This window comes from Monodon monoceros, unplaced genomic scaffold (assembly GCF_005190385.1).
Source record: "Monodon monoceros isolate NGI ecotype Baffin Bay Population unplaced genomic scaffold, NGI_Narwhal_1 Super_Scaffold_11, whole genome shotgun sequence".
In the NCBI taxonomy this organism is placed as follows: Eukaryota; Metazoa; Chordata; class Mammalia; order Artiodactyla; family Monodontidae; genus Monodon; species Monodon monoceros.
Genome location: NW_021703767.1, coordinates 54,096,585 through 54,168,673, shown reverse-complemented (window position 1 = coordinate 54,168,673; position 72,089 = coordinate 54,096,585). Strand labels below are relative to the sequence as shown.

General features: G+C 39.1%; 1 protein-coding gene across 1 annotated transcript; it reads right to left on the bottom strand.

Annotated features, from left to right (window-relative positions):
- Positions 1 to 57,970: 57,970 nt before the first annotated feature.
- Positions 57,971 to 58,972, bottom strand: CCDC54 (coiled-coil domain containing 54; the record flags this gene model as incomplete). The annotated part of the gene is given in 3 exon segments (XM_029213704.1): positions 57,971 to 58,386; positions 58,389 to 58,497; positions 58,499 to 58,972. Coding segments are annotated over 3 exon segments (999 nt in total), but the record flags the coding sequence as incomplete, so codon positions are not given.
- Positions 58,973 to 72,089: the final 13,117 nt, after the last annotated feature.

The window sequence follows — 72,089 nt, the reverse complement described above, 5'->3', positions numbered from 1 at the left end:
AATATTTTTTGTAATATGTACAAATTGTTCTGGAATTATTTTTTAAAACCATGTACCTAGATGTTTTTATATATATTTTATTATTTGAGCACAGAAAATATTTTAGGGCCTGTTCTTCGTGCTTCATAATTTAATATCTGCAAAGCCATGGTTTTATTAAAGTAATTTTTATTTGATGGATAATTGTGAATTCTCTACCATTTATTATTTATGGGCAGCTTTTTACTGTAATATTTAGTAGTTTGGAAAAAACTAATAAGTTAAAAAGGTATACAGAAATAGATTACTAATATTTAGATATATGGGAAAAATAACAGGGTAATTTACAGGTGTGTTTAAAGAAAGGGAAGTGTAAAGTTTGGATTTAAAGGGAACCCGATGAGAATGCAATTGCAGATTCCCACATTTCTTCCTGAAGGTGGCAGTATTTCAGTGACTAAAAACTGACGACAAACCAAATAACTACCAGGAGCTCTCAGAGATCTATGAAGGTGTCATTTTGTGACTAGAAAGTCCCTTTAGCAAGATTTTTCTATTTCTTGGTTTGAATCATACGCCCGCAGGGACACATGCTGCTTGTCTGCTAGCCAGTGACTCCTTAGGATGAGGACTCTGGAGGGTAAGGTAGAATTTTAGTTGCCCAGATATTGGGGAAAAATTTTTGTTGGCATTTGAGAGAGAGGAAGAGAGAAAGAGAGAGAGAGAGAGAATAGAAGTATGTTATTAAATTTAGAATTTAGTGCCAAGTAGAAAATGCAGAGAGACAAGAAGCAGAATGATGGTTTTACAATTGTCAGCTACCATCTTTAATGGGTAAGTGGCTGTTTAATTCATACTGTTATTTTTCTTAAAGCACAAAATTTTCCAAGTGTTTGGTAGATATAATGACTATATAAACACAACTTTATTTTTGTCAGTAATTAACACATTGCCAGAAGTATTAAGAGCATTAAATTTTGGAATAAATGTACTAACAGTCAAAAGAAAATAAATTTTATACGTTTTGAGCAGCAAATTCTGAGAACATGTACATGTATATGTTATATGTATTAATTAACTAAGATGGAGAGGTGAATACACATGAGCAACAAAACTAAATACAGATGAGCAAAACTGACCTAAAAAGTGTGTCAAACTGGTAGTACTATTTAATTTTATTATGCTATTTTATGATGATATTTTAAATAACTGATAAACATTAACAGTATTGATTAAAGTTTGGGATTTAATTCATCATTTATTTTGATTGGTCAAGACCACATTAAACTTTTTTTTTTCATTCATAAATGACATTTGGTATATTATAGATGTGGTACTAATAGGAGTGGGGAAAGGATGGTTGATGCAGTTTGATATCCGTATGAGGAAAATGAAACTTGACTTCCAACCTCATACTCCATCATTACCTGTGTGCCATACACACACATTAGAAAATTTCTTGCATTTGTACATTTGGACACATGACATAAGAATGTTCATAGAAATAGTGTGTGTGAGAGTAAAATATTTTAAAACCAAAACAACACAAGTCCATAAAGAGTAGAATGAAGAGAGAAAGTGTGGAATGTTTATCCACTGAAATACTATAGTGCCATGAAAATGAATGTTACAGCATAGATTAATCTCAAACAGAATGTTAAAAAATTTGGTTACAGAAAAAGAAAAATATGATTCTACTTATACAAAATAAAAATGTGCAAAACTAAAAATATATTGTTCAAAGATGTAAACATATATCATAGAACTATAGAAAAGTAAGGAACTGATAAATGCAAAAATAAGAAGAGTGGATACCTCTGGGAAGAAGGACGGGATGAGGAAAGGCACTGAACAATAATAGCGTATTGTTCTTTTTCTTAAATCAGGTGGTAGGTGCTAGATAATCCTTGTATTCTGATTATTCTTTTGTATCTATTGACAATAGAAATGTAACAAATAACACATTGGCTCAATACCAAAGGGCCAAGTTTGAACTAAATATTCAGATGAAGTCAAAACCAAAGCTGGGGTCACCATCACAGAATGAAATTCTTGAGACAAGGATACACCTGAAAAATTTTCCACAAAATAAATTGAATCATCACTTTGATCTTATTGCTTAAAATATTACTTCTCAAATGTCTGACGTTGGCATTATAGTGCAGAAATAATCATTTCCTAGCTCTGTTGACTGCCAGATTGCTCCTATGTGTGGTCAACATACCACACACTGACAATATCAAGTAGGTTAGCAAAAGGGGAAGATATTTTTTGCCAACTTTAGTCAGAATAGGCTACCGCTGGTAGTAATGTTGCCCTTCCACTCCAGTAGCAACTGGATTCAAGTCATGTCTCCTCTGCACCTTCTGGACTTAAAGCTTTGGGCAATAGTAATTATGCAATTTCATTGACGCCACCTCACAAACAGAACCTCTGTGCATTGCTTGAAGATGCTTTCTGAACATTTTCAGAAGCCAAGTAATTATTTTGCTCGCACTTATTTTTTTTTATTTTTAATATTATGCATGAACTTACTGCTTTAATTTGCCCTTAAACCTTGGATATAAAACTGAAGGCCACATTAAACTTAAAATGGAATGGGTGATTTGTAGTATTGTCTGATACTTAAAATATCTGGATTATAGTTCTTACAAAGGAATTTGAAATGACAAAGCCCCAAAGAATGCTGGGAATTGTAGTCCTCTGAAAGTTGTTATCAGGAATGGAAACTGATTCTGGACTAGCATCAGAATGATATTTTATTCAGTTTATGATATTTTATTTTATTTATCTTTTTTCAACATTTAAAAATCTTTATTATTATTTGGCTCTTTCTCAGAAGCACTTTGAAAACTTTAGACTTGCTCCATGGATACTGCCTTTCCACAAAATATTTATGGAATTGCTTTTGTTCCTTAACATACTATTTTGCATGCATACACTAGTTTCATCTGAATTCTTTTTTTTTTATACATCAGGTTCTCATTAGCTATTTTATACATATTAGTGTATACATATCAATTCCAATCTCCCAATTCATCACACCACCACCACCCCACCACCCCCATCCCCGCTTTCCCCCTTTGGTGTCCATACGTTTGTTCTCTACATCTGTGTCTCTATTTCTGTCTTGCAAACCGGTTCATCTGTACCATTTTTCTAGATTCCACATATATGCATTAATATACGATATTTGTTTTTCTCTTTCTGACTTACTTCACTCCATATGACAGTCTCTAGGTCCATCCATGTCTCTACAAATGACCCAATTTCATTCCTTTTTATGGCTGAGTAATATTCCATTGTATATATTACCACATCGTCTTTATCCATTCGTCTGTCGATGGGCATTTAGGTTGCTTTCTTGACCTGGCTATTGTAAATAGCGCAGCAATGAACATCGGGGTGTATGTGTCTTTTTGAATTTTGGTTTTCTCTGGGTTTATGCCCAGTACTGGGATTGTTCAGTCATGATAATTCTATTTTTAGTTTTTTAAGGAACCTCCATACTGTTTTCCATAGTGGCTGCATCAATTTACATTCCCACCAACAGTGCAAGAGGGTTCCCTTTTCTGCACACCCTCTCCAGCATTTGTGGTTTGTAGATTTTCTGATGATGCCCATTCTAACTGGTGTGAGGTGATACCTCAGTGCAGTTTTGATTTGCATTTCTCTAATAATTAGTGATGAGCAGCTTTTCACGTGCCTCTTGGCCATCTGTATGTCTTCTTTGGAGAGATGTCTATTTAGGTCTTCTGCCCATTTTTGGATTGGATTGTTTGTTTTCTTAATATTGAGCTGCATGAGCTGTTTATATATTTTGGAGATTAATCCTTTGTCCGTTGATTCGTTTGCAAATATTTTCTCCCATTCTGAGGGTTGTCTTTTCATCTTGTTTATAGTTTCCTTTGCTGTGCAAAAGCCTTTAAGTTTAATATGGTCCCATTTTGTTTACTTTTGTTTTTATTTCCATTACTCTAGAAGGTGGGTCAAAAAAGATCTTGTTGTGATTTATGTCAAAGAGTGTTCTTCCCATGTTTTCCTCCAAGAGTTTTATAGTGTCTGGCCTTACATTTAGGTGTTTAATCCATTTTGAGTTTATTTTTGTGTATGGTGTTAGGGAGTGTTCTAGTTTCATTCTTTTACATGTAACTGTCCAGTTTTCCCAGTACCACTTATTGAAGAGACTGTCTTTTCTCCATTATATATCCTTGCCTCCTTTGTCATAGATTAGTTGACCATAGGTGTGTGGGTTTATCTCTGGGCTTTCTATCCTGTTCCATTGATCTATATTTCTGTTTTTGTGCCAGTACCATATTGTCTTGATTACCGTAGCTTTGTACTATAGTCTGAAGTCAGGGAGTCTGGTTCCTCCAGGCCCATTTTCTTCCCTCAAGATTGCTTTGGCTATTTGGGATCTTTTGTGTCTCCATACAAATTTTAAGATTTTTTGTTCTAGTTCTGTAAAATATGCCACTGGTAATTTGATAGGGATTGCATTGAATCTGTAGATGACTTTGGGTAGTATAGTCATTTTCACAATATTGATTCTTCCAATCCAAGAACATGGTATATCTCTCCATCTGTTTGTGTCATCTTTCATTTTTTTCATCAGTGTCATATAGTTTTCTGAGTACAGGTCTTTTGTCTCCCTAGGTACGTTTATTCCTGGGTATTTTATTCTTTTTGTTGCAATGGTGAATGGGATAGTTTCCTTAATTTCTCTTTCTGATCTTTCGTTGTTAGTACATAGGAATGCAAGAGATTTCTGTGCATTAATTTTGTATCCTGTGACTTCACCAAATTCATTGATTAGCTCTAGTAGTTTTCTGGTAGCATCTTTAGGCTTATCTATGTATAGTATCATGTCATCTGAAAACAGTGAGTTTTACTTCTTCTTTTCCAATTTGGGATCCTTTTTTTTCTTTTTCTTCTCTGATTGCCGTGGCTAGGACTTCCAAAACTATGTTGAGTAATAGTGGTGAGAGTGGACATCCTTGCCTTGTTCCTGATCTTAGAGGAAATGCTTTCAGTTTTTCATCATTGAGAATTATGTTTGCTGTGGGTTTGTCGTATATTGCCTTTATTATGTTGAGGTAGGTTCCCTCTTTGCCCACTTTCTGGAGAGTTTTTATCATGAATGGGTGTTAAATTTTGTCAAAAGCTTTTTCTGCATCTATTGAGATGATCATATGGTTTTTCTTCTTCAATTTGTTAATATGGTGTATCACATTGATTGATTTACATATATTGAAGAATCCTTGCATCCCTGGGATAAATCCCACTATGATCCATTTAATGTGTTGTTGGATTCTGTTTGCTAGTATTTTGTTGAGGATTTTTGCATCTATATTCGTCAGTGATATTGGTCTGTAATTTTCTTTTTTTTGTAGTATCTTTGTCTGGTTTTGGTATCAGGGTGATGGTGGCCTCATAGAATGAGTTTGGGAATGTTCCTTCCTCTGCAACTTTTTGGAATAGTTTGAGTAGGATGGGTGTTAGCTCTTCTCTAAATGTTTGGTAGAATTCACCTGTGAAGCCATCTGGTCTTGGACTTTTGTTGGTTGGAAGATTTTTAATCACAGTTTCCATTTCATTACTTGTGATTGGTCTTTTCATATTTTCTATTTCCTCCTGGTTCAGTCTTGCAAGTTTACACCTTTCTAAGAATTTGTCCATTTCTTCCAGGTGCCCATTTTATTGGCACAGAGTTGCTTGTAGTAGTCTATTATGATGCTTTGTGTTTCTGCAGTGCCCGTTTTAACTTCTCCTTTTTCATGTCTAATTTTATTGATTTGAGTCCTCTCCCTCTTTTTCTTGATGAGTCTGGCTAAAAGTTTATCAATTTTGTTTATCTTCTCAAAGAACCAGCTTTTAGTTTTATTGATCTTTGCTTTCTTTGTTTTCTTTGTTTCTATTTACTTCTGCTCTGATCTTTATGATTTCTTTCCTTCTACTAACTTTTGGTTTTATTTGTTCTTCTTTCTCTAGCTCCTTTAAGTGTAATGTTAGATTGTTTATTTGAGATTTTTCTTGTTTCTTGAGGTAGGATTGTATTGCTATAAACTTCCCTCTTAGAACTGCTTTTGCTGCATCCCATATGTTTTGGATCATCGTGTTTCATTGTCTAGGTATTTTTTGATTTCCTCTTTGATTTCTTCAGTGCTCTCATGGCTATTTAGTAATGTATTGTTTGGCCTTCATGTGTTTGTGTTTTTTACATTTTTTTCCCTGTAATTGATCTCTAATCTCATAGTATTGTGGTCGGAAAAGATGCTTGATATGATTTCAATTTTCTTAAATTTACCGAGGCTTAATTTGTGACCCAAGATGTGATCTATTCTGGAGAATGTTTTTGTGCACTTGAGAAGAAAGTACTGGTTTTGGATGGAATGCCCTATAAATATCTATCTATTGTGTCATTTAAAGCTTGTGTTCCCTTATTAATTTTCTGTCTGGATGATCTGTCTATTGATGTAAGTGAGGTGTTGAAAGTCCCCCGCTCTTATTGTGTTACTGTCAATTTCTTCTTTTGTAGCTGTTAGCATTTGCCTTATGTATTGAGGTGCTTCTATGTTGGCTGCATGTATGTGTGTGTATATATATATATATATATATATATATAAATTTTTATATATATATATAAATTTTTAAAATAAATTTATTTAGTTTATGTACTTACTTTTGGCTGCATTGAGTCTTTGTTGCTGTGCACAGGCTTTCTCTAGTTGTGGCAAGCAGGGGTTACTCTTCGTTGTGGTGTGTGGGCTTCTCATTGCAGTGATTGTCTCATTGCAGAGCATGGGCTCTAGGCACACGGCTTCAGTAGTTGTGGCTCATGGGCTTAGTTGCTTGGCAGCATGTGGGATCTTCCCAAACCAGGGCTCAAACCCCTTCCCCCGCTTTGGGAGGAAGACTCCTAACTACTGTACCACCAGGGAAGTCCCTGAATATATGTTTATGATTGTTATATCTTCTTCTTGGATTGATCCCTTGATCATTATGTAGTGTTCTTCTTTGTCTCTTGTAATAGTCTTTATTTTAAAGTCTATGTTATCTGATATGAGTATTGCTACCCCAGCTTTCTTTTGATTTCCATTTGCATGGAATATCTTTTTCCATCCCCTCACTTTCAGTCTGTATGTGTCCCTAGGTCTGAAGTGGGTCTCTTGTAGACAGCATATATATGGGTCTTGTTTTTGTATCCATTCAGCAAGCCTGTGTCTTTTGGTTGGAGCATTTAATCTGTTCACATTTAAGGTAATTATCAATATGTATGTTCCTGTTACCGTTTTATTAATTTTGGGGGTTTGTTTTTGTAGTTCCTTTTCTTCTCTTGTGTTTCCCAGTTAGAGAATTTCCTTTAGCATTTGTTGTAGAGCTGGTTTGGTGGTGCTGAATTCTCTTAGCTTTTGCTTGCCTGTAAAGCTTTTGATTTTTCCATCAAATCTGAATGAGATCCTTGCCAGGTAGAGTAATCTTGGTTGTAGGTTCTTCCCTTTCATCACTTTAAATATATCATGCCACTCTCTTCTGGCTTGTAGATTTTCTGCTGAGAAATCAGCTGTTAACCTTATGGGAGTTTCCTTGTATGTTATTTGTCATTTTTCCCTTGTTGTTTTTAATAATTTTTCTTTGTCTTTAATTTTTGTCAGTTTGCTTACTATGTGTCTCGGTGTGTTTCTCCTTGGGTTTATCTTGCTTGAGACTCTGTGCACTTCCTCGACTTGGGTGGCTATTTCCTTTCCCATGTTAGGGAATTTTAGACTATAATCACTTCAAATATTTTCTCAGGTACTTTCACTGTCTCTTCTTCTGGAACCCCTATAATGCAAATGTTGGTGCATTCAGTGTTGTCCCAGAGGTTTCTAAGGCTGTCCTCATTTCTTTTCATTCTTTTTTCTTTATTCTCTTCCATGGCAGTGAATTCCACCATTCTTTCTTTCAGGTCACTTATCCATTCTTCTGCCTCAGTTATTCTGCCATCGATTCCTTCTAGTGTATTTTTCATTTCAGTTATTGTATTGTTCATCTCTGTTTGTTTGTTCTTTAATTCTTCTAGGTGTTTGTTCTTTAATTCCTCTAGGTCCTTGTTAAACCTTTCTTGCGTCTTCTCAATCTTTGCCTCCATTCTTTTTCTCTGGTCCTGGATCATCTTCACTATCATTATTCTGAATTCTTTTTCTGGAAGGTTGCCTGTCTCCACTTCATTTAATTTTTCTGGGGTTTTATCTTGTTCCTTCATCTGGTACATAATCCTCTGCCTTTTCATTTTGTCTATCTTTCTGTGAATGTGGTTTTCATTCCACAGGCTGCAGGATTGTAGTTCTTCTTGCTTCTGCGGTCTGCCCTCAGGTGTGTGAGGCTGTCTAAGAGGCTTGTGCAAGCTTCCTGATTGGAGGGACTAGTGGTGGGTAGAGCCGGGTGTTGCTCTGGTGGGCAGAGCTCAGTAAAACTGGCTGAGTTCCCTCTCTGTTGGTTGTTTGGCCTGAGCCGACCCAGCACCAGAGCTCACAGGCTCCTTGCTGGGGTGAATGGCGGACTCCAGGAGGGCTCACGCCAAGGAGTATTTCCCAGAACTGCTGCTGCCTGTGTCCTTGTCCCCACGGTGAGCCACAGCCCCCTCCTCCACCTCTGCAAGAGACCCTCCAACACTAGCAGGTAAGTCTGATTCCGTCTCCTATGGGGTCACTGCTCCTTTCCCCTGGGTCCTGATGTGCACAGTACTTTGTGTGTGCCCTCCAAGAGTGGAGTCTCTATTTACCCAAGTCCTGTCAAAGTCCTGCAGTCAAATCCCACTAGCCTTCAAAGTCTGATCTCTGGGAATTCCTCCTTTCGTTGCCAGACCCCCAGTTTGGGAAGCCTGACGTGGGGCTCAGAACCTTTACTCCGGTGGGTGGACTTCTGTGGTATAATTTTTCTCCACTTTGTGAGTCACTCACCCAGTGGTTATGGGATTTGATTTTATTGTGATTGCACCCCTCCTGCCATCTCATTGCAGCTTCTCCTTTGTCTTTGGACGTGGGTTATCTTTTTTGGTGAGTTCCAGTGCCTTCCTGTCAATGATTGTTCAGCAGTTAGTTGTGATTCCGGTGCCCTTGCAAGAGGGAGTGAGCCCATGTCCTTCTACTCTGCCATCTTGAAGCAATCTCCAGTTTATGATATTTTAAAAAAATCTTTTGAAGATAAAATATTTCTCCTTTATATTTTCATCAATTTGGTGTCAAAATATATTTCAGTAGAATTGTAAATGTGTGTATGTATAATTAAACCAATTTTAGCTTTTCTCTTCTTTCTGTCCTAACCATATAAACTGTAACAATTTATGTTGACATCCCATTTATGAGTATAGTCCCACAAAGATTTTGCTAGGTTTTTTTTTTTTTTTTTTTGCGGTATGCGGGCCCCTCACTGTTGTGGCCTCTCCTGTTGCGGAGCACAGGCTCCGGGCACGCAGGCTCAGCGGCCATGGCTCTCATGGGCTCAGCTGCTCCGTGGCATGTGGGATCTTCCTGGACCGGGACACGAACCTGTGTCCCCTGCATCGGTAGGCAGACTCTCAACCACTGCGCCACCAGGGAAGCCTTTGCTAGTTTTTGAAGATCTCATTTCTACATTTATAGACACCTTAGGCATATTTTCTCAAACATCCCAATCTCTTGTGAATTAATACTCTCTTTTCTTGACTCATAGATATTTACTGGCCTCTTTATTTTTTCTCTCTTCTTTTCCACTCTATACAATCAATATCTACTAGAATGATGAACACTTTTAAAATCAGAAACTACCTTATTCAGTTATTTGCTTTTTTTTTTTAAGAGCAGTTTAGGTTCATAGCAAAATTGAATAGAAAGTACAGGGTTCCCATATATCTTCTGCCCAGATACACCTACAGCCTCCCGCACTATCAACTGCACCAGAGGGGTACATTTGTTACAGTGAATGAACCTATATTAGCACATCATTATCACTGCAAGTTCATTATTTACACTAGGGCTCACTCTTGGTGTTGTACATTCTGTGGGTTTGGAGGGATGTGTAATTACCCCCTCCTGTTCCTTGTGTCACTGCTTTCGTTCATTTCACTTACACATAAGCATATATATGTATATGTTTATGCATGTATATACATATATACACATATACATAGGCATACACAATCACATACATTGTTGCTATTATTATTTTGAACCAATTATTATCTGTTAGATTAAGAATAAGAAAGATAAATTATTTTTTGCCTTTATTCATTCTCTGATTCTCTGATTCATTCTCCGATTCTCTGATTCATTTTCTTTGTGTAGATCCAAGTGTAGATCCAGGTTTATGACCTCTATTATTTTCCTTCTCTATGAAAAACTTCTTTTAACGTTTCTTGCAAGCAGGTGTATGGCAACAAATTCCCTCAATTTTTGTTTGTCTGAGAAAGTCTTTATTTCTCCTTACTATTGAAGAATAATTTTATAGGCTACAGAATTCTAGTTTGGTGATTTTTTTTCTCTCAGCACTTTAAATACTTCATTGTACTCTCTTCTTGATTGCATGGTTTCTGAGCAGAAGTAGGATGTAATTCTTTGCTTTTCTATAGGTAAGGTGTTGTTTTTCTCTGTATTCTTTCAAGGTTTTTCTTTATTCTTGATCTTCTGTAGTTTGAAAATGATATGCCTAGGTGTGGTTTTTGTGGGGCATTTATTTTGTTTGATGTTTTCTTAGCTTCCTGGATTTGTGATCTTGTGTCTGACATTCTGACATTATTTCGGGAAGAAATTGTCAGTCATTATTGCTTCAAGTATTGCTTCAGTTCTTTTGTTTCTTTCTTCTCCTTCTGGTATTCCCATTACATGTATGTTAGAACTTTTATAGTTGTCCCAAAGTCCTTGGATAATCAATTCTATTTTTTTTATTGTCTTCTTTCTCTTTGCTTTTAAATTTTGGAAGTTTCTATTGTGTGTCCCCAAGCTCAGAGATTCTTTTCTCAACCATATCCAGCCTACTTAGGAGCTCATCAAAGACCTTCATTATTCCTATGACACTGTTTTTGATCTCTAGTATTTCTTTTTGGTTCTTAGAATTTCCATCTCTGCTTACATTATCCATCTTTTCTTGCATGGTGTCTACTTTTTCCATTAGATCTCTTAGCATATTAATCATAGTTTTAAATTCTCAGTCTGATAATTCCAGCACACCTGCCATATCTGACTCTGGTTCTAATATTTACTCAATCTCTTCAAACTGTAATTTTTGCCTTGTAGTTGTTTGCCGAAATCTGGACACGATGTACTGACTGAAAGGAACTGCAGTAAATAGGCCTTTAGTGGTACAGTGGTAAGGTATCAGGGAGGGGAAGCCTTCTGTAGTCCTATGATTAGGGCTCAGTCTTTTGCTGAGCCTGTGCTCCTTGATAGTGAATTTTACCAGTGCTTCTTTTTAAACTCTTTTTTTCTTGCCTTGCTGGGTGGCATGCAGGATCTCAGTTTCCTGACCAGGGGTTGAATCTGGGCCCCCTGCAGTGGACGTGCAGAGTCGTAACCGCTGGACTGACAGAGAAGTCCTCTCTTATACGGGACAGGATAGCTAGAGGGGGCTGGAATTGTGTATTTCCCTTTCCCCATGTGGAAGGCTAGAGGAAGCTGACATTCAGTATTTACCTTCCGCAGGTAGGTTAGGCCCTGGTAAAACCCCAGCAGGTTAGGCTCTGGTAAAATAGTTTCTCCTGAGAGCAGGCCTTGTTAAGAAGGACAGAAATCTCCACCATATTTCAAAATGGTTATTTTCCCCTCCCCCTGCCAGAAGCATGAGGGGATATTTCTCCGATCTTCACTCTGAGGACCTGGTAGAACTCCTGGAGGTGAGGCTCGCAGCAGGTTGCCCCCCTCCTGCCCCACCCACCTCTGCCAAGACTGGATCTTTCTGGAGTTATAAACTTCCAGACTTGTCCAGCAGCAATTCATCAACTGCAGTTTCGGTTTTTATACCCTGACACCAATTCCCATGGAGGTTTTCTGCTGTGGGCTTGCTTTTCTGCAAGTTGTGATTCTCTGTATTGCCTATCTGTCTTTCCAATTTAGGGGGCAGCATTTTGCTCTGTGACCTCTCTTCTCAATTTGACCTAGGAAGAGTTGTTGATTTTTCAGTTTGTTCAGCTTTTAACTCATTAGGATGGAGTGACCACTTCTGAACTCCTTTCCTGATGGACTGGAAGTCTGCAGTTCTTTACTTTATAATCACAGATATGAGTCCCCTATGCAGGAAAATTGAAGCAATATATCCATATATTCACTTAGTTTTTGTACCTAATGCTTTGGAAAGCTTTTGGAGAAAAACGTTGCTGTGGTATAATCCTTATATTCTCCTGAGAGGTAGCAGTATAAGAGCAAAAGAAGCACAGCCATTCTGTATTCATGTTGGTAGGTAAAACCTGAGGTGTGCAAAATTTCCTTTTTTTAATCACTCACTATTTGGGCGTTATGAGATGGTAACGTAGACACAGCCTCAAACGTAAAGAAAATGCACCCTTGCCCCACCTGTGTCCTGAGTCCTCCCTGACATTCCCACTATAAGCAGTGGATCTCATGTAGAAGGGGCATGATAAGCACAAGTTGACTACATTCTTTCTTTGAAATGTCACATATAATTTTTTTTTAACCTCTCAAAATACAGAATGTTCCTGAGCTATTAAATATTTCATCAGTGTGGTTAATTTTTCCACATGGATTATTATCCTAGAAAGCTCATAAAATAGAGATTTTGTTCTCTGTGACAGCTGTTATCCCAGGCATTCAATAAGCAATCCATGCTATTTTCCCAACTTTGGCTCTCCAGAAAAATGGGTCCCTAATACTTTGTATGTATTTTTCATATTTTTCTGCATAGAATAATATAACCTGATGAACATAGGGTTCAAAAATGATATAAAAATTCATAGGTGAGTGAAATTAAGTTAAGAGATCTTTGGTTAAGATCTTAACCTTTGGTTAAGAGATCAAAACAGAAATCACAAGCTAATGGCATCAAAGACAAACACTTTCAGTGTTTCAGGCCAGCAGTGTGTACCAACAGCCTTAAAGCTATTCATGCCATTTTGTCTAGTTATTCCACTTTAAAGTGATTGCAATTATTACAAAGTTATCATCATAACATCATTTATCATAGCAAGACAACTAACATTAGGGGAGTAGGAAAAACCAGAGAATTTCTTTTTATCCTTTTGGTGGAAATCCAAGCAGCCATTGGCATAACCTTGAAAATGTTTGTCATCCATGCCATTATCTTTGTTAGCTCTTTTTCAGTCCCTTGACCAAGGGTAATTTCACTCATCTATTTTTACATCATTTTGAACATCATGTTCATCAGATTACAGAAAGTATGTAGTTATCTTATTGCTGTACATTAAGCTGTAAACTTGTTGAAGTGAGGGATTTTGCCTTTCTCATTTGTGTTTATCTTGAATGTGGCATATGTTACTAGATTTTCAAGAAAAATACAGATTAAAAAAGACTAAGTCCTTCAAAGGAATTTCAGTTACCATGATTTAGTTAAATAGCACCAGCCCCCCCAAAACATGATTCAAATTTCAGTTAATATGCTATGGTAGGGACTTCCCTGGTGGTCCAGTGGTAAAGAATCTGCCTTCCAATGCAGGGGACTCAGGTTCGATCCCTGGTCAGGGAACTAAGAGCCCACATGCTGCGGGGCAACTAAGCCCATGTACCACAACTACTAAGCCCACACGCCTCAACAAGAGAGCCTGCGTGCCGCAAACTACAGGGCCCATGTGCTCTGGAGCATGCACACCACAACTACAGAGCCCATACGCCCTGGAGCCCATGCACCACAACTAGAGAGAAGCCCACGTGCCACAACTAGAGAGAAGCCCGTGCACCACAACGAAGAGCCGCATGCCACAAATAAGATCCCACATTTCACAACTAAGACACGACGCAGCCAAAAAAAAAAAAAGGTATGGTAATAGTGACTAATTACATGAAGTACAAACGTTGCTTCTCACTCTTCAGTCTATAATTCACTTCCTAAATCACTTCCTAGTAGAGGCACATCATGATTAGTGACCAGTCACATCACTGCTTTCAGAGATAGTTGGTGATTTGTCACTGGACATCTGTTACTCAGTTTATGCACAAACAGCAAAGCACGTGTCATGTTGCCTCTTTGCCTCCCAATGGTAAATCCAAATGACATTTTTACAAAAGGATAATTGAAAGAGGAAATTGGCCAACAAAAAATGAATGTGAAGCAAAACAGCAAAAGTGGTAACACTGGAAAGGGAACTTTGAATCAAATGTGAATAGAGTCATTGCAGAAAGAGCTGACTATGGGAATGTTGACACTACTGCTGTTCAAGAGAGTCTAGGTGTACAGCCAGAGGAAAATAATGAACGTGAACTTGTGGACATCTATAAGGCACTTGGTTGTGAGGAAAAGAATGAAGATGTCCCAGAGGAACTGACGCAAAAAATTTCACATTAAAGGAACTTTTGGAAATATTTCATGATGTTAAAAGTGGGAAGGATAAAATGTTGGAAGCTGATCCAAACTTAGGAGCACTGTAGTTCACCAAAGTGTAAAAACAGTGTTTGCTTCTTATCATAAGTTAATTTGGTGAGAAGATAAGCACTGTTCAAACTAACCTTGATACATTTTTTTACAAAGAAATAGGCACTTTACTTTTCAAATTATTATAGTGTTTCAAATTATTGTGCATTAAGTAAATACTAGTTTAACTTTTTTTTTCCATTTCTCTATGTGATTATAACTGGCAGTAAGAGTTTTTAATGTTTTGATAAAAATAGGAAGATTTCTCACTAGGCTTTTAACTTTTAACAGTGTTTATGCTAATTTTGATTCTGTCACCAAAATTAAGTTAAATAACTTGCATTATTCTACATATAATGGCAAGAGTATAAAGCAGAATATAAACCACAATGAGGTATCACCTCACACCGGTCAGAATGGCCATCATTAAAAAATCTACAAACAATAAATGCTGGAGAGGGTGTGGAGAAAAAGGGACCCTCCTGCACTGTTGGTGGGAATGTAAATTGATACAGCCACTATGGAGAACAGTATGGAGGTTCCTTAAAAAACTAAAATTAGAACTACCATATGACCCAGCAATCCCACTACTGGGCGTATACCCTGAGAAAACCATAATTCAAAAAGATACATGTACCATTGCAGCCCTATTTACAATAGCCAGGACATGGAAGCAACCTAAGTGTCCATCAACAGATGAATGGATAAAGAAGATGTGGCACATGTATACAATGGCAAATTACTCGTCCATAAAAGGAACAAAATTGAGTTTTTTGTAATGAGGTGGATGGACCTAGAGTCTGTCATACGGAGTGAAGTAAGTCAGAAAGAGAAAAACAAGTGCCATATGCTAACGCACATATATGGAATCTAAAAAAACGGTACTGATGAACCTAGTGGCAGGGCAAGAATAAAGACGCAGACATAGAGAAAGGACTTGAGGACACGGGGAGGTGGGGGGAAGGGAAAGCTGGGACGAAGTGAGAGAGTAGCACTGACATATATACACTACCAAATGGAAGATGGACGGCTAGTGGGAAGCTGCTGCATAGCACAGGGTGATCAGCTCGATGCTTTGTGCCGACCTAGAGGGGCAGGATAGGGAGGGTAGGAGGGAAGCTCAAGAGGGAGGAGATATGGGGATATATTGATACATATAGATGATTCACTTTGTTATACAGCAGAAACTAATACAACATTGTAAAGCAACTATACTCCAATAAAGATATTTTTAAAAATAAATAAATAAAGCAGAATATATAGTGTGCTCACTAAGATTACACTGAATTTAAAAAACATCAGCAACATAAACATGCTAATAGTCCCATAATAATTATTTAATTTAAAAAGTTACCCCCCCATCTCTTTGGTTATGAAAATATAATACTTTTATAGTTAAAAAATTAATAAAATAGAAAAGACAAGAAGCTAAGATGGAAAATATTCAAAGTAAAAGTTAATTCTTCACTTTGGAAAACAGACAACTTTAACAGTGTACATGGCATTTGCTCTTGTAGTCAGGTGAAAACCCATGTAGTTGCTTCACCTTCCTCCTCTAATCTGCTGTCTTTAAGGTCTGTGCTTGACATTCGTGAATGTCTGAGCCTCTTTCCATCTCTTAGAACAGGAAAGAAATTGGAATTCTTCTGTGGGGCCCACTCTTTGTTGCTCCTTGATTTTCCTTCTCAGTGTGTCTGTTGTGTGGACACTTCATCAAGAAATAGGTCCTTTGCCTTCATTTGACTCCTTTTACAGTCCAATTTCTCATCCACTGATATCAGGATTAGACAATATCATAATATTGTTTATCTAGTTGTGTTCATACTTATATTTTTAAAGTTAGTAGAATGTGTTTTCCAAAAGAATTCTTAAATGGAAGGTGAATGTACGAGTCAGGTGAAGGGACTTCCCTGGTGGTGCTGTGGTTAAGAATCTGCCAATGCAGGGGACACGGGTTTGAGCCCTGGTCCAGGAAGATCCCACATGCCTCGGAGCAACAAAGCTGGTGCGCCACAACTACTGAGCCCGCATGACACAACTACTGAAGCCCACGCACTTAGAACCCATGCTCCACAGCAAGAGAAGCCACCACAAGGAGAAGCCCGTGCATCGCAATGAAGAGTAGCCCCTGCTTGCCACAACTAGAGAAGGCCCACGTGCAGCAACAAAGACCCAACTCAGCCAAAAATAAATAAAATTAAATCCTTAAAAACAACAACAACAATAACAAAATGCACTTCAAGTGTTATTAAGCACATTGAGTATTCTCCTAGACTTTAAAATTTTAAATCCTTTGCTGTTGTCTTTTTGTTGTCTTACTAGCAATGCTGTTTTAGACCAATTGATACCCAATAGAGATTGGGATTTTTCTCAAGCACCAGCTTTGAATTTTATCATATAACAAAACAAATACCCCCTTCTGCTTAGAGCCTTAATCAGTATAAATAATACTTAACCAGATTTTCCAGGAACAATAGCTAATGTTGTGAAAATGTAATGGTTTGGGGACACTAAACTTTTGGGGAGGAGGAAGTGTAGCACAGTGCTGTGTTTTCTAAACTGTTTTTGACCATATACGCCCCAATACCAGCATTTTTTTTAAGATTTTTTTTTTGATGTGGACTAATTTTTAAAGTCTTTATTGAATTTGTTACAATATTATTTCTGTTTTTTAATGATTTGGTTTTTTGGCCACATGTCATGTGGAATCTCAGCTCCCCAACCAGGGATCAAACCGGCACCTCCTGTGTTGGAAGATGAAGTCTTAGCTACTGGCCTGCCAGGGAAGTACCCCCAATACCAACATTTTTGAGTGAGGTTTCAATATACGTTCATTCATATATTTATAAATTACTTAAATAAGTGTATTGTGTATTATAAAGAACATTCAAAAATAGACTCAACATACATTAAATAACACTTAAATATAATTTGTTTTATTTTACTTTTGATAGTATATCAGTATGTTTAATAAGAGCACTATTATTAAATATGCTTTATTACTTTTGAAAAAAATTTGAGTACTTTCTTATGTAGCAGTTCAAAATTCTTGTTCTATATTTAATTTTAATCCTGTCTTCCTGGAAAGGAAATCTCACAAAGATATGTAGATTAAAATGAAAGAAATGTGTCATTGGCTAAACAAATTTTAATCATGACAATAATTTTTCAACTCTATCCACTAGTTATGCAAAGTTTCAGTTGAAATTTGTATAGTAAATTATCATCTTCCTTCATGACAACCAATACTTCTTGCAAATTAGCAAGAATATTTTTAATATTGGGACCCAAATTCACCAAAACTCTTTTTTAAAAAAATATTTATTTATTTATTTTGGCTGCACCGGGTCTTAGTTGCGGCACACGGGATCTTTAGTTGCAGCATGTGGGATCTTTTTTTTTTTAGTTGCAGCATGCATGCAGGATCTAGTTCCCCAACCAGGGATCGAACCTGGGCCCCCTGCATTGGGAACGTGGAGCCTTACCCACTGGACTGCCAGGGAAGTCCCACCAAAACTCTTTTTAAATAAGATAGAAAACTTTGTTTTCAATTTTTTGATTGTACAGTTATGATGACATCACTTTTTCAGCAATAAAATGATGGAAACATCTCCAATGACACATTTTCAAAATCCTTTCTCTATAGCACAATTTTTTTTTGAAAAGCAGATATTATTTCACCCATTATCAAAGTGTTACTTTTTCCTCAAAGGAAAGATAAAGTTTATGTATTTTTTAAAAATCTGCTAGGTAGCACACTATTCATAACAATTTTTCATTATAGAAAAGGTCAATTAATTAGGAACACTTTTCAGTTGTAAAAGAACAGTGTGTAACATGTCAACTTTAAGAACTCTTAAGTGTTTTGTCATGAGATAACTAGTGAACCTCTATTTTCAGTGGCTCTCAACTGTTGGCTATCTATTAGAATCACTTGGAACATCAAAAAAAAACAAAAGACAAAAACCAAGAAACAGTTCTCAGGCTTCACCCCTGGAGATTCTGATTTAATTGCTATGGAGTGGGACTCAGATGGTGGTATTTTTCAAAAACATCCTAGGTCAATCTCACATGCAGTCAAGATTAAGAGCCATTGGTATGTGTAGGACAAAGATTTCCTTGGATACTCTCTATACTGTACAGTATAGAATACAGTATATGGTATATATATAATATAGACAGTATATTAGAAAGTACTATATATATTCTATTTAAGCTAATATAACCCAGAGATTCACTTAACGGGCTGCAGGTCAAGAGCAGTATGTCCCAGTATCCAGGAGAAGAAAGACTATGATTGCTATGTCAAATCCTTTGTTTGATAAAACTCTCACCCTTCCGTCTAGTTGTGTTTTTTAAAATTATAGTTTAAAATTTAATTGTTTAAATTAAAAAATTTAATTAAACAATTAACAAATTTAAAGCACATAATATAAAATTTACTGTCTTAATCATTTTTAAGTATACAGTTCAGTGAAGTTGACTAGATTTACACTGTTGTATAACAAGTCTCTAGAACTTTTCCATCTTGCAAAACCGAGGCTTCATACCCATCGAATAACTCCACGTTTCCCCCTTCCCCCAGCCTCTGGCAGCCACCATTCTATTTTCTGTTTCCATGATTTTGACTATGGATATCTTATATAAGTGGAATCACACAGTATTTGCCCTTTTGCGGTCCTCTAGTTACCTTATTGTTACCCCCTCGTGTACCTTATTTGTCATGTGACCATCTCACAAAGGGAAGGATGAAAGAAGAAAGCCATGTTTCCATACTACGTTCAATATTTGTTGGGTTATTTTCATATTATAATTGAATGTTCTAACATTTTCTTTCTCCAGCCCCAAAGATAGTCTTGTATAACTCACTATCAATGCCCTCCAGCCAGAGACCACCGAGAACACACCTGTGGTTGAACAAGTTGGGTTTATTCCTTGTTGCAGCAAGGGAGAACACACACCATGAGAACAGTGGTGCATTTCAGTAAAAGGATGTTTAAAAAGACTTATTATGGGATTTGGGTGATTTTGAGGAAGGTCTAAGGAAACAAAGACTCACTCTATGTGGGTGCTGTTGGGAAGTGAGGGCAATTCTATGACTGGGTATCTCAATACATCTCATCTATAGAGAGGCAAGGATAAAGCTGTACTTGGTAAAGAAGCAGCAGAAGCTCCTCTTAGGAGAGGGAGACGTTCGGTATTTTGTGAGTTTTTCACAGTGACCATATTTTGGTCTGTGCTTAGACAAGGTTATAAAGTGGCGTGTTTTGTCTCACTTTGTTGTGGTCTCAGAGTGGCCTTGTCTGATGTTGATGTTCTGCGAGATTGTTTTTGTGCAGCAGGAGGAAATCACGGTCCAGCCTTTGAGGTCAGTCTCCAGATTGTGATAACACCGAGACCTGGCTGGGAGTGTCAGACCAGTTCCTGGATTTCAGGAGCCACTATTTTCTTCTCTACCACTTTTGGAAACATACAGGTTTGGAATCAGGAAACCTGTGATTCAACCTGTTTCACCACTTACCAGCAGTGTGAACAAGGGCAAATGACTTATTCTCTGTCACTTCAATTTCCTACCTAGAACCTACCTCAGAGGAACATGGTGAGCATTCAATGAAGTAAAGCATCTAGAATGCTGAGCAGATTAATTCTTATAGAGTAGGAGCTCATGTTAGCAATAAGAGCCTCTTATTTGGTTCTCCCTCATGCGAAATTCTTTTTTTTTTTTTTGGATGTTGGGGGTAGGAGTTTTATTAATTAATTTTATTTATTTTTGCTGTGTTGGGTCTTTGTTTCTGTGCGAGGGCTATCTCCTGTTGTGGCAAGCGGGGGCCACTCTTCATCGCGGTGCGCTGGCCTCTCACTATCGTGCCCTCTCCTGTTGCGGAACACAGGCTCAGTAGTTGTGGCTCACGGGCCTAGTTGCTCCGCGGCATGTGGGATCCTCCCAGACCAGGGCTCGAACCCGTGTCCCCTGCATTAGCAGGCAGATTCTCAACCACTGTGCCACCAGGGAAGCCCATGCGAAATTCTTTTATTCATTTAAGAAACACTTATTGGGTGATTGCCATGTATGGGTCACTGTGCTAGGTGAGCAGGACACACGAGGCCTCTGCCCTAACACAGCCAGCCGTCTAGCAAGGGTTTCAGACAATTAAATAGGAAATTTAATACAGGGTGAAGGTTCTATGAAGGAGGACTGCAGGAGAAAGTAATGTTTCAGCTGATATCTGTCTAATAAATGCACGGGATTATCTGGGGAGGAATGCTCCTGGTAGCAGGAACAGCATAAACTAAACCAAAATAGTGAGAGAGTACAGGACACAGCTTGTTTGGTGGAAAACAAATGAACAAACTAAAAAACCACAAGAACAGAAAGGAAAAGAATTCTCACTTTTTCAGTGCACGCCGTATAAAACAATTTCTTTCCAAATCTTGCACACAATTTGGTATGCCACGGCAATAGTAATTATCACTCGTTAATTAATTAATGATGATACAATGCTTTGAAAATACAAAGTGCAGCACATTTGCTAACAAATTGGTGATTAGCATGATTGCTGTTTCGATACAGCCTCTGTTTACTCTATGCACTTGGACTTCCAACTGTCTGCTTGCCTTCGTGCATCAAAGACAGCTGCTTCACAAAAAGCTTGGCGTGGTGGCTATTTTTGGCTTTCCTTTCCCTGGGTTGTGAATGAACCTAGGAATGACTAATAGTGGAGAGGAAAAAAGTGACTGAATGACTTCCAACATCCTTTCCTAATAAGTCATTCTGCAGGGTTTATTACTCTCTCAGTTTCTAATACACTAAAATCTGACTAAAAATATTGGGAGACTGTGCTCTAGGGGCGCCTGTTGAAGCAAATATACCAAAGGCTATTTTTGGTTTAGTATTTAAATTTCCTTGATTGGGGTCCACCAAATAAACATAACTTCTTGTGGCTTCCACTTATACCTCTACTATTGCACATAGTGTCCAGAGAAATAATGACTAAATGGAATTCTAGCAGCATGTATCTTTTCCCTTGATAAAAAAAGATTTCAATGTTATCATCTTCTACCAGTTAAAAAATAAAAAACAAACCCTCAAAAAATAAAATAAAATAAAAAATGAAAAAAAACAAAACCCAGCGCTAATGAGTTTTGATTGTCAGTGAAGATCTGAAGACATTTAGTTTATAATTAAACCCTATCAAAATGTTTTTTTTGTTTGTTTCTGCAGCAAATAACCAGGATAAGCAGGTATGGGTGGTAGCCTCCTCTTGATAAAAATCCCATTGACTAGTAGACATAGTTCCATCAAAATGCTGGCTTTAACCAGTCTGAAGGAAGTTTCTGGTGAAATGTTCATCTCCTTTGTGTGTAGAAAGCTCTTGAGTGTCAGGTGACTCGTACACTTGGTTGGTTGCCTAGGTAAGCCAATGGGAATTAGGCTTGGAGAGGCTGCACTAACAGACCGAGGCCTGGAAGTGGTTGAGGACTTGTTTTTGTTTCATCTGCTGAATGTTTACAGCTATCTTTTGGCCTAGTATGGTCCCTACCATCAAGAACTTACTTCGAGTAGGGGAGAAAAGGCACATTTACAAATGTATTTATATTAAATGGGGTAGATGGTGGCAAGTGCAATAGGAGATGACAGATCCATGCTAAAAAGGGAGCAGGGAAGGGGGAGATTACTCTGAGCTGTGTAGTTTTCATGGCGGAGGTGGTTTTCCTTGAACAAGAGGAATTATTTCAAACAGCAGAGATGGCATTGTGGGTGAGAAAAGGAGAGCATTCCAGGACTTGGCAACGGCAATCACAAGAACACAGAGATAAGATGGCACTGGATGTTCAATCCTGTCTTTTCTATTAGGAAAGGGTGACCCAATGTCCCAGTTTTGTTGGGATAGTCCCATTTTATACATTCTGACCTATGGTAACTGTGGTAAACTGAATAATATTTCCCATAGATGTCTATGTCCTAATTTTCAGGACCCATGAGTTTGTTACCTTACATGGTAAAAGGGACTTTAAAGATATGATTACATTAGGGATTTTGAGATGGAGATATTATCTTGGATTAGCTGGATGGGCCCAATATAATCACAAGAGTACTTTCAGAAGGGAGGCAGGAGGATCAGAGTTGGTAGTAGGAGATGTGATAATGAAGCATGAGGTTGGAGTGATGCTGGAAGGGGTCATGAGCCAAGGAATGCAGAAGCTTCTAGAAACTGAAAAAGGCAAGGAAACAGATCCTGCCCTCAGAGCATCTACCAAAAGCCAACATCTTGAATTTTACCCAATGACACCAATTTTGAACTTCTGACCTCTGGAACTATAAGAAAATAAATTTATGTTGCTTTAAGTCACCAAGTTTGTAATAATTTGTTACAGCAGCAATAGCAAACTAATACAGTAACTATACTGAGCCCTTTTACTCCCTCACAAATAACCTGGTTTGGTGATAAATTATATCCTTATTATCTGCCCTAGGCTACAGCAGTTTATAAATCCATGGTTCTGTCAAAAGTAACTTTAGGAAGTAGAATTTAGGTCCATGAATGGTGATTATCAGGGATTAGACCTTGGAGGTCTAAAAGAGGATCATCTTCCAGAGGGTGTGGGATGAGGGGGTTACATTACCAACCAACCAGATTAAATGAGGTGAGAATCCAGAGGGAGCAAACAGGGAGATGGGATGTCATACTGACTCCTTTTCTTCAACAACCTTGTATGTTCAGATTTCCCTGGGATCTTAATCAAAGGCTCAGCTTGGCTTCAATCATGTCTTCTGGTTCTGTTTGCTGGACTGTGACATAGACAGGAAGTAGAAATTATGGTGCAACATTTTCAGAACCATCTTTCCAGAACAGTTGGGAGTATTTATTTGCCTTTTAGATTCAGCATCTCAGTTCATTTCCCAAAACTATATGGAAAGGATATTTTATTCTAGGTAAATATCTCAGTTGTATCTATTATCTATTTTAATATAAATGCAATAACTTCTAATACCATGATTTCTTCAATTAAAAAGTCTCAAAATGTTTTAGTCAGAGAAAACCCCTCCTACAGCCAATTCCTATAACATCTATAATGCTTGAAGGATTAAATCTTTAGTCAATTGTTTTTTATTTATAAAATGTTTTGATTCTTCAAGGATTTCCCACAAATTTCTGAGACATTCTTTGTAGGAGAATTAATTTAAGATGGCAACTCATTCATATATGTGCCAAAATGGTGTCTTGGCCCAGTTTATTATTTAATAGAGAAATCCATTTCAGTAGTGACTAAGTGAAGCAGTAAAATAATTCTATCTTTGTGACATTATAAAAGCCATCTCTTTCTGTCTCATTATTTCTTGAGCTTTTAGATTTGTTCAAATGCCTATATTAAATGAGTGATTAAATTATATACTAATTTTAGTTTTCTGAAAGATAGTAAAAGATTTATTTTTATATTTTAAGACCTTATGAGTCCTAGGAAAATTATCACTTGGACTTATAAATTGACGATTTTTATCCTTTGTATTGACAGAGTATTACTTTATAATTATTCTGCAGAAGGCTATGTGATTAACTTTTCACAGCAGAGTATATATGGTTCTGATCTTGCTTTTACTTAGTTTATTCTGTTCTAAATTTTAGACATTCTTTATTAATTGAAGAAACTAAGAAAAAGTCAACAGAAGAAACAAAGACAGCTATACAGAAGCAAAATAAAAATTAGCTTGTGAAACAACAATTAGCGTAAATTAAAGTAAAAATCTAGTTAGCACTTTAGTAATTTGTGAGCAAACTCTCAGGTAAAGTAAATAATTAAAGAAGTATAATTTATAAAAGAAAAATTTCTATCATGGATTACTTTATTTTCTTTGTAAATATCTAAGAGTTTAGAAATAAAAATACTATATCTAAGAATCCATGAAAGTAATAAGATAAAATAATGCTAGGTGATAGCTGGAGAAGAGCAAGTCAGAAACAGAAAAAAAGAAAAAAAATGATGGTGAAAACTGATGTATGTACATCAAGACTAATAAAACATATGCAAATACAATGACATAAAAATCAGTTTGAGTAGTACAACCTCACATACGCAATAATTAGTAGACTGAAGAAGTCAGTACTAATTCCTGGGTAAACAGGAACTCAGTCTCACAGGACCGGCTCCTTTGGTTAAACATTTTCATCCTTGACTGTGTGAAGTAAGTTGTTAAAATGAACAAGCAGTTCATCAAAAGAAACAGAGAGCAACAATTAAGCCAAAACAACATAGAATGTCCTAATGCATGTTTTCAGGAATATTCTGAAATCTCTCCCAAAACTGAGGCTTCATGACTGCTGCACAGGGTACTTTATCACAGATAAGGAGATCCAGTCAGATTCCCAGTGTACATCTGCTTCTTCATGAAGACAAATGTTCCAGTCTGTGTGTAGAGCTGGATTATTTTGGAATTTTAGATACTTCGCATTACTGAGGTCACTTATTAGTCTCCATTTATAGCTTTTGTAAAACATCAAGCTGGATCTTTTGGGTAGTAGGCATATTTCTAAAGTTCGTGGGCTGTATTTGTAACATACCAGAGGAAAGAATTCAGGAGAGTCAAGAGTCACTCAATGGCCTAGGCAAAGAAATAAGTGGGGATGACTCAAAGGTCACATAACTATTGCACAGAAAGCTCTGTGGGTGTATGTGAAAGAAAGCTGTAAATGGTAAAGCCACATGAACCAAGTGTTTTATATTTTAAATATATATATTTATAAGTATATAAATTATAATTATGAAGAGTAATTACATTTATGACACAACTGACTTATAAATGCTAATCTAAGCATACTTTAATAAGCTTCCTTAAGCTCTGTCTCATAGTTTATATCAGTATTAGTGAATGATTGATTACTAACAGAGTCATGTAAGTTAAACTTCAATTAACTAGGACTAGAAAGCTATCAGTTAAGTAGGTATACCCCTAAATATACATGAGAAGATTCAAAGGAAGGAAAGAACCCTACGAATATAAGAAATACAGGCAAATTTTGAGCCATCAAATATCCCTTAATGAACATCAGTTGCAACCCTTTGGGTGTAATCAATATGGAAAATCTTTTGTGCCAACACAGATATGCACATGTATATATATACACACACACACACACAAACCCACACCCCTCTACAAGTTACCAGATAGTGAAGACTTGTGCATCATTTACTGGAGAAGAAATCTGTTAGATTTTATATTTGGAAGGAATCTTTTAAAGTATCTATTCCAAAGTCTTTATTTTACAATTGGAAGCTGAGCCCCAAAAAGGTATCTTCACATCCTTATTAGGTCTAGAAAACCACTGGGTGGCAGAAAATGTCATGTCACAGGTAAACAATGCTAATCACAGAATGTTCCTTTAATTAACATTTATTGAGTATTCATAGCATATCTGATTCTAAGTGTTATAGGTTTAGAGAGGTCCTATGGAATGATGTGATGAGAATTGAGCTAGGAGTCCAGATACCTCAGTTTCTGTCCTGGCTCTGATACCTCCTGGCAAGATGTCTCTTACAACTTTCCCATCTATAAAATAATGATTATAGTATATAATAGAATATAACATTCTTCAAGTGAGATTATGTGTGATCAAGTTTTATCAACCATAAAACACATATGAGACACCATCATCGTTATCTTCTGAGTTAATCTTTTAAATATTTTTAGACCAATGTTTATTAGGTTCAGTAGAATTTTGGTTTTATCAGACCACTGGGGGAAAAAACCAATGAGCTTAATTCTGCTTAGGCTGGAGAATAAGTGTTTATAACATACCTTAGCCCTTTAGGGAAAGCCTTCAGAAGTTCACATACGAGAGATGCGCCTACTTCATATGCTGTGGGCAAAGTTATTTTTCACAAACCGTAAGTGGAATGTATACATTATTTCCTCCTGTACCTACAGTTTCTTTCTTCCCAAAAGGTTTTTCAAGTTTTATCTGCAGTAGTGATGTTCTCCAAATAGCCACTTTCCCCTTAGTATTTGACAACTGCCTGACTATCCCAGGTCTTGCCTCTGTCCTACTGAAATAATTTTCCTGGTTCACTCTCCTCACAGGCTTCCTCTGTCTAAAGCTGGGATTTCCTGATCCCTACCTGTAGGTTTAGCCCCACCCAAGGCTGTGAAATCAACCAATCAATCGTGTTCTTAGACAAAAGAACTTGACCAAGGATCTATTCAATCTTACTATTTATATTTGTGCCTGAGTTTTGGCAGCCAGGCTCTGTCTTGTTGGAGTCCTGGCTGCCAGCCTCTGCCCAAGTTCTAGCCTCTGAGAAACTGGATCTGCAGTAATGGAAGCAGGTTTCAACCCATAAGAATATTCTCCAAAAATTAAAAGGTGCCAAATAATTTTTGAAAAAGATGATTATTATTATAATGAAAACATGTTGAGGAACTAGTGGGAAACCAAACTACTGAGGAATATGGGAGAGAGTCACATGGTGGCTCCTTTTAATTTTTTATTTTCTTGGCTGTGTGCCGTGTGGGACTTTAGTTCCCTGACCAGGGATTGAACCCGCACCCCCTGCATTGGAAGCGCGGAGTATTAACCATTGGACTGCCAGAGAAGTCTGATGGCTCCTTTTTAGATGTGTATTCTCCCAGTAAATATAGGCCCATGCCCTTCCCACATGTACCACTGGAACTTAGCTCTGGACCTCAGTTACGTGACTGTGTTGCTTCTAAATCTCTTTGATGCAACTGCCTACCTACTTTGATCTCTAAGTTGCAGCTTCTCTCAACTGATTCTCAGTGTTTGACATGCCCTGATTACATCTTGCTAACTTCTCTGTTACGCACTGCTTACCTAAAGTACCACGTATTGGCTATTACTATACTGGAAAGATACACTAATTTGCTATCTCCACTGTCCTTCCTTGCAATGTTATTTGCTTGGTCTTGACTTAAACTCTTCTAATGTCAAAGGACCACCCAACACCAACACTACTGTCTTTGAAAGGCAGTGGTGGTAGAAGTAGAGGTGGTTGGGGGAGTACTTGGCAGAGCTGGATTGAAAGTCCCCCTGCCCCCATTTTTAAAAATGATTTAGACAATTTTCTGAGAGTCTGCACGAGAGAAGACACACAAGGGTACCCAGACTAGCAAAATAATAAACCACCATCTTAGTTCTTTACAGGTTCTGTATCAACAGATAGTCTGGCTAAATTCAGGAATTCATCCTACTTTCATATTCCTTCAATATTTATAAATCAGTAAACTAACTTTTTGCTAAAAGTGATACTAAATAATAAATGCTTAGTGTCTTAGTTTGGGTTCTCTGGGAAACACACTCTGAGATGGAGATTTGTGTCCAGGAAGTTTATTGGGGCATGTGCTCCAGAACAACCCCTATGAGGGAGTGAGGGAAGCAATGCAGATAGAACAAAGGCTTCAGCTAATATAATACCACAGGAATCTCTGGAGCTGGGATAGTCCTTTATAGTTGCTCTGAATCGAGACAAAGAGGCCTAGCCTTGGTACACCCACATTGTTGAATCATTGTGTGTGCACTGCCCCCGGGGCGTGGGGGGTGAACTTGACTGAGTCATCTCTTCGCCTGAGGGCAGCTGCTAGAGAGACCTCAGTTGTTAGCAGGCTGTAACCAATCTCCCTAACAACTGACAAAATGTGTGCCTGGGGCTTCCCTGGTGTCGCAGTGGTTGAGAGTCCGCCTGCCGATGCAGGGGACGCGGGTTCGTGCCCCGGTCCGGGAGGATCCCACCGCGGAGCGGCTGCGCCTGTGAGCCATGGCCGCTGAGCCTGCGCGTCCGGAGCCTGTGCTCCGCAACGTGTGCCTGATTTCTGAAGGATGGATCTGGAGGGTTTCCCACACCGTGTACATACACACACACACACACACACACACACATTTATATAAATATACACATATACAATACACGTATACACAGTCATACACATACATATATGTATATACACACATACATATACACATACAGCTCTAATGCTGCTTATCATAGTTCCTTGACCTCACCCAACAACCACCTTCATCTTTTTATTTAAATACAGAATTCCTCAGGAGAGAAGTTAGTCCTGTTTCAACATGAAATCCTTCTGGAAATTCCAAGTTCAAATCGGGTTAGCTTATACTCAGTAACAAAAAGTCACTTTAGAGTCTAAAAATAGCATTCTCCCTACCTCCACATTCTCACCACTGCCCCAGAGCTTCACCAGAAAGCTTTTATAATACATTATTTGAAATGTTTCTAAAGGCATTTCTTTTTCAGAGAGGATAATACCCTCATGTACAAAAATCTATATATCAGCTAATGGGTAAGGATTACACTGACTAAGGTATAATGAGGTCACCATGTCAGGTTAATATTAAGGATATTTCTTTTTAGCCTTTTGGGCCTAAGTGTCAGAGTGGTTATTCCTCTGTGTTAAAAATTCTATATTCTTTTTAATTTATAATAAGAAATTCCATTACAGTAGCACCCTGAACATAATTGCTAACCTTGGACTCAATTGTTTAGTCCATTTTTACTCCCAGCTGACACTGTCAAAAAACTTTTAAAAGATTTTTTGATGATACCAGACTAATACTAATTCCTTTTTTTGTTATTGTAATGGATTAATTGGTTAAATGTCCTATCTTGGTATGAAAATACATTAGCATAATACATCCTATATTATGACAAATTATATCTTACTTCAGTCACTTGAAATGAATGTTTTTGGGGCAAACTATATTGTACAGTAATGTTTGAACTGATTGTAATGTGAGTCAAATTGGTTATTGAGAGCTGCTGCTTTTCTTCACAAACACTGAGTTTTTTTTCCTCTGGTAACTTGTTAGGGTAGGGGTCAGATTCTCCAATAATATTTTCCCAAGATGCCTAAGCCACTATGGACCAAAAGCCTGAGTTCTCCTTTGTGACATCTTGTGACTTCATTCTTATCATTTGTAGTATCATCATTATCAGTGACTAATTATTATCTTTGGCATAATGATGGGCATTAAAGAAAATATAAGCTAAAGTTAAGGTAAGGAGCTGAAAATGAGCTTGCAAATGAAGTGTGTAAAACAGTATAGTCAATAGATAGATAGACAGTCAGTAGATAACATTTATTGAGTACTTAATATGTGGCAGGCAATGTCCTAAGAGCTTTAGTATTTTAACAGTAGTATGAGGCAGGGATTATTTCTTAATTTTTCAAACTCGGGGCAAAGACAGGATATGCCCAAAATCACATGACTAGCGACCTTGTGATTTTAGTCCAGATAGCCTGGCTCCAGAGTAAATGTTCTTAACCATTACACCACAGTTACTTCTAATTAAGAGAATTATATTAGAAAGATTATATTTGCTCCCCCCATTTCTGCATTTTTGAGTATTTTTACTGTGATATTTTTTCTTGAAATATCAAGGAATGCAATGGAAAAAGTGAACATTAGCCAAAAACCTATAATTAAAGTAAAAAGGCAAGATTTTAAAGATGTGTAGTTAGTGATATGTAAGGAGGAGGAATTGGATCACCCCCCAGTCTGTCCTCATAAGAAGTCTAACACTTTGGGATATGGTGAGGGATGATGTCAGAGCGAGAGATATCAGGGTTAGATGCAACTTTCACTTTTTAAAATTTTGGGCCTGTGGCTTGGCTAATGGTTCTACCTGAACCTGAGGTTGGGGAAAATGTGCAATGGCCTAACCTACAGCCATATTTGTTGGAACTATTAAATAATATGAAACTGGTCAATACTGGCTGGTAAAACATTTACATCTATGAACTAACTCAATTATCTTATAAATCTTTTGCATTCTTAATGGTATCATGAAGCTCAGAGTCATTGTCCAGCCCAAAGTAACAAATTTATTCTTTGTTTTTTATTTTATTTGAGTATAGTTGATTTACAATGTTGTGTTAGTTTCAGGTGAACAGCAAAGTGGTATTGAGTAGAGTTCCCTGTGCTATACAGTAGGTCCTTGTTGGTTATCTATTTTATGTATAGTAGTGTGTGTATATTAATCCCAAACTCCTAATTTATCCCTCCCCCCCACATATGTTTCCCCTTTGGTAACCATAAGTTTGTTTTCGAAATCTGTGAATCTGTTTCTGTTTTGTAAATAAGTTCATTTGTATCATTTTTAAAAATTAGATTCCACGTATGACTGATATCATATGATATTTATCTTTCTCTGTCTGGCTTACTTCACTTGGTGTGATAATCTCTAGGTCCATCCATGTTGCTGCAAATGGCATTATTTCATTCTTTGCTATGGCTGAGTAATATTCCATTGTGTATATGTACCACATCTTCTTTATCTATTCACAAATTTATTCTTGGAGTAGAAGGGGGATTTAGGCCCTGGAAAAAATTGACCTCAGTAAGAATGTAATACTTATCATCCCTGTCTATTTTTCTTTCTTTTTTTTTTTTTTGCGGTATGCGGGCCTCTCACCGTTGTGGCCTCTCCCCTTGCGGAGCACAGGCTCCGGACGCACAGGCTCAGCGGCCATGGCCCACGGGACCAGCCGCTCCGCGGCATGTGGGATCTTCCCAGACCGGGGCACTAACTCGTGTCCCCTGCATCGGCAGGCGGACTCTCAACCACTGCACCACCAGGGAAGCCCCCTGTCTATTTTTCTTGATTGCTCCTTTGGAAGGAAGAGAAGAGCCTGTTTTACACCTCTGTCTACTGGCCATTGTAGTCTTATCTTTTTAGATAAATAGTGTTCTTGTCCACTATGTCTAAAAGTCATCTTTTTAACACTGTCCAGCTGTCTTAGTCCATTTGGGCTATAACAAAGTAGCATAGAGTGGGTGGCTTATAAAGAGCAGAAATTTACTGCTCACAGTTCTGGATGCTGGACATTCTAGATCAGGGTACCAGCATGGTTGGGTGAAGACCCTCTTCCAGGTGGCAGATTTTCCTTGTATCCTCTCATGGTAGAAAGGGCTAGGGAGCTCTGTGGGATCTCTTTTATAAAAGCACTCATCCCATTTATAAAGGTTCCACTGCATGACCTAAGCTCCTTCCAAAAGTCCCACCTTCTAAAACCACTATATTGGGTGTTAGGATTTCAACATATGAATTTGGGGGGGGGGGGCACAAACATTCAGACCATGCTTTTGTGTGTGTGTGTGTGTGTGTGTGTGTGTGTGTGTGTGTCTAATATTTTATATACTAGTAAATAATGTTTTTCTCACTGATAGAATATTTTCCTCCTCTTCCTCCTCCTTTGACACCCCCTCCCACCCCCTATTCAAGCAGCTAGTTTCTTTGAACTCATTGCCTCATTGGAAGAATGTCACAAGGTGGGAAAGAGAAACCCAATGTGTCTTTCTGCTTTTTGGTCTAAAAAACCCTATGGTACCCTGGGGAAGCATCACAAGTGAAAGCAAGACTTCCTTCCCATGACTCCCCAAAGGAAAAACATCCCCCACCCCAAACCTGTACTGAATATGGAGAGAGATGGAGGAAATGAGCAGAGAATTTGTGGGGATGAAAAGAAGATGTCTGCACCCGAAACGTCCCTTGCAGCCAGGAGTGAGGGCTGTCTCAGAGCAGGACCCCAGTGAGAGGTATTTCAAAGAGTCCAAGGGCTCACTGAGCGTGGAGTCTGTGTCCTTGTCATCCAGGGACTCTCCTAGTTGCCTTTCCCATTGGAAACTAATGGGGATTTTCTTGGTCCAGGCCTGGATTTTGCCTGGTGATGTCTAGCAGGAGTGTTATTGCCCATCCTCTTGCAAGTCTTTGTTCAAAGCCAACCTCTGTTCAACTATGCGGTGTAAATAATTCTCTCTTTCTCCCAGTTTTCATCCACAGAAGAAGAGTGGGTCTGTGAAGACTTAAATCAGGTTGGGGAATGGAAATCCTGACTGGCACTAGCTCAAGTCCCCAACATCCCATAAGCAGGGACAATGTAAAGCCCCTACTCTTATTCACTTTTTTAATTGAGGTAGGTATCTTACTTGATAATTCTATGACATTTGATTATCCTTTTCCCCCTCTATCCCCTTACTTCTTTGGATGTTTCTTGTCAATCTTTGTCTCATCCCATTTCTCTGCACATTTTTAAAGTGTTGGTGATTTTACGTCCCCTTTCATTCCTTTTCTCTTTTGATTTTACACAACTTTTTTTAATGCTTAAAAAAATGCATGGCTCTTTTGTTAATTTATTTTATTTATTTATTGGCTGTGCCGCGCGACCTGCAGGATCTTAGTTCCCTGACCAGGGATCGAACCCGTGCCCCCTGCAGGGAAAGTGCAGAGTCTTAACCACTGGACCACCAGGGAAGTCCCTACACAACTTTTACAGGCTGAGCTCATCCACTATCAAGACATTAACTACCATTAACATTGCAAAGATTCTCAAATGTGTTCCACCAGCTTAGACCACTTTCCAAGCTTCAGATTTACATACCTAGGTGCCCAATGAACATCTCCTATTTGATGTACCACAGACATTTCAAACTCAGAATATCTACAATTGAACTCATTACAGTTCCCCACTCCCAACTTTCTTCTCCTATATCTTAAAGAGTATCACCACCATTCTCCTCTCTTACAGGTAAGAAATCTGGCAATTATCCTCGTGGTCTTCTCCCCCATTCTCACATCCAAATGACCTTCTAATTCAGATCCTTCTGAATTTATAGAATTCTGACCCTCATTTTCTTATATGGATCACTGCCATAAACTCTGTAGGGGACTCCCTGCTTCTCTTCTCCTAGATTCTCAAAAATGCAAATCTATTTATACTAACTCTCCATGGAGCCTTTGGGATAAAATTTGAAATCTAACAAGGCCTACAAGGACCACTCTGAGGTCAGAGGTTAAGGTGGTCTTGCTGAGACAAGGAGGATAGATTTGTTTAGCAATGAGCTGGCCTAGGAGCTCAGGATTTCAATCTCTGTTTGGACCTCAGTGTAGTAAATGAGAGCAGATTGCTGGCCTCCTTTACTCATAAGTTCAGTTCTTCAGCTTCCTTGGTCATCTTTGGAAATATTAGAAACAGCATTAAATGCTACAATAATTTTATGTAAAAGAGACTATTTTCAAAGCATTAATATACTTTAATCTTTTGTAATTTGGTGTACTTGGAAATATTGATTTGTTTCAAAGGATGCTTATTGAGTGGGATTACATGCATTACATCAGAAGTGCAAAGAAAAAGGGTTACTATTGGCTTCTAGAATTCAAAATAAGACTTTAAGCAAGACAATATATTAGAAGATCAGGCCTTGTAGAAAAGGATTATAAAAACACCTCAGGATATAAAAAACTGAGCCTAGAGAACTCAGAATTTAGTGTTTCTTCCATAGTGTGAAAAAGATTTCCCTTTGCCTATGACCTATACCATGAAATTTGCTCCTTCAGAGCAAATTTGCTCCTTTTTCTCCAAGACACAATCTAGATTAGAGTTCTCAGCCTCCCTGGCATTTAGACATAGCTGTGTTACTGAGTTCTGGTCAATGGAATGTGAATGGAAGTGATTTGTGTTATTGCCACAACCTTATGTATTTCCTAGCAATCTTATAAGTAGGATGCCTTAAGGGCCAAGAGGAAATCAGAACTACATGATGGAAGAAACTTTGTCCCTGTTTGACCACGTAGAAAGGCATCTGACCAGGAACACATGCACTGAACTGTGACAATATAAGTGAGATACAAACTTTTCTTTACGTTAAGTCATAAATATTACAAGACATATTTGTTATAGTAGCCAATGCTCTCCTAACTACTACAAAGATATGATTCAGAGGACATGAAAAGCTCTTACTGGGTCTAAGAGATTGTGAAAAGGAGGGAGGGAGGGAGGACAAAGAAGTAGATAGAGAGTGAGACCTGCAGACAGTGAGTTCCCATCATCTCTCCCCAGGTTTTGGCTTAGACATAGAGTGTGGTATGTTAGAGAAGTTGAGGAGACACCAACTACCTAAGGGCTTTTGCTCTTCCTAACAGGTGGAACTCAGGAAAGAGATGCCTCACAGACTGTCCCACAGCAAGCTGGGAGTAACTGCATCAAAATGTACTTAAAAGCTCAACAAAGTTGGGTGGGCTGACAAAATTCCAGAATTTAATGTTCCTAAGTCACTCTCAATTCCTAAATTGTGACTGGGATCCAGATATTTCCCCATCCCCTTGAAGAGGAACCCAGAATTCCTCTGGCTGGAGACCAGGCCAGTGTGTCGGAGGGGTGTCACATGGAAGAGGGGGTGAAGTGGCTTGAGAAAAGGGCTACAGAGAGAGCTAGACCTGCGTGTGTGTGTGTGTGTGGTCTGTAGCACTAGAGAGAGCAGAGATGGAACTGAATCAGCCAAGGAGGGATATTGAACCCTTCCTACCATACAGACCAGCACATAGGTTACATCAGTGTCCCAATGTCATCCTTAAATGTCAGGAGGGTACACGGTCAAGTGGTGGATAAAGGATCCTGCTGTGGAGACAGAAGCAAGGGTCAGAAGACCTTTCTGCCCCTGCTATCTGGAGATTACCTGAGCCACATACCTCCCCATATTCTGTATTCTAGATACCACTTTAGGGATGAGAAGGGGGAAGGGCAGACATCTGAAAGACATAAGAATGAGTTATCCAAAGGAGATTTTTTTTTTTTTTTTTTTTTTTTTTGCGGTACGTGGGCCTCTCACTGTTGTGGGCTCTCCCATTGTGGAGCACAGGCTCCGATGCGCAGGCTCAGTGGCCATGGCTCACGGGCCCAGCCACTCCACGACTCCACTTCCCGGACCGGGGCACAAACCCGTGTCCCCTGCATCGGCAGGCAGACTCTCAACCACTGCGCTACCAGGGAAGCCCCATGACTCTTTTTTGAATTATGGTTTTCTCAAGGTATATGCCCAGTAGTGGGATTGCTGGGTTGTATGGTAGTTCTATTTTTAGTTTTTTAAGGAACCTCCATACTGTTCTCCATAGTGGCCATATCAATTAACATTCCCACCAACAGTGCAAGAGGGTTCCCTTTTCTCCACACCCTCTCTGGCATTTATTGTTTGTAGATTTTTTGATGATGGCCATTCTGACTGGTGTGAGATGATATCTCATTGTAGTTTTGATTTGCATTTCTCTAATGATTAGTGATGTTGAGCATTCTTTCATGTGTTTGTTGGCAGTCTGTATGTCTTCTTTGGAGAAGTGTCTATTTAGGTCTTCTGCCCATTTTTGGATTAGGTTGTTTGTCTTTTTGATATTGAGCTGCATGAGCTGCTTGTAAATTTTGGAGATTAATCCTTTGTCTGTTGCTTCATTTGCAAATATTTTCTCCCATTTTAAGGGTTGTCTTTTCATCTTGTTTATGGTTTCCTTTGCTGTGCCAAAACTTTTAAGTTTCATTAGGTCCCATTTTGTTTACTTTTGTTTTTATTTCCATTTCTCTAGGAGGTGGGTCAAAAAGGATCTATTTTTTTTTTTTACATCTTTATTGGAGTATAATTGCATTACAATGGTGTGTCAGTTTCTGCTTTATAACAAAGTGAATCAGTTATACATATACATATGTTCCCATATCTCTTCCCTCTTGCGTCTCCCTCCCTCCCAACCTCCAAAGATTTAAAAAACCAGTTGGATAGGGAAATGTAATTCTGGTAGATTGAATGTTTCAAGTGAATGGAGATAGTGTAAAACAGAAATTAAAATATTATAAATCAATAATTTTAAACTTCTGCCACTACTTAGAAGGACGTTGGTTCAAAAGGAAGATTAGACATGTTTCAGAGACTAAAGGAACCAAGTGTTATTTGTATATGTGAGTGTCCCTCAGGTATGATAGTGTCATCTGCCCTCTTTTTGTTGTTGTTGTTTGCTTGTTTTGTTTTTTAATAAAATCATCTCTTACCCCAAAGCAAAGGTCTTCTTTCTATTTACTTGTCCTCTTGTTCCACTCTCACTTCTCATCCAAAATTATCCTTTTTGCTTGGCCTTGACCACACCCCATATCTCCTGGTCTGAAGGAGAAAGAAGAAGTTTTTCTGTAATGTGCAGGGGCCCACACTGGACTTTGTTCAAGGCCCCAGTTTGCCTGAGGTATGTTTTTTTTTCCTTACCTTTTGCCATTTCTGAAGACAGGAAGACTCTTACAGTCAAAATGTCTTACAAGTTGCCAGGCAGAGGAGAGAGTTATAGTGTTTCATCAGTAGTCATTTCTTGAGCATCTGTGAACCAAGCGATGCATTGTGGTATTTCTTCATTTTATTATCTCTCCCAGTTGAGCTTTTTTGCACTGATAACAAGTGGTTGAATTTAACCTAAATTTGGATCCCTAATTCTTTGCTTAGAATGTCTGCAAAAGGATATCTTTATGATGCAGCACTGAAATGAAAATAAATTCTGTACATAGAAGATTGCCTGTCCTGTACTCCAGGAGATGGAATTAAAGGGTGTTGAACTTGCCAGATCTCTTGCAACGGATCACAGGCTTTCCAAAACAGGGAGAAGTTCGTGTGGCTAATTTCTTTTTCACATAGGACTATTAGTCAGTATTGGAATACCGATCTGTGAAAAGTTTTTGGCTAACTTTTAAGAGAAGCTATTTGACCTACAGTAATATGTAATAAGGTAATAATAGAAAACACAAAATGCTGAGTTCAACCAAATAGGAAATGCAGAGGAGAAAGTCCTAATATGATTTGATATGGCTTGAAATTTACTGACAATCTTAAAAAATGTCAAGATCACAGGCAGCAGTGAAAAGCTAGCTTTAACCAACCTCCAAATAACTGAAGGTGATTTAGAAGGAACTCCAGATCTTCTAGACTCTCCTAGGCAAATATTGTCAAGAAGGTTTAGGTCGAATTCTGGTTTAGGTATTGAAAAGAGAGAGTTTAGATCGATAAGTGAATGGTATTTTTAGTTAGTTTTAAAATAAATGAGTACATTTAGTGTGACGTTTACATTTTTAACTTGAAACCTCTTATAGACAGTGTGTCATAATCGGTGGCCTCTTAGACTCAAGAAAATGGGGAAGTTATATTGCTCCCTCTCTTTCATGGTCTTGTTTCTGCTGTCCAGCTGATCTCTGAACACTTCCTACCTCTCATACAATCCAGCTGCCCTGAACAATTTCTAGCTCTGTAAATATACCATGCTTTCATTATACCTGTGGCACATCCTCTGCTTCCAACCTTGAATGTAATTTTCCTGGCACATTACTGCTCATACTTTAAGACTCAGCTCCGGCATCCCTTCTCTAAAACATTTTCCCTGACTATGTACCGCCTCCTTATTGCACACTGTGCTTGTCTCTGGCACTGCACTTACAGCACAAATCTTATATTTTTACTCGCATCAATTCAACAACACACAAACAAAAACAAACATATTTTTCATGCAGCATGGCCCCTAAACGGAAGCCAAATTCTTCATCTGGTGCTTAACTGAAGAATCTGATCTTTTTTCTTACTGAGGGTGTGTGATCACACAGTGTGATGGGTTTACTGAGTTATTGCAGTTTGTTGTATAGAGTTGCTGGGCTCAATTTGCAAAAAGCAGAACTCACTTTACATATTTTAAGCAGGATAAACTAGAATTAAAAGAACCAGGCTCATACATATTCATCAGAGTGCTAGAGACTATGGTTGAATCTTTCAGAAAAAATTCCAGAATAATATTGCTACCTGGACTGCCAGGAGTGCTGCTGCCTCTCTCAGATCAGGTATGTGGAATTAGGAGGGCACTACTGACTTGTTGAGTTCAAGAACACAGTGCTATAGCTGCTGTTCGGAGGTCAGGAAGCCACCACTATCCTCACTGCACCTACCTTTGGAACCCCACAGAGCTTGATATGGACACTGGAACACAGCTGGGGATATCCCAAATACTCCAGGACTGTGCCTGTGAGCAGCCAGCAGTAGGAAGATGGGCTGGTCTTCACTTTCAGATTCAATCTCATGCAAAGGATTGAAGGACTGAGCCAGTCTGCACCAGGAAACCTGGTGGCAAGGGATCCTGGACCAAGTAGTTTTATCTCTCCAACTGGTGCAGGTCGGGAGGGTGTCCTAGGAAGCTGAATTGAATGTGAATGCTAATTCCCTACATCCACTCTAACTAGGTATGCTGTGCATCTTGAGCAAGGTTGAGACCTTTCTTGGGTAACTTTGTTTATGCATTAAAACCAACACCTCACGTAACTGCAAATCCATGATCTGTTCTAAGACAATGGCCTCTTTGTCTTAGAAGTAGACTTTCAGCTCTGAACAGAGCCTGTGCTCTACTCATCTTTGGAACACAATGTCTGGTACTGTGACTCGTCAGATGAGTGAAGGAATGTATGAATCGATAAACCAGTGAACGATATAAAAACAAAAACAAAAAACAAACCCTTTGTCCCTTTGTCCTTTTTTGATTCAGCTAATCCCTTTGACTTTTTCTAATCCAGTGGTTCTCAATCAGGGGCAGTTTTGCCTCCCCAGGGGACATTGGAGATGTCTAGAGACATTTTTGAGTATAACTACTTTCAGGGGGGAGTGCTATTGGCATCCATTGGGTAGAGACCAGGCTTGCTACTAAATATCCTACATTGCGTAGGACAGACCCCTGAAACAAAGGATTATTCAGCACAAAATGTCAATAGTGCCAAGGTTGAGAAACCTGCTCTAATTACTTTTTCTCACTCTGTCTGCCGCAATATTCTTATGTCAATAGATCAGAGCCCTTGAGAATTTGGACTTTCTCAGAATTCAAATCCTCATCTGTCTTTTTCCTCTTTGGCAGGGGTTTCCCCCGTCATCTCTCATTCCATGTTAATCATTCTGTCCCCACATGTATTACTAATGGACCTCAGGGACACAGACTGGCCTTTAAGCTCTTATATTAGAATTTTTCTAGAGGGAATTTTTGGAGTGTCACTCTTCAACTTTGTTTCTTAATCTCATAGCTCTAGATTTGGAATTAAAGTTTCATTCAACTTAGAAAATATCTTGAAAAAGTGGGAGGGAGCTTTTATTCTAACGTATTTTGAACCTTGATAGTCAACATAACAATTTTACTGGATTAGTTGATTTTTGACTTTTTTTCTTTCCTCTTTTTATAATTATCTGTCCAGTAGTCTTCAATAACAATGAAATTTTGCTCCTAAAATGAACTTCCTAAAAAAATTCAGTACTTCTTTTAGTTTATAGAAATTATCCCTTTTCACAATTAAATACTTCTGTAAGTGTAAGTACACCACAATTAGATAATTAAATGTAATTAAATACTTATAATTAAAACATAAGTATTTCATCATAATTAAAGTCATACATGTCTATGATCAGAACAGGAAGTTAATATAGGTCTTAAAGTCAGAACTACATGAAACTCAGCTTATGCATCCAACTCTTATTGATCACCTACTATTCCCCACTGCTTGCCACTGAGAATACATCAGTGAGCGTATTATATCCAGTCCTACCCTCATGGAGCTTACGTTATTTAGTTAGGGTCTCTCTACTAGATAATCACACAAGTAGGATTTAATTACTATGGTGACAATCCTATAATTAAAAATCACAAGGTGGTATGAAAGTAAATAGGGAATCTGACACTATTTCTAACTTAATCAGGAGAGTTTTCCTTAAGAAAATAGTGATTAAGCTCATACCTGAAAGATGAGTAACAGTTAGCTATGCACAGTCTGGAAGAAACAGCATTCCTGGAAGAGGCATATGTAATGCCTTGAGGCAAAAAAGAGTTTGTTTGTTCAGGAAACACAAAGAAGGATTTTGGATTTAATACTTAGAACTCATGAAATAGTTTTAGTAGAGGAATGATTTAATCCGATTTACATTTTAAATGGTTGCTCTCACTGCTATGTGAAAAATGGGCTTGGGGCAAGGAAAAGTGGGTTAGAGGACACTAGTGAGAGGGTCATTTAAGTAGCCCAGGTGAGAGATGATGGTGACTTAAATTGGAAAGCTGATGGATTTAGGAGGCAGAGTCAACTGAATCTATGATTGATTTTTTGGAGGCAGAGGGGTATGTGCAGAAGTTGGGGGAGAATCGTTGAAGGAGGGGGAAGTGTTAAGAATGGCTCATAGACTTCTTTACTGAAGAGTCTGGGAGGATGTTAGTACCATTTACCATGATAGGTAACGCTAGAAGAGAAGCAGTTTGGGGATAAGGTAGTTAGAGATGATAAGTTTACTTGGGGGCATGTTGTATTTGAGATTCTTATAACACGTTCAAGTGTCTCAGCTGGAGATAATATAAACATTTGGAGCAATGAGTCTGTAACTCAGAAGAGCAATCTGGGCTGGAGATATGATTTTAAAACCATTGCCTGGGGCTTCCCTGGTGGCGCAGTGGTTGAGAGTCCGCCTGCCGATGCAGGGGACACGGGTTCGTGCCCCGGTCTGGGAGGATCCCACATGCCGCGGAGCGGCTGAGCCCGTGAGCCATGGCCGCTGAGCCTGCGTGTCCGGAGCCTGCGCGTCCGGAGCCTGCGCGTCTGGAGCCTGTGCTCCGCAATGGGAGAGGCCACAACAGTGAGAGGCCCGAGTACCGCAGAAACAAACAAACAAACAAAACCATTGCCTGTAGATGGTGTTTGAAGATACTGGAATAGATGAGATCACTTTGGGAGAGAATTGAAGAGGGCCCAAGACTGAGCCCTAAGGAAGTTCTACACAAAAAGGTGGGTAGAGGAGGAGATGTCAGCAAAGCAGGCTGATAATAAATCAGAAGAAAAACAAAGGAAGTGTGGGGACATGGAAGGATGCAAGGCAAGGAAAGAGACTGTTGTAGAGGGAGAAGTGGAAACCTGTGTACTACAGAGGAAGCTGGGAGTTTAAATAGGATAGGCGTGAACATTTTCATTGACTTGGCAACATGTAGGTCATGGGTGGCTTAGTGCTAGAATTTAGGTGGTAAGAACAGAAGCCAGGTATATGGCCATACCACCTCGAACACGCCCGATCTTGTCTGATCTCGAAAGCTGAGCAGGGTTGGGGCTGGTTAGTTCTTGGTTGGGAAGAACAGACGCCAGACTAGAATGGACTGAGAAGTCAATAGTAAGAAAAAGTAGAAGTTGAAGCTATAGCTATATATTTTGTAACTAGGAGAATAGATAAGATTTTAGTTGGAAATTTGTAGTCTGGTAAAATTTTGTTTTTTAAAATAGGAGAAATAGTATGTTTAAATGATAATGAAGAAATTCTGGTGAAGAAAGAACTTGAAGTTATGTAAGAGACAATGGATATAATCCAGAGGGAGAAGTTCCTGAGAAAGTGGGAGGAGATGGGATTCTTCGCACAGATCAAGAGATTTTCCTATGATAGAAAATACTTTCTATTTAGTAACAGGAGGAGAGAGATAATGAATGTGAAGTTTAAAATATTTAAATATGACTCTCCTTTAGAATGAAATATGACTTAAATCCTCTTGTGATCTGAGGGTATTTGCATATATACCTCCAGAGCTTGAAATTAGTAACCATGTTATTGGGAGATTAAGATGTAGGAGTGCATTTGTGGATGCCTTCCTACCTGGGGAGTACTTAAGAGGTAAGGTGCCATAATCTTATTTAAAGTGAGTTGAGGGGCTTCCCTGGTGGCGCAGTGGCTAAGAATCTGCCTACCAATGCAGCGGACACAGGTTCAAGCCCTGGTCCAGGAACATGCCGCATGTCAAGGAGCAACTAAGCCCGTGTGCCACAACTACTGAGCCTGTGTGCCACAACTACTGAAGCCCGTGCACCTAGAGCTTGTGCTCCACAACAAGAGAAGCCCACGCACCGCAACGAAGAGTAGCCCCCAGTTGCTGCAATTAGAGAAAGCCTGCACGCAGCAACGAAGACCCAACACAGCCAAATAAATAAATAAGTAAATAAAGTGAGTTGATATCTGTGTCACTCCACTGGCATGGAGATTGGGTACATACACGCACCGCAGGTCTCACTTCTCATACTCAGTCCCACAAGATGATGTGATAAGTAGCCCCAGGCAAACAACCAAAATAAAAGTTGATGGAAGCCAAACAACCATGAGAATCCTGATGTGCTTGCAGACTTCATCAGGATTGAATAACACTTTGGGACTAGTTTTTCACTCTTGTTCTGGACAGCACAAGAATAGAAAGATTTGCTAAACTCTTAAGATGCTGAGGCACCCTTGGCTGTGATAATGTGTCAGTAAGACTTGCACTGGACTGCAAATGACAAAAAAATCCAACTACATTGACTTAAACAATATGGGTTTATTTTCATATAATAAATAATATGAAATTATTTTCATATAATATATGAAAATATATTCATATATTTTATATATAATATATTCATATATTAATGAATATATTATATATTCGTATATAATATATGGTTCATATAATAATACTGGTTCATATAATAATCAGTCCTTCAATACAGATTGCTGGTGTTGTTTCAATGGCTCAGCAATGTCAGGGCTGGTATCTTTATTGTCTCTTGATCTTTCCTTAAGTTCACAATATAAGTGCTGACGTTCCAGCCATTATTTCTGCTTTCAAAACAGGAAGAAGTAGAAACCTGGAAGTGCTTACCAGTTGCATGTGTCCCTCTTTATCAAGGAAGAAAAAATTCCTCAGATTTCCCTCCAGCAGATCTCTGCTAACATCTGGGGCCAGAGGATAAAAGAAGCTGTAAAAGGGTATACTTGACTGTGTAGCCTCTTTGGTGGAGGCATCGTGGTAGAAAAGGGTGGGAAATGGCTCTTGGGTAGCCCAATCAACAGTGTCTATCACTTAACGAGGGGGGGCCAAGGAAGCACCCCAGGGGGAGATAGAAGTGGCAAGCCATGTCCAGGGCCAAAGCAAAGGAAGTGAGCCACCACATAGCAATGGCTCTGAAGAGATTGAAAACAGATTGGCATCTGAGAAGAGGAAACTTTAGGAAGACTGTGGGTCTCTAACCCATTCCCTGGGAGCTTCAGGATAGTATCGTATCTGTTTTACTCACCAACATATTACCAAGTACTTAGCATGGTGTCTGGTATATATTGATAGTAGGTGCTCAGTGATTGGTAAATTAACTAATGCATGAATGAATCATCCATGACCATGGTGAGATAAACCCAAGATAATAGTAGGAGGAACCTGGTGCTGCCTCACTCAATTTGGGGCTTATTTCAATGGAGTTGGGGCTGATTTGGCAGATTAAAATTGTTAATTTTCACAGACTGGGAGGAGGACATATCCTCTTCATTTTCCTTTCCAATGTATGTCCTGGAAAGGGGCCTGTTTAAAAAAAATCACACAGAATTGAGGAGTTTGGGACTGAGATAAGTTTCAGGGCTTCTTACCCACTGTAGGGACTGTAGGAGAATGCACTGGGGAAGAGGGCCCCTGTGTAGCTGAGCCCCATCATGTCCATGCATGCCTTTCTTGTCCTTAAAGGATATTCTGCACATTCAATTAACAAGAGACCAGAAGAGTTGGCTGGGGAAATTTCACTACTGATTAAAAATTCCATTTGTCTGTGAGCTGAGCTTGTTTTAATAATGTGACAGAAATGAATCTGAGGCTGCTAGTTCGTTGGCCCATTTAAATGAGTCATAGTGAATTGAATCTTTCCAATTTTTTCAGTCTTCTTTAGGCTGCTCAGTCATATACAATAGTATTCCCAAAGTTATAAATACATTGTAATTGATTTTACAATTGTGAAAGTTCAAAACTTGTGAACTTTTTTAAAAACAGAGAAAATGGGGGAGCTATGCAAGCTATCTCGTCTCAGATTCAAGTAATTTCCAAAAATCTGCAATTTATATATAATTATTTTGTCCGTGTTCTTCTTGACTTTCTTTACATTGTTGTAGATGACAGTTATGATCAGAGTTCTGCAAAACATGCTTATTCTGAAAGCCATTTTCAGTGAACTGAAAAAAAAACCTAACCAAAATACCTCCTACCCCTCCTTAGAAATTAAAAATAAATTAATTTGTTGGAAGCTATAAAGGGACCATAATAATAGAGCAAATAAAGAGAAGAAAATTAGATTAAGACCCTTCTTTATATATTTTCTCAGCATAGAGAGTTCTTTTCTCAACTGAGAGACTATAAGAAAATAATAAGTAAAAACAACTACAATTAATGTTATTTCCCTAGTTAAATTATAACTTACTCCACTCACCTGTGTTTGAAATTCAGAATAAGGGACATTCAATTGTCTTCATTATATATAATAAAATCTATAGTAAACTTTTATTCTATATCATGATTAATTTTGTTGGGGGGAACATGAAAGTTGGAATGAAAAAGAAAGGCATATGAGGAGAGCAGCAAAGGAAGACTGACCAAAAATGGAGGAAGTAGTGTTTTTGGGAAACTGTCTTAGGAGGTCGCCCTAAAACTATAATTAGAGTGGAGATACAGTCCAGATTCAGTTATGTAAATTGAAGCAGCCATCCAAAGGGGATAATCAGAGGGTGAAGTGTAGTTGCTGGCATGAACTGGATACAGAAATCAGGACCTGGAGAAGAAAGTCTGTGGAATAGGTATACATGGCCACATGCCCAGATAACTGGTTAGATATTATTTCTGGGTGTGTTTGTGATAGTGTTTCTGGAAGAGATTAACATTTGAGTGGGTGACCTGAGTAAAGCAGATGGTCTCCTCCAGCGTGCACAAGCATCATCTAATCTGAGGGCCTCAATAGCCCAAAAAGGTGGAAGAAGGTTGAATTCACTCTCTTCCTCACTGATGAGCTGGGACATCGATCGTCACCTGCCCTTGGTGCTCCTGCTTGTCAAGACTTCAGACTTGGACTGGGATCTACACCATTGATTTTCTGGCTCTCAGTCTTTTGAACTATACCATGGGCTCTCCTGGACCTCTGCCTGCAGGTGGCAGATCATGAGGCTTCTCAGTCTCCATTATCACATGAGCCAACACTTTATAATAAATCTCTTTATATATTTTTGTATATTTTAAATTTTATGTAGGTATGTATGTTTTCATTCATTCATTCACTCATTCATTCATTCGTTCTGTTTCTGGAGAATCCTGACTAATATACCAGGGATGCCTGGAAGTAGAATCAGGAAGACTAGGAAAAGGTCAACACTAAGGTTCATGGGCTGAAACTGAGCAGGGGAAAAGAGGAAAGACAAGTGAGTGCACATGACCTTGGCTGGCAAGTGAATGTATGTCTGAGAAAAACTGAGATAGAGAGAGGAAAGAGGGAGGGACACAGAGACATGGAGAGAGAGAGAGGTAAAGAGGTGGGAAAAGCCCATGGGTGGAAATAGTAACACATTATCAAAAACACAGGAAAAGAGGGAAAGAGAAATACTCTATGTTTTAAAGACGATGAGAAGGAAGACAGGCTAAGAGTGTGGTTCACTAGGTTTTACGTCGTGTATTAATACATATTTCCTGCCAAACTCTGTTGTTCCCTTGAATGACAGGCTGTCCTTATCACGACAGGTTATCACTGTCCTTTAAAACTCATATAAGCTACTTAAACACTGTTCACAGCTCTTCAACTTTTTAAAAATACTTTAACATTTAGAAGTACGATCTGAGGCTTCTACCAGAAGTCTGTGTGTATTTATTATTATTACTTTTAAACAAACTATAATAACCAGAAAAATATCACTGACAAAAGGCAAAGAAATTAATCAAAAGTTTTATCTACACATATATATTTGATATAGATATATATGTATACATATATATTTGATACCAAATATATGCATGTATGTATACACAAACACATTGCCATATAATATTTGTGCCTGATCCCTGATGAAATGCTCAGATAATAGAAGACCCACATGGCAAATTCTAGTGCGAGAAAGGTCCAAGTTTCAAAGATAATGGAAAAAGAAATGAATGAGCTGGGGAAAGAGGTTGGGTGGCAGTAATGGTAGATTTCATATCCTTCATCAATGCACCGCCCTACTTAGAGAACATTGGGAAGCTCACAGAGATGGTGAAAGACATAGTTAAATGTGTCTTTGACCACTAACCTAATGCATTTCCCCCTGCATCTTTTGTGTGTGTGTGTGTGTGTTTTTGGCGGTACGCGGGCCTCTCACTGTTGTGGCCTCTCCCGTTGCGGCCTCTCCCGTTGCGGAGCACAGGCTCCGGACGCACAGGCTCAGCGGCCATGGCTCACAGGCCCAGCCGCTCTGCGGCATGTGGGATCTTCCCGGACCGGGGCACGAACCCGTGTCCCCTGCATCGGCAGGCGGACTCTCAACCACTGCGCCACCAGGGAAGCCCCCCCTGCATCTTGCTATTCTTCTTTTTTTTTTTTTAATATTTATTTATTTGGCTTTGCTGGGTCTTAGTTGCAGCACGCGGGATCTTTAGTTGTGGCGTGCAGGATCTAGTTCCCTGACCAGGGATTGAACCTGGGCCCCCTGCACTGGGAGCGTGGAGTCTTAACTGCTGGATCACCAGGGAAGTGCCTCTTGGTATTCTTTTATCTGTCAGAATGCAAGAATTCACTGTGGCCTAAAGGGCACCAGACCCACCATCTGAAATCTGGTCCAGACTCTTCTAATCTGGGTAACTTTAGGCAAGTCACTTCTACCTCTGGATCTCAGGTTCCTCTTGAGTGAGTTGGACTAACATTTTGGTCCTCAGTCTTTTTCTGCCTCAACATACTGGATAGTTGCTGCCCAGCAAATTCAATAGTAATAGTAGTAGAGTATGTATTCGGGTTCTGCAGAGAATCAGAATGAGTAAGATAGATACATAGGAAGAGATTTATTGTGAGGGATTGGCTAATGCAATTATGGTGGCTGAGAAGTCCCATGATCTGCCACCTTCAAGCTGGAGGCCCAGGAAAGTTGATGGTATAGCTCCAGTCCAAACCTGAAGGCTTGAGAACCCAGGGGAGCCAGTGGTATAAGTCCCAGTCTGAGTCCTAAGGCCCAAGAACTGGAGGGCTGAGGGTGTAAGTCCTGGTCCAAGGCCAAAGGCGCAAAAGCCAGGAGTGCTGATGTCTAAGATCAGGAAAAGATGAATGGTCTAGCTCCAGCAGAGAGGAAATGCACCCTTCCTCCACCGTTTTGTTTTATTCAGGCTGTCAACAGATTGGTTGATGCCCACTGCATTGGGGAGGGAAAGCATTTTTACCTAGACTACAGATTCAAATGCTAATCTCTTCTGGAAATATCTTCACAGACACATGCAGAAATGTTTTACGAGCTATCTGGACATCCCTTAACCTAGTCAAGTTGACACACAAAATTAACCATCACAAGTTATATTTATTGAGTATTTACTGTGTCAGATGCCGAGTTAAGCACTTTTCCTCGTTTCATTCTCAGCACATGATTTTGCATTATTATTATCCCCAATTTAGAGACAAGGAAATTGGCTTAGAGAATTTTAAAAACTCAGCAAGCTTACACAACTAGTGAATAACATACCCCTTCTTAATTCAGGCCTATCTAATATGTAGGTGTTTCTTCTTAGTTCCCTATATTATACTGCTGCATTATATAGTCATGATTCTCAAATGGGGTAGCGATAAGTTTATGCCCCCTGACTCACAGATATGTCATGATATTGGTCTCCCAGGAGATTTTTAAAAGCCCACTTGAATATCACTGAACTAGATAATCTTTAGGCTTCTTTTCATAGATAAATTTGATGACTTTGGGATTCTGCTGCTGAGAAGGAAGGAAACTTTTGTCATGCCTTGCAACAAGATTGAATCTAGTAAATTCCATTGCTTTTTGTTGTCCTCAAATAGCCTGCCTGAATCTGCCACTCATCAATTCCTCTTTGTCTCTTTCAATAACTCACTGCCCTCAGAGCAGCCTCTGATCAGAAATGTCATTAAGTTAGCTCTGACTTGTCTTCTGATCATACCTCTTAGATAACATATTGAAAATGCCAGTTGGGTCACTGATGGTGTTCTTCTAATTAGACTGCCTTAGGCATAATTTTGTTAATATTTCTATAACAACAAATAACCATGTCACTGATGGCTGTGATCCAATTACAACCTGTACATCAAGCAATTAGTATCTTTATAGTTGGCAAAGATAAGTTGACTGAGGGTCACTATAAGTAAGAGTGGCACCCATATTTCAATTTTCTGATATCCAAAAGATGTGTCACACCTTCCATCGGGGTACTGTCTCATGAGAGCACCCCTTCTGAAAGGACTGGTAGAAAGAATACATCATCAGAATCACACTATCACCTGGGCACGTTTTCATGCATTTCATTTCCTAGCTTCGATAAGAGCCAGGGAGAGGAGAAATGGCTAAAAATAGGTGGGATCCTTGACTAAAGGAAAAGATTGGAAAAGTCCTGTGGAGAGCTGTTCCTGGAAGCTTTGCAGATTCTTTAGAGCTAAAATGTAACCCCAAGTAGAAAAAGGATGACCATCACATTTGATTTAACTGCCTGTGGAGGCACTGCCTGTTTTTTGTTTTTTTTTTTAAAGTATTTTCAGAACACATGGTGTAGTGCCTCACTTCTGCCTGGTGGGAAGATCCTTATTGTATGAAGGGCTGCACCAGAACCTCAGGAGTGTTTTTCACTCCTATTGGGAGTTTTCTTTTTTCTTTTCCTTGTCCTTCCCCTCTTTCTTGATTCTGCCTCTGTCTGGGGTGCATGTCCCCACGCAGTACACTCTTCCACCTCAAGCTTTAGGTGAAAAGAGTGGGCTGCGGAAGAGGAAGGATGAGGGGCTATGCAACCTTATCCTATCTTTGTCACAAGAGCCTTACAAGAGCAACATTCCTACCTGCATTGGTCCAGCCACTGCCCTGCTCCACTAACCCCACTGGCCACTAATATTTCATAGTTCAGAAAGGCTTGGAGTTGCATGTTTCTCACCAATACAGTTGTTTTCTAAGTAGATTGTATTCTAAAAGACAAATGAGAGAGAAAAGCCTACAGGTTTTGCCTCTACCTCACCATCTCCAATATCTCCATCACCATTTATTGAACACCACCATGTACCAAGAATTATGCCAAGTGCTTTACATGTAAAAACCCTCTCCCTTCTATCTCAGCTTTCAATCCATCACTGTAAAAGATGACCCTGGCCCCCCTTCAGCCCTTATTCCCTGGACTAGATTTTCAGGAGCCACATGGAGCACTTGTCTCCCCTGCCCAAGAACTCCCCATCTCAGTTTTTCATCCTTAGAGTTCCTGCATTGGTCCCCATTTGCATCCTGCCCTTTGTCTCCTAGTTCCCCAAGGTGTCCTCCTAATACCATCAATCTGTGAAATCTTCACTCTACTATCAGAAGTGGGGACCCTGATCCAGCTGTCAGGATACTGCTCTTGTTACTTTCCTGAATACACTTTGGCACGAGAACACACACAAGCTTGGCTCTATAGTTTAATGAGTACCAATATCTCAGGTGTATTGTAGTTCAGTCGGCTTTTACAGGTTGGCCCCAAATCCAACTCTAGTACTGTTTCTTTGTAATATGCATTTTGAATTGTATTCAGCGGATTTACAAATGAAGTTTTGAAGCATAATCTATTGATATGTTAGGGACTGTCTACATTTTGGATGCATATAGAAAAGGTTGCGTTTTTGTGACTTGAAGAAGTAACCTTAAAACATTACTTTTAGGAATAGCAATGTCTTTTCCTAATGAGACTTGAGTGGTGTCCTGTGACAAAAGGAAATTAAGTTTTAAATGAAGTATGTGGTTTTCTACTCCAAATCGAAGCAATGGACCAAAATAATTGGCAACTGGAGACAGCACTATTGAAAAGTATGTTCCTTTTTCAGGAAAGGAAAAGAAAGTATATGTAATTTTCATCTCTTTTGCTTCACATCTAGCTCAGCTAGTTCCTGGCATAGAGTCACATTTCAGTAAATGTTGGTGAATGCAGTTTTGAATAAATAGGTTGCTCTAATGTCTGTGTCTATGCTAGCAAGTATTCCTAACTGAACCAAATTATTTATCTTAAACTGAGTCTCTTGCCCACTCCCACCCCCCGCCCCAATACTTTTCTCTGATGTTTATTTTTATAGTGTGCAATTAAAGGTTGGCGAATGGCTGTAACAAATGATGGCGTATTTGTTGAAGGCCCAGACCAGGAGGAGAGCCGTCACACCCTATCGTATTCTTTTCACACTATCTTTGGTTGAGGGAGTCAAGAGTTGGTTTGGAGCTTTTGTATTCAGCCTGTCACTTGGTTCATTATTTGTCTGGAGTCCTTTATGGTTGATGAAAGGAGGCAGAGTTCTAATGGGAGCTCATCGAGACAGGGTCCATCCCTGTTCACCTTCATGCCCTTTTTAAACATCTAGCTTAGAGAAGGAAGGAAGTGACTACCATTTGTTAAGTATCTACTAATTCAGGCACTGTTCTGGGCCGTTTATACATATGGTCTCATTTAATTAATACAACAGTCTTATGATACAAATTTAGAGTTGAGAAAACTGAACAATACAGGCTTAAGGAATTTGCCAAAATCACATAGTTATGAAGTTCACCATTGTATACTCAGCTCCTAGCACAGTGCCTGATACATAATAAATGTTCAGTAAATAAAGACTGTTCTGCTTTGAATGTTTTTGCTCTTTTCACTGTCAAGCACTGCCTATCCAATAATTGTGCTTATTATGATAGCCACAAGAATGGTTTGAGACATTTTGGTGAATGTGCAATGGTTTTCACGTTTGACATATACATTATAACCATTCATCTTGTTATACGCACTCTTTTTGTAGAGAAAAATGGTGCTTTCTTTTCTTTTTCTTAATTCAAAAATATTTACCTATCAGTAAAACTGATTATGGTGTTTAAGATAAACAGGTAAGTTTCTGTCTCTAACATAAACAGCTCAAAGTTGGGACTTCCCTGGTGGCACAGTGGTTAAGGATCCGCCTGCCAATGCAGGGGACATGGGTTTGAGCCCTGGTCCAGGAAGATCCCACATGCCACGGAGCGACTATGCATTTTGAATTGTATTCAGCGGATTTACAAATGAAGTTTTGAAGCATAATCTATTGATATGTTAGCGACCGTTCACCGCAACTACTGAGTCTGAGTTCTAGAGCCAGTGAGTCACAACTACTGAAGCCCGCAGCACACTTAGAGTCTGTGCTCCACAACAGGAGAAGCCACTACGATGAAAAGCCTGCTCACCGCAATGAAGAGTAGCCCCCGCTCGCCGCAACTAGAGAAAGCCTGCGCAGCAACGAAGACCCAATGCAGCCAAAAGTAAATTAGATAAATAAATAAATTAATTAAAAACAATAAAAAGCTCAAATTTTTATGAGGGAGACATGTGAGCACAAAATGACAATATATATTATATGTATATAAAATCAATGGCAACACTGGCAGGGGTTTTTTGGGAGTCCCCAGTTTCTGCTACAGAGAGACTGAGGTAGAGAATAAGAGTCAGGGAGGTGTCTTAGAGAAAAAATATTTGAGTTGAGACTCAAATGACGAATTATTGCTTATCAGCTAGATAAAAGAAAGGCATCCAAGGCAGTAGGGGCAGCAAGTACAAAGATACAAGATTTGAAAAAATCTGCAAGACATTTCATGTGGCTGGATGGTGGTTTGCATGTAAAATTATCATGGAAGGATGAGGATGAAGAAGTAATTTATTAATAAATACCATTTATTTTATACTTACTGTATGTCAATTAGATTGCTAAGAGCTTCATATAATAATCATCATTATTCCTGGCAACAATCTATGATTATTAATCTTATTTTGGAATAAGGATATTAAACCTTTGGGAACTTACACTTTGACTTAATTCCAAAGTCACACAGCTAGTGAGTGACAGAGCCAGCTCTTGAATTAGGCGAGTCTGACACCATAGCCATTGTGCTTTACCACTATGGAACACTGCCTTCCAAAGGTAAAAATTCAGGATGGAAAGAGCACAGGCTCTGCTAAGAAATTTGGATTTTATTCGCTTCACTATGAGAAACAATAAAAATATTTTAGAACTGTTTGTTTAAAAAAAACCCACCCTCTCTTTGACAGTGGTCTTGGCAATATATTTCTGGATGTGTGTCCGTAGGCAAGGGAAAAGCAAATATAAACAAATGGGACTACATCAAACTAGAAAGCTTCTGCACAGCAAAGAAACCATCAGTAAAATGAAAAGACAACGTGCTGAATGGGAAAAGATATTCGTAAATCATATATCTGTTAAGGGGTTAATATCCAAAATATATAAAGAAGTCATACAACTCAATAACAACAACAACAAAAAACCTGCACAAACAACCTGATTCAAAAATGGGCAGAGAACCTGAATAAACATCTTTTCCAAAGGAGACACACAGATGGCCAACAGTCATATGAAAATATGTTCAGCATCACCAGTTAATAGGGAAATGCTAATCAAAACTACAATGAGATATTGCTTCAGGCCTATTATAAAGGCAAGAAATAACAAGTGTTAGCAAAGGTGTGGAGAAAAGGGAACCCTCATACACCATTGATGGGAACATAAATTGGTGGCCACTATGGAAAACAGTGTGGCGATTCCTCAAAAAATTAAGAATAGACCTACCATATGATCCAGCTATCCCATTTCTGTGTATTTATCCAAAGAATATGAAAACATTAATTTGAAAAGATATATGCAAACCTTATGTTCACTGAAGCATTATTTACAATAGCCAATATGTGGAAGTGACCAAAGTGCCCATGAGTGGATGAATGGATAAAGAAGATGTGGTATATATATACACAGTGGAATACTACTCAGCCATAAAAAGATGAAACCTTGCCATTTGCGGCAACATAGATGGACCTGAAAGGTCCATTATGCTAAGTCAAATAAGTCAGAGAATTTCACTTATATGTGGAATCTAAAAAACACAACAAATGGACAAACATAACTAAACAGAAACAAAGTCACAGATACAGAGGATAAACAGGTAGCTGCCAGAGGGGAGGGGTATGGGGGATGAGTGAAATAGGTACAAACTATGAGGGAAATTAAGAGGTACAAACTTTCAGTTACAAAATAAATGAGTCATGGGAGTGAAATGTACAGAATGAGGAGTATAGTCAATATATAGTCAATAATAATGTAGTATCTTTTTATGGTGAACAGGTGGCAACTAGACTTATCATGGTGATCATTTTGTAATGTATAGAAATATCGAATCACCATGTTTTATACTGGGAACTAACATAGTGTTGTAGGTCAATTGTACTTCAAAAAACAAACAAAGTTATAGAAAAAGATTTGTGGTTACCAGAGGCAGGGGGTGGGAAGAGGTGGAATTGGATGAAAGTGGTCAAAAGGTATAAACTTCCAGTTATGTAAGATAAAAAAGTACTAGGGGTGTGGTGTATAACATGATTAATATAATTAACACTGCTGTATGTTATATATGAAAGTTGTTCTCATCACAACGAAAAAATATTTTTTCTTTTTCTTTAATTTTGTATTTGTATGAGATGATGGATGTTCATTAAACTTATTGTAATCATTTCATGTTGTGTGTGTGTCAAATCATTATGTTATACACCTTAAACAATGCTGTATATCAATAAAACTGGAAGGAAAAAAATAAAGCTTTCTAGTTGGTTTTTTCCAGCCTGTGGAATCACAAACAAACAAAATAAATGAACAAACCAAACCAAACAAACACACAGATGGTACAGATGAACCGGCTTGCAAGGCAGAAATAGAGACACAGATGTAGAGAACAAGCGTATGGACACCAAGGGGGGAAAGCGGCAGGGGGCGGGTGATGGTGTTGTGATGAATTGGGAGATTGGGGTTGACATGTATACACTAATATGTATAAAAGAGATAACTAATAAGAACCTGCTGTATAAAAAATAAATAAATAAAATAAAATTCAAAAACAAACAAACACACAGATACAGAGAACAGAGCATTAGTTACCAGAAGGGACTGGGTAGCGGAGTGGGCAAAATGGGTAAAGGGCCTCAACTGTATGGTGACGGATGGAAACTAAAGTTTTGGTGGTGAGAATGCTGTAGGGTATACAGAAGTAGAAATATAATGTTTTACACATGAAGCTTATGTAATGTTATAAACCAATGTTACCTCAATAAGAAATAAATTTAAAAATTATCTTTGTTTCATATAATATTACCCTATTAGGATTGGACTGTGGACATTGTGGAGGCTGGGAAACCAAGCAGGAAAACTTTTCATTCATATAGAGATATTATGGCTTGAACCAAAATAGAAGTGGGGACAGAGATAGAGGATGGATTCCATGAATTGTTGGAAGATAAAACAGGGAAAGATTTGATGATTAATACATCAGGTAAGGGAGAAGATGAGAGTAATTTCCAATCTGGTGTTGTGGATAGCTTGCACTGTCATGCCATTAACAAAAAGGATACTGGAAGAGAAATGGGTTTGAGTCAGAAGAAGGAAGAGCTATTAATGTTAATTTTAGAAAATAAAGAGTTTGACACTCATCCAAGTAGAGAAGATGACTTGGAACTAAAGCTTAAGATGTCTCAGGAGAGGCTGGGTTAGGAGTCCTTTGATTTGGAAGTGAGTAAAGTGAAGTAAAGTAAAGTGAAGCATCAGTATTTTAAGGGAATGACTAGTGGCAGAGGAATCATCTAAGAGACTGAGGAAGATCTGCCAGAGTGATGGGAAGAGGACCAGAAGAGAGAGCATGGAAGACATGATTCTAAGAGCTGTGGAAAGAGTGACAGAGGAGGAGGTAGGGACAGGAGGGTGGGCCTCTCATTCAGAGAGGATGACGAGAGATCAGCAAGAGAAGAGGGGACACAGGGACAAGGCAAACATATACTTGTGAAAGCTGAGCACAAGGAACTGGGAGGTGGTGATTAACAGGGAGGAAAGAACAGAACTAGCTGATGAAGACCCTATGAGCCACTGGAGGAGGAAGGTGGACGAGAGAGGCATCACTTCCTCTGAGCCAGGTGGGATGGAGGTGTGTAGGCTGAGAGGCAGGTGGATTTGAAAGCAAGGACTGGGGAAAAACTATTTGCTCACATGTAGTTTCAAGTTGAGTTGCAATTTTAATGAGTCATGTGAGATCTCATCTAAGTGATGATAATAAGTATTTGACTCAAGAGCAAAATTATCTTTCCTCACAGGAAACTAATGTGAATTAACAGAGGGTAAAACAGTCATCTTCTGGGAAATTTGAGATCCTGAGAAAATCATGTAGTGTACCTCTCACTTTCTCCTTCTCTAACATTCTTATGTAGGTGAAAAACAGGTTAAAATGAACATGGTGGGGATCCCTGAAGAGAAAAATGAGATCCATAGAAGAGTTAAAATGATAGCCCAGGGCTTCCCTGGTGGCACAGTGGTTGGGAGTCCGCCTGCCGATGCAGGGGATACGGGTTCGTGCCCCGGTCCGGGAGGATCCCACATGCCGCGGAGCGGCTGGGCCCGTGAGCCATGGCCGTTGAGCCTGCGCGTCCGGAGCCTGTGCTCTGCAGCGGGAGAGGCCACAACAGTGAGAGGCCCGCGTACCGCAAAAAAAAAAAAAAAAAAAAATGATAGCCTGTCAGTACTTTACATTAATAAAATGCTTGGTGGCTTTTATTTCCCACGTTCCCTACTGGCTCCACTCCTGTGCTCTTGTTTTTCTGTACACTGCCCTCTCCATCTCCTCCTCACCTTCCCTCCTTACTACAAGGCTCATCAACTCTCTTTCTCCTCTGATACCAGGGGCACTTTTTATATTGTTCTTTGCTGCCCATCCCCATCTATCGTGCCTTAGAGTTGTGTGTACGTGTTTTGTTTGTGCCATTTGATGTTATGTGTCTACAGTACAGGGAATGTCTTCTACTTTGTCTTTTGCCCTCCACTATCCCTTGCTATTAGTAAACACTGAAGAAATATTTATTAAGTGAATATAATGATTCCCTTTTTACAGATGACAAAACAAAGGTACTTGAGACGAAATAATAAAGCTTGCAAGTGTAGAATTTAAGACTGTTCAGAACTAAGGTCTTCTGATTCCAGGCTCTTTTCCTAAACTCTTTGCCTCTCTAGAAACATCAAGCAAGTGCAAAGGGGGAACATAGGGCAGTAAAAGGGAAAATGTGCATTAATATAGAGGCTCAGATGACCCAGGCAAATACCAGTTGAGTCACTTTTTACTCTCCCAGTAGCCACTTGTAATGTCATTTGCCTGTGTCATGGCCGACCTTCCCTAGTTACTCTGATGCGAGGGTCACAACCAATGTGCCCAGCTAGAGCTCAGCTGTTCTTTACGGATATCGCTGATGGTCAATATAGACATAGAGTTTGCTGGTGCCTTTACCAAAACGATACTTTACTTTGTTGGCACTGTTAACCCATTGAAAACAAACCCATTTAATAGATAGTCTTGCTTTAAGTAGGTATATGATAAGATCATCCATGCTGCCCCTATCACATATTGACATATTTTAAAAGTTATGTGCACATCTTATCTGTAAATTTGTAAATAAGGATAAAATAAAATGCATTTTTGTAATGAAAAAGTTGTAATGTATAATGACAATGAAATGAAAAAGTTGTAATGTATAATTATTACCAGACTGGCACCAGATGATGTTGTGTCTTCTTATCCTACTTCTCCCTTTGTTTCCTCTATATTCACCGTAGTTCCTTTTTCCTCATTCGAAACTGGGTTGTTCTTAGCTAACTGCCGAAGCCCTCATTTCCAATGATTAGCTGAGAATAGTTTAAAATAGTACATTTTCCAAGGATATTTGTAGTTTAACAGCATATGACTGACTATTGGTAGATTTCATTTACTAACTTAGTGGTGAGGAAAACATTTTTTTTGCAGTTAATTTGCATGATATTTAGAAAAATTACATTACAGTGGCAACCACCTATTATGTCCAAAAATGAAGCACACACCCTGGATATGTAGTATATGGTTCATGCAAACAAAGGCTGTCACATAAGAATCTATGGTGGTATAGTGTTGAGATTGAGATTTAACTTAGTTCACAAATCCAGACTCAGATTTTCCCTTTTCCTCTGTCTCAAACCTGCAAGATATGGTATTTGTCTCATTTCATGAAAATGTAAAAATAAAACCGCAATACCATAGTCACCTTTTCCCCCCTTTTCTAATTGTTTGATAGAGACGAAGTTGAAGTTGAAAGAAAACTCCCATTTTTGGAATAAATATTTTCCTGGCAATAACTTGTCCTTTCAGTGCCTTTCATTTTTTATAGCTCTAACTTTAGTAACCTTGACAGTGGGTATCTTTTTCACTCTATCCTCTTCAAAATTTTGTTAGTAGAGTCTGTCTCTAGTATCACGAATCTTATCTGCAAAGGCCACTAAGATAAGAATGCATAGAAAACTGACGCGAGGGCTAATAAATGTGTTTCTCATTCCTTTGGCCCCTTTATTCTTTGCCTCCAATTATCTATGAAATGGGCGCTGGATGAGTCCTCATGAATTGCCTTTGAGAAAACAAGAAACTTGACAGAAAATGCATCATGATTGTCCAATGGGATGATATGCCTCAACTTACTGTAGACGTAAAGAAACTTTGCAGACAGCCAACCCATAGTGAGCTAACTACCAAGGAGTTCACAGCAACCACAAAGATGTGTGAATGCTTGGAATGGCCAGGTTACATTTATTTTGTACCAAGCAAAGCAGAAAATTACTCTGTAGTCGAGTTACTTCCTCGACTACAGGAAGTAAAACTCCTCGACTACAGGAACCAAAAAGACAGTAAATATAGTTGAAAACAGAGAGACAGATTGTGGTCAAGCTTACAATAGGCCCAGTGAGTGGACAATATCTCTGGGTTATGACTAGTGGTTCCTCAGGAGGGATGGCTGGCCTACAAAGAAGCCACTGGATGAATTTCTCTAACTTGGTTGCACTGAGGAAAAATCTCCACTTTCCTCCACGGACAAAAGTTAGCTTGATCCATGTATTAAAGTCTGGGTAAATACAAATATTTGACGTTGCTTTTTGAAAGCTTCTTAAGGCATTTAATGATTACTTTTCTTCAGAGCTTTAATTTGGGGAGAAATTGTTTTTTCCTCAAGATGATCAGTGGGCTTGGGATAACTGGGCACCTTCTCTGGTTCTGCTGAGATTTCAAGAGTCTGTAGAGGCCAATGTGTTCTTCAAAGTTTCTGGTTGTATGAGTTTGTGAAGAAGTTCTATGATCTCTCTATCCTTTTCTCTATCCAGAACCTCTAAACAATGTACATTGGAGCAAGAATTCTGGTTTTCCAATTCTGTCACCTTTTTCTTTAAAGCATCAATGTTTTCCTTCAGAGAGAAGATATCTTTAGTTATTGTGCACTGTTTGTCTTCACTAACATTCATTCTGGTTTCCAGTACCTCCATTTGCTTCTGATAAAAGTCAGTCCTTTCCTGGATTTTTGGTACTGGACCCACAATGTCAGCCAGTTGCCTGAGGATTTCAATCTGGGCAGTTTTAATATCTCGGAGCATTACTATAACATTCATTTCTTCATCAGCGTTTATGTCATCTTGATCACAATCATAGGAAATCATAGTTGGATATCTAGTTGAATTTGGGTGCTGGTTCTTACATGTATGGTAAGCATTTTTTTTTTCACGTCGTTATTGGGGTATAATTGCTTTACAATGGTGTGTTAGTTTCTGCTGTATAACAAAGTGAATCAGCTATAACAGATACATATATCCCCATATCTCCTCCCTGTTGCGTCTCCCTCCCACCCTCCCTATCCCACCCCTCTAGGTGATCACAAAGCACCCAGATGATCTCCCTGTTCTGGTAAGCATTTTTAAGACATTGTCTGATCTTGGAGAAAGTTGAATTCCACATCTGCCAAGCAGCAGCATTTACCCTTTTTTGTTTGTTTGTTCGGTACGTGGGCCTCCCACTGTTGTGGCCTCTCCCGTTGCGGATCACAGGCTACGGATGCCCAGGCTCAGTGGCCATGGCTCACGGGCCCAGCCGCTCCATGGCATGTGGAATCTTCCCGGACCGAGGCACGAACCTGTGTCCCCTGCATCGGCAGGCGGACTTTCAACCACTGTGCCACCAGGGAAGCCCCAGCATTTACCCTTTTGGTGTGAAGTTTGTACATCTTTCATAATGAAACAAGAGACAAGGTGTTGGGAAACCTGACCAAAATTAAAGAAAGAAGCAATGTCAGAATGAAACGGTCTTTCTTTTACTATTTTTCTGGTGGCATCCTAGAACGCCCTATGGAGAACATCAAGGGCAATAGTAGGCACCCTTCGATGATTAGCTTCTTACAGGGCGGTCCAACTGGAGAGCTCTGTGAAATAATGGGCAATTGCATGGAATCCCTCATAGGCTGACCTGATGCTGATGCCACAATGGCTGCTGGCTTAGAATATATTTAACCTTAGGGCAGTAATTCTCAAAAGTTTTGGTCCAGGACTCTTTTTGACTCGTAAAAATTGAACACCGCAGAACTGTTGTTTATGTGAGTTATACCAATCGATATTCCATACTAGAGATTAAAACTAAGAAAATCTTAAGATATTAATTTATTTAAAAAATAAACCCATAACATGTTAACATAAATGACATATTTTTATGAAAAACTAATTATATCTTCCAAAAGAAAAAAATAGTGAAAAGGGTGGCATTGTTTACATATTTGCAAATATTTTAAATACCTGGAATACCTGGATTAATAGAAGACACCTCTATTCTCATATCTGCTTCTGCATTATATCTGTTGTGATATGTTGTTTGGGTTGAAGTATATGAGGATATTATGGCCTCACAGAGATATATAAATGGAGAGGGTATTTTAATGGCCTTTTCAGATCATTGAGGTTTTTATTCTTTGCTACTCCACCAAAATTTGACAAACGATAATTGATTAGAAGGTAAGTGTAATGTGTAATCTTACAACAGAATAATACTGTTACATTAAAATTCATTGGTCTATCTTCCATTTTTAATAGATGTGTAATATCATGCATTGGTCATTTGGAAAATAATGATTCACTGAATTACGCAGATCTTTCAAATGGTAACTCATTTTATTATATAATATCAAAATATCACATTCATTAATATCACCACCAGTCTCACCAGAAAAGTCTTTGAGTATTGGCAAGAAGCCAAGCTCATGGTGGCAGATAAAATTTTCTGAAATTCTAATTTTAGCTTGAAAAGCTTGAAATTTATTAAGCGTGCTAGTTGTTTCTCTTGAAGTGACAGGCTCTCTATATCCTTTTTTTTTTTTTGCAAAAATGCTTGTCAAATACCCAAATATGAATACCGTAGTTTACTGCCAGTTTTTCTTTCAAAATGATGTCCCATGAAAAAAGCAGCTACTTCAGTTTGTAACTCAAATAAATACTTTTCCTGGAGACAACCATTATATTTCTGTAAGCAGCAGAAGTGCTTCATGTGTACTTCTCATTACATCACATTTAATATTAAAAAGACATACTGAAGGTTGAGATTTAATAAAATGTAAAATTTTTACTGCTTCATCAAGGACATTCTAGAGCTAAACTGGCTTTTTCTTGTATGCATTCTTTTTTTTTTTTTTCTCTCTCTGAGTGGAGGTGAAGAATACAATCACTATTCGTAGCTTAGTGCCATTGCCTTGGCTTGTGCTAAGGTATCAGTTTTACCCACCCTTGCTTTTGCAAGGCAATTTGGAAAATTAAAATAACATGATAACCCTGTCTGTCAAGGTGTAGTCCCACTTTATTAAAGAAGATATTCCTTCTTGGATCAGTGCCAGTTCCAACCGTCTTCTAAATCACTCTTTCTCATATTTATGCTTAAATGCAGGGCCAGCTTCAGCCTAGGTTTTGGTATAAACTCTGAATTTAGGCAAAAGTAATTTAAGAATTTTGGGTCATCAGTGATATCAGGGATTTTGCTTTACTGTCCTATCTTTGAATTGTTCTTTAGTAACTTTTCCAAAACTTCTAGAAACCTTTCCAAACTCTTGCTGAAAAAAAATGTTCCTATCACAGAAAGATATTTGGAGCCAGAAAAGGTAGTGTTCAAAGCTGTCCCGTTTACCTTGGCCAAGGCCATTTTATCCATCAAGCACTACAGACACGGTGCTTAGGACCTATGAAATTTCAAGGAACCAATAAAAATAAATATTTTAGAGCCAGAAAGGGAAAAAAAAAAGAAATCGGGCTCAGAATACTAAAATCTGCAAGATTGAAACAATAAATGTTTAATTAAATATCTCCAAAGTGTACAGTTATATCATCTTCATTAATTGTTAAATTAGTATTAAAATTTCATTACATTTGGAGGCAATTTGTAGATTAGGTATTCTTGCTTTACAGGAATTCCCAGTTAAATTAGAGGGATTGCTTGTAGCAAATACTCGCTTCGGGTTAATAACAGCTAAGTCTTATTGGCTGCATACCAGACATTGTTCTAAATATTAGCTTATTTAACTGTAATTCATAGAAGTCAAATAATTTTCCTTTCTGCTAAAAAACGGGCAGAGTCAAATTTCAAATCCTTACATTCTAGCTCCGGGGTCCGTGTGTTTTTCCTCCTACTGCCACACAAACCAATATGATAAAAATATATATTTGTCAACTCAAGAGAAAGATAGACATTTCACTTTTTAGAAAAAATACACTATATATTTATTTTAAAAACTCATTTTGATTAAATTTTTAGAAATATGAAAAAACTAATTTTTTGCTTATTTATCAAAGCTAATTGAAGCAGAACTTTGTAAAGACTTTAGAAGTTAAACTATCTCTAATTCGAGTAAGTAAACATGAACATTTAGAGGCTATTCTTGCCTTATTGTAGTAAAAGTATAACAACTGTAATAAAAAAAGACTTAAAAATTTTCAACTAAAAATATTTATGTATACTGATTATTTTTATAAAACAAAAATTAATCTAGTAGATTTGATGCAAACATAAACCTGTCTGGTTTCTAATTACTTACCTATTAATGTTAACGAAAGGAGCCTTAGCCTATTTGGGGCTTGTTGGTCAGTGAAAAGCTGTAGTGGGAGAATACAAGCCTGTTGATCAGGGTCAAGTTGTGAGAGTAGTCAACACGTGAATGAATAATGGGAAATGAGCTGACCCCCTCTCTTCATGTTCCTGCCAGAGATGTGGAGCCATTTAGGAGTAAAATAACATGGCAGACTGGAGCCTAGTTACTGACTCTTATCAAGGAAAAATGTCCTTCAGGAGGCAGGCTTTTAAAGGAATGGTATTTGGAGCCAGAAAACTTAGAGTTCAAGGCCCTCCCATTTATTAACTCCGTGCTCTTAGTCAAGTTACTAACTTGTCACAAGACTGTAAAATGGGATAATGACAATACCTATTCCATAGAGTAGTTTTGAGGATTAACAGTGCTCAATCTTTGTAAACTCTTTTCCTGATCCTCTCTGACCATCTTCTTCTTACTCTCCTTTCAAATGAGAGGAAATGGTGAAGAGTTTTAAACTTTAGCTCTGCTCTCCCTGTCTCTCAGTCTGCCTTTTATTCCTCTCCTTCAATAAAGAGGCCACTGTACCATCATATGACCAAGACATAAAGCATGTGCTGCTCACTGTTCAAAATCTACAAATGCAGATAAAGCATTTGGATTAGGACACCAGAATGCAGCAAACAAGGCCAAACAAACTGGCATTCTGTCTCCTAGTACAGCTATTATAGCTAGCAAAACCAGCTATGGTGTCAGACAGCCTGGCATGTAATAACCAATGGAGAGATGGCTCTAATAATAGATAATCTTATTAATGTTTAAAATGCTGGTGTTTGAGTAAGTTAACTATAAATTAATTACTGTAGAGTCTTTTTTTTAAAGATTTATTATTTATTTATTTGGCTGCATCGGGTCTTATTCGCGGCACGCGGGATCTTAGTTGAGGCATGTGGGATCTTTTGTTGTGATGTGCAGGCTTCTCTCTAGTTGTGGCGTGCGAGTTTTCTCTTCTCTAGTTGTGGCACGCAGGCTCTAGGGTGCGTGGGCTTTGTGGTTTGAGGCACGCAGGCTCTCTAGTTGAGGCACATGAGCTCAGTAGTTGTGGCGCACGAGCTTAGTTGCCCTGTGACATGTGGGATCTTAGTTCCCTGACCAGGGATCGAATCCACATCCCCTGCTTTGGAAGGTGGATTCTTTACCACTGGACCACGAGGGAAGGCCCTATGGTAGAGTCTTTATTTAATTAAATTAATTAATTAATTAACTTTTGGCTGCATTGGGTCTTCGTTGCTGTGTGCAGGCTTTCTCTAGTTGCGGCGAGAGAGCGCTACTCTTCGTTGCAGTGCGTGAGCTTCTCATTGTGGTGGCTTCTCTTGTTGTGGAGCACGGGCTCTAGGCACACTGGCTTCAGTAGTTATGGCACGTGGGCTCAGTAGTTGTGGCTCGTGGGTTCTAGAGCGCAGGCTCAGTAGTTGTGACACACGGGCTTAGTTGCTCTGTAGCATGTGCTATCTTCCCAGACCAGGGCTCAAACCCATGTCCTCTGCATTGATAGGCAGACTTTAACCACTGTGCCACCAGGGAAGTCTCTCTGGTAGAGTCTTGATTATCTATATAAAATCACCCCAATTTACATCTTTTTTTTTTTTTTTTTTTTTTTTTTTGCGGTACGTGGACCTCTCACTGCTGTGGCCTCTCCCGTTGCAGAGCACAGGTTCTGGACGCGCAGGCTCAGCGAACATGGCTCACGGGCCCAGCCGCTCTGCGGCATGTGGGATATTCCCAGACCAGGGCACGAACCCGCGTCCCCTGCATCGGCAGGCGGACTCTCAACCACTGCGCCACCAGGGAAGCCCTACATCTTTTTTAATATGCTTTTTCAAGTTGGGAGAGAATGGGGTAGAATTATAGTTATCCTGCTAGCATTTGGGCATTATTTGTACCCTTTATGTTACACCTACAGTCATCTACTATTACTCGTGTACCCTTAGTGCTTGTGACCATGAAAAATTATTGCAAGTCTTTTTCTTCCCCCACAAAATTTGAGGACCAGGTTTACCAGAACTTGGGCCCCCCCCCCGAATATCACTTGTTACATGCAGAGTGAGATAAAAGACTGAGAAAACAGGAACCATGAAGGTCTTTCTGATTTGACCAGGGTGTCTGACCCATGGGGATAAGAATATATTAATGAGAGAGCTCTAACCCAATGTTACACAAAGGAACAAAGCTGTTTTCTTCTTCTTTTCTTTCTTTCTAGCCATGAGGAGTAGGAGAGAATGAGAGTGAAATCAGAGCTGTTGTGCTAGATCACGACAGGGATGGAGCAGAAAGCAAAGGTATGGTGTTGATGAGATAGGCAGAGCCTGACGCAGTGATGCAACACTATCAGCTTCATGAAGTGGTAAAACTGAGTGACATTGATAAAGCAAACTGGTTAGAGTAACACATGAGGTGAGGGGGCCACTTCCATTCTGTGGTGTCAATAAATGTTTATGATAACACTTTAAAATCATATGAGGACTTCCCTGGTGGCACAGTGGTTAAGAATCTGCCTGCCAATGCAGGGGACATGGGTTTGAGCCCTGGTCCGGGAAGATACCACATGCCGCGGAGCAACTAAGCCCATGTGCCACAACTACGGAGCCTGCGCTCTAGAGCCCGCAAGCCACAACTAATGAGCTGGTGTGCCACAACTACTGAAGCCCTCACTCCTAGAGCCTGTGGTTTGCAACAAGAGAAGCCACTGCAATGAGAAGCCCATGCACCACAATGAAGAGTAACCCACGCTCACTGCACCTAGAGAAAGTCCGCGCACAGCGACGAAGACCCAACGCAGCCAAAAATAAATAAATAAATAAATTTATTTTTAAAAAATCATATGAAACCAATGCCAAAAGAATATGATGTCATTAGAGAAATGCAAATCAAGACTACAATGAGGTATCACCTCACACCAGTCAGAATGGCCATCATCAAAAAAAATCTATAAACAATAAATGCTGGATAAGGTAGAGAAAAGGGAACCCTCTTGCACTATTGGTGGGAATGTAAATTGATACAGCCACTATGGAAAACAGTATGGAGGTTCCTCAAAAAACTAAAATTAGAGCTACCATACGACCCAACAATCCCACTACAGGCATATACCCTGAGAAAACCATAATTCAAAAAGAGTCGTGTACCACAATGTTCACTGTAGCTCTATTTACAATAGCCAGGACATGAAAGCAACCTAAATGTCTATAGACAGATGAATGGATAAAGATGTGGCACATATATACAATGGAATATTACTCAGCCATAAAAAGAAATGAAATTGAGTTATTTGTAGTGAGGTGGTTGGACCTAGAGTCTGTCATACGGAGTGAAGTAAGTCAGAAAGAGAAAAACAAATACCGTATGCTAACACATATATATGGAATCTAAAATAAAATAAAATGGCTCTGAAGAACCTAGGGACAGGACAGGAATAAAGATGCAGTTGTAGAGAATGGACTTGAGGACACGGGGATGGGGAAGGGTAAGCTGGGAGGAAGTGAGAGAGTGGCATGGACTTATATATACTACCAAATGTAAAATAGATAACTAGTGAGAAGCAGGTGCATAGCACAGGGAGATCAGCTCGGTGCTTTGTGACCACCTAGAGGGGTGGGATAGGGAGGGTGGGAGGGAGACCCAAGAGGGAGGAGATATGGGGATATATGTATATGTATAGCTGATTCACTTTGTTGTAAAGCAGAAACGAACACACCATTGTAAAGCAATCATACTCCAATAAAGATGTTAAAAAAAATAAAAACTCAAAGAAAAATGAATAACAACAGCAAAAGAGAATATGATGAACACCTCTAAGGAAATGATGGAATGATAATTTTGATAATTGGTAATGATAATTTAACGTTTCACTGTAACTAAAATTGTGTGGTCTGTTTCTGGAATGCCCTCCATATATATATATATATATATATATATATATATAAAATATTTTATTTATTTAATTTTGGCTGCATTGGGTCTTCATTGCTGCACGGCTTTCTCTAGTTGCGGCGAGCAGGGCCTACTCTTTGTTGTGGTGCGTGGGCTTCTCATTGTGGTGGCTTATCTTGTTGCGGAGCACAGGCTCTAGGCATGCGGGCTTCAGTAGTTATGGCACGCGGGCTCAGTAGTTGTGGCACATGGGCTTAGTTGCTCTGTGGCATGTGGTATCTTCCCGGACCAGGGCTCAAACCCGTGTCCCATGCATTGGCAGGCGGACTCTTAACCACTGCGCCACCAGGGAAGCCCCCTTTGTTTTTTTTTTAATTAATTAATTTACTTTTGGCTGCATTGGGTCATCGTTGCTGTGCGGCTTTCTCTAGTTGCGGTGAGCGGGGGCTAGTCTTCGTTGTGGTGTGCAGGCTTCTCATTGCGGTGGCTTCTCTTGTTGCAGAGCACGGGCTCTAGGTGCTTGGGCTTCAGTAGTTGTGGCTCACGGGACCCTCCATATATTTATTCTGCAGTCAAACTTCTACCCATCTTTTAGGAGACATCCTGATAATACTTTCCTTGTTCTGTCCTGTTCTGATTCTCCCTGTGATCTTACCAGTGCTACCGACCTGTTCTGTGTCCCTACCCAGTAGCACTCAGCATAGTGTATCATTATTGTTGGTGTGCCTATGTCCTCTCTAGATTGGGAGCTCCTTGAGGGGAGAGACTTGCTTTTCAACTCTGTGTCTCCAGTGTCACAAAGCCTAACATATAGTTGGTGCTCAGTATATCTTTATTCAATGAATGAATGAATGCATGCGTTCATGCACTTGTGAATGATTGTCAAGGTATCCAATGGGTCCCTCCTGCGCCTATTTCTATGGGTGGCTAGGGAACATATTGCTTGCTTCATAAAGGTAATCTATGATAACTTTTTTTAGTTCCTGAGGGATCATTTAGCATTTTGGGACAGAGATTTAATAATTTCTTCCCCGAAGACCTGAAACAGTTAAGTAGCATGAGAGGTAAACTGAGATCAGGCAGATGGAGGTAATTATGAACCTGGAAACAGCTAAGGGGTGGATAAGAGAGAGCCTGGTAAATGATGGTAACAGCAGTGGTGTTAATGGCACTGATCCTACAGGTGACTAAGGTACCCAGCATACTGCCCCTCTGCAACATATGAAGTTTTTTAGGCCTCCAGGGAACTGCAGGTAATCAGTATATTCTCCAGGTCTCTGTGGAAATGCCTGCGAATGCATTTGTCATGAACTTGGGTACACAGGCACTTATCTCTTTATTCATGTCATCTTATATTCTGAACTCCAGATTTACAATGAACTCTCTCCAGCTTATCTAGACGTACTCTTCACCATTTAGTTCCAGAATCCTGGGGACACATTAGTATTTTATGTAATGTCTCCACCCCGTCATCTTCCTCCAGTTCTTTCTGTTATGCTTGGCTCTCCCTGGTAATGTATCATATTAGGTTGCTCGGTTTCTGTAATTCTTAAGTTCACCTCTTGGTTTCCCTTCTCAGATATTACCTTTAAACTTCTGCTCCCTTTAGCTGATGATTGACACTCTTTTTACAGTGCTTTATAAGCCCTGATGTGCACAATTGATGTAGCCATTAAAATAAATGGCTCGAGAAAGCGAAAGAGAAGTGTTTTTGCTTAACCATTCACCTTCCTTTAATGGAATCAGTGAATAAATCCAGTGAGTTAGTTTTTAAACACCTCTGTTTTACTGAATTTATATCATTTAGCAGAACTTTTTGAAAATCATTATATGATGAGTGCTGCCCAGTGTTAACTTTCTGTCTTGTTCCTGAATTGCTTTGTACTTCATTTAGGGAACCCCGAAAATTAAAAGGTATGGAATACATAGTGATCACATAGGAAATAGGGATTTAAAATGTAAACAAATACAGAAATCATAAAGTGTAAAAACTGAAGAATGTTAATTTTCTCACTTCTAATTATGAATACTGTACAGTTTGTGGTCTTGTCTTATTTGGGTCTGTTAATATATTAGTAGAGCCTTATTTAAGAAAACTTCTGTTCTAGTGTTTGGCTTTTCACTTGTAATGATGCTTTATAGTACTTTGGATTACAATATCCAAGGAGCTATCTTCTTTAAAGTTTTAAAGATTATAATGTGAAAGATTGCACTGGCTTTCCTTCATAGTACTCACCTTGAAAGACATCTGTTTTTATGGCATTTTATGTTTCTGAGGGAATTTGCGACAATGTCTCTGTGAAGTAAATGTGTATTTATCCCTTGGCTTTAGTTTTCCTTCTGTTATTAGTCTGTTCTCTGCCTATCTTGGGCCTATTACTGCCTATTCTGTTTCATAAGAATGAAACAATAAGAACAGCATAATGCCACGTGCTGTTACTAAAGGAGTGTCATAAGGGTTAACATGAAAAATTTTATTACATCTAATTTTTAACTTTATATAATATCTCTTATTTAAGAACTGTAACTATTATTATTATGCACTATTTCTGCAGTGTTTTTCCTTCAGGAGTTTGATTTTTAGAATCATTTCCTCTCTCTGTTTAAAGCTACCTTCCTCCTTCCTCCTGTATGGGTTTGGATTACAAAGATCTTATTTAACTTTCCAAATGTATTATTTCTCCTTACACACTCTGATTACACACAAAATGGAAAATGCTGGAAGGCAATCATAGAACTGAAGGTTTTTTCTCCTCCTTCTTTACCTAGGCTTGGACAACTATGATCTAAGGGAAAAAGTATTTAGTCATTGTTTTAAATATTCATTGAAGGTTCCCTCTACCTGCCACCCCTCCCCACCAAGAAATGTGTATTGCTGCTGCAACTGCTTCTGTATGACAAAAGCCAACTAGAGTATAAAAGGTATATAGGAATGCTTAAGTATAAGATTGAAAATTTGTTTTTCTGGGCCATTTCTTTCAGGAAATTTGAGGTCTCTTTCTGGTGGTCTGAATGTAATGTAGGTATCAAATGACAAGCTGAGAGTGATAAAGCTGTTCTATTAGACACATATTTCAATAATTTTCAGCTTCAGTCTTTGGCACTAATGGCTATGATTCTCACTGTAACTTGTAAGAATTAATTAGCATTCATTCTATTTATGTCCCCAAGTTTCTCCTCCATGATGTAGTATAAAATGATAGCAAGCTGGTTGAAGTTCCTGGGCAATTTACATATTAGAATAGGTAAAAAATCTTTATCATAACCTCCACTGGGCTTCACATTTAAATTTTTCAATGGCACTTCAAAAGAAAAGAGATGTTTCTGGAAATCACATTCTTTGTTGGTAGAAAGTAGAGCTGAAATCAAATGAATGCCCAGGCTCACTGTTATGATTGAGAAAGTGACATAACTGCTTAAAACCTAGTAAAACAAAAGATCTTTTTTTTGTATTCCTTTAATAATCCAATGAAAGCTTTGCATGCTTCCTTAGGAAACAGCATATACATACAATTTTGCATATAATTTTAGGTGATTCACAGACCTCTGTCCTCTCCCCTGCCCCCTCAGGCATTTATGGACATAAATAGTACCATAAATAGTACCTCAGGTTAAAATTCCTGACTGTAAGAGGATTATTCTGGCACCAATACCTGTTTGTGGGTGTTTTGCTTCTAAGGGGTCTGGGAGCTTCGAGGTAGTTTGGTTCCAGACCTTAGACTGACTATGTGAAGTGCTGAAAGTGAAGGCCATTAATTATTAGGGATCAAAGGCGGGAGAGGCCAGTGGAATGCAGTGACTTGGGAGGTTTCAGGATGAACCTTTAAGAATGAGCGAGATCTGGGTAGATTAAAGTTAGAAGGGTCTTCCAGGTTGTATGAACCATGAAATCAGGGTCTCTGTCTGGTTTGTTCTTCACTATGCCTAGCATGGTGCCTCCTATATGCCCCTAGGCTTTCAATAAATATTTACATAGTGCTTTGTGACTCACTTCTACTGAAGAGCGTGAGTCAAGAGAAATGGCATTAACTCAGGGGTGGAGTTCTGTAACCGACCCTCCTGAGACAGTCCCGAAAAAGGATCCTCCTGCCAGCTATCATTTGAGCCAATAGAATGAGACCAAGTTTGGTTCAAAAGCAAAAGAAGCAAAAGAAAGCTTTATTCTTTCATCAAAGAATGGAGGGCTTCCCTGGTGGCGCAGTGGTTGAGAGTCGGCAGCTGGTGGCGCAGTGGTTGAGAGTCCGCCTGCCGATGCAGGGGACACGGGTTCATGCCCCAGTCCGAGAAGATCCCACATGCCGCGGAGCGGCTGGGCCCGTAAGCCATGGCCGCTGAGCCTGCGCGTCCGGAGCCTGTGCCCCGCAATGGGAGAGGCCACAACAGTGAGAGGCCCGCGTACAAAAAAAAAAAAAAACGGGGAAGTGTGAGCTAGTGCTCTAGAGTACACGCCCCCTCTCCCCCCAACCACGGAAAGGCCAGGGGCGGGGCTGCTTTCTAGGGATCTTGTCAGCGGGAGCGGGGGAGGGAACTGAATTCTCTCCTGGGCTGTGACGCTCCCGCTGCAGTTCTCACGCAGGGCCCGCGCAGTGTCTCTATGCACGGCCCACCGCCGCCATCTTGAATCGCAGTGTCCTGTGCAGCGCTGCACACGGTCCGCTGAGTTGAGGCGTCTGGCGTAGCCATTTTGCTTGAGGAACTTTGATCCGGAAACTCTGCGTGCAGGGCCTCTGCGTGTAGCACCGTACGAGCAAGTGAAACTAGACAAAGCACAAAGGAAAAGAAAAAGGTTAGACTTTATTTTACTACCCAGATTGTATTTTTATTCCCCAGGAATTGTTAATGAGCTTTGCTGGTGACAAATCTCTCCTCCGTCTTTTGTCCTGCTCCTTATTCTTGAGGGGAGCTGAGGGGTGAAGGTCCATCTGATTTTGGGTGTCGGTCGTCATAACCCTGGGTAGAGGAGTAGAACTTCTTTCTCCCAGCTGCCTTTAGATATGTTTGGCTGTCTCCAGGCTTTAGCCCAACTGTTCATATCCCCGAGCACCACCATTTGTCTAACCTTTTGGAGACAAAGGACAGCAGACAATTTAAGATACATGGCCCAAATGTTAGCAAGAGAATAATGGTCATATATCAAATTCGTCATAAAAATGCAAGTGTCGGGCTTCCCTGGTGGCGCAGTGGTTGAGAGTCCACCTGCCGATGCAGGGGACGTGGGTTCGTGCCCCGGTCCGGGAAGATCCCACGTGCCGCGGAGCGGCTGGGCCCGTGAGCCATGGCCGCTGAGCCTGCGCGTCCGGAGCCTGTGCTCCGCAACGGGAGAGGCCACAACAGTGAGAGGCCCGCGTACAGCAAACGAAAAAAAAAAAAAAATGCAAGCGTCTACGTCTTTCGCCTGTAGGCAGAAGTGTACCCTGATTTTGAGGCTCACTGCCGTGGCTCAAATATATCCCTGGTTACACTTGCGTTGTTTTTCAGAAGAGTAAGCTTCAGGTCAGAGAAACATGAATGGCATCTACATACTGGAGGAGGGTTTCCTTCTCCAGGTGTAGATCTTTTAGGTCTTTAGCTAAAGTTTCCCCAGAGAGGACGGCGAAATTTTTGAACACTTGGGGCAGGACTGTCCAGCAGAATTGTTTTCATTGTGTGTTTGGGTCCTGCCACTCAAAAGCAAACATTTCTTGTGACTCTGGGGCTAATGGAATACAGGAGAAAACATGTTTTAAATCTAATACAGAATACCAGGTCCTAGTGGATAGTAGAGTAGCCAGCAGAGTGTAAGATTAGGGACGACTAGTTGTATATCCCAGGTGGCTTCACTGACTGCCCTGAGGTCCTGTACCATCCGG